This window comes from Actinia tenebrosa, unplaced genomic scaffold (assembly GCF_029948245.1).
Source record: "Actinia tenebrosa isolate PJP-AT-01 unplaced genomic scaffold, QUT_ActTen_1.0 PGA_scaffold2__45_contigs__length_23673736, whole genome shotgun sequence".
Classification (NCBI taxonomy): domain Eukaryota; kingdom Metazoa; phylum Cnidaria; class Anthozoa; order Actiniaria; family Actiniidae; genus Actinia; species Actinia tenebrosa.
The window spans coordinates 8,650,778-8,722,275 of NW_028292579.1; the positions used below are offsets into that span (position 1 = coordinate 8,650,778).

At 38.3% G+C, this 71,498-nt stretch overlaps 6 protein-coding genes across 7 annotated transcripts in view; 3 read left to right on the forward strand and 3 right to left on the reverse strand.

The window, feature by feature from the left end:
- Positions 1-1,650: 1,650 nt before the first annotated feature.
- LOC148909176 (uncharacterized) lies at positions 1,651-7,797 on the forward strand. Its single transcript, XM_089034035.1, has 6 exons — positions 1,651-1,722; positions 1,812-1,856; positions 1,946-1,990; positions 2,080-2,124; positions 2,424-7,356; positions 7,757-7,797. Exons 1-6 carry the CDS (start codon positions 1,651-1,653, stop codon positions 7,795-7,797), a joined length of 5,181 nt encoding a protein of 1,726 aa, XP_088890161.1.
- Positions 7,798-11,624: 3,827 nt separating this feature from the next.
- On the forward strand, positions 11,625-16,508 carry LOC148909177 (uncharacterized). The gene is made up of 2 exons (XM_089034255.1): positions 11,625-13,763; positions 14,793-16,508. The coding sequence occupies exon 2, from the start codon at positions 14,843-14,845 to the stop codon at positions 16,127-16,129; it is 1,287 nt and encodes a 428-aa protein (XP_088890381.1). The 5' UTR covers positions 11,625-13,763; positions 14,793-14,842; the 3' UTR covers positions 16,130-16,508.
- An 8-nt stretch (positions 16,509-16,516) lies between these two features.
- On the reverse strand, positions 16,517-19,765 carry LOC148909178 (uncharacterized). 2 transcript variants are annotated; one of them, XM_089034254.1, is made up of 4 exons: positions 18,496-19,765; positions 18,079-18,269; positions 17,811-17,971; positions 16,517-17,672 (listed from the first exon to the last, which is right to left on the reverse strand). In XM_089034254.1, exons 1-4 carry the CDS (start codon positions 18,512-18,514, stop codon positions 16,517-16,519), a joined length of 1,527 nt encoding a protein of 508 aa, XP_088890380.1. In that variant the 5' UTR covers positions 18,515-19,765. The 2 variants fall into 2 exon arrangements, with proteins under 2 accessions (XP_088890380.1, XP_088890379.1); XM_089034253.1 differs by having other exon boundaries at positions 18,079-18,272.
- Positions 19,766-20,190: 425 nt separating this feature from the next.
- LOC116290958 (protein mono-ADP-ribosyltransferase PARP14-like) lies at positions 20,191-38,890 on the forward strand. The gene is made up of 11 exons (XM_089034036.1): positions 20,191-20,316; positions 23,443-23,791; positions 24,676-24,918; positions 25,665-25,895; positions 27,680-30,054; positions 30,764-30,985; positions 31,154-32,230; positions 33,316-33,553; positions 35,082-35,381; positions 35,474-35,800; positions 37,132-38,890. The coding sequence occupies exons 1-11, from the start codon at positions 20,191-20,193 to the stop codon at positions 37,416-37,418; spliced, it is 5,775 nt and encodes a 1,924-aa protein (XP_088890162.1). The 3' UTR covers positions 37,419-38,890.
- Positions 38,891-46,602: 7,712 nt separating this feature from the next.
- LOC148909179 (protein mono-ADP-ribosyltransferase PARP14-like) lies at positions 46,603-67,856 on the reverse strand. The gene is made up of 7 exons (XM_089033586.1): positions 66,219-67,856; positions 65,775-65,996; positions 63,264-64,259; positions 50,284-50,521; positions 49,476-49,769; positions 48,830-49,153; positions 46,603-48,241 (listed from the first exon to the last, which is right to left on the reverse strand). Exons 1-7 carry the CDS (start codon positions 67,854-67,856, stop codon positions 47,955-47,957), a joined length of 3,999 nt encoding a protein of 1,332 aa, XP_088889712.1. The 3' UTR covers positions 46,603-47,954.
- A 2-nt stretch (positions 67,857-67,858) lies between these two features.
- The window catches only part of LOC116286726 (uncharacterized), a 17,650-nt gene continuing 14,010 nt past the window's right edge, over positions 67,859-71,498 (reverse strand). The window contains exons 16-19 of the mRNA XM_089033587.1: positions 70,696-70,986; positions 69,708-69,950; positions 68,638-68,871; positions 67,859-68,514 (exon numbers count right to left, since the gene is read on the reverse strand). Coding sequence (XP_088889713.1) covers positions 67,859-68,514; positions 68,638-68,871; positions 69,708-69,950; positions 70,696-70,986 — 1,424 coding nt within the window. The remainder of the gene's footprint in view (positions 68,515-68,637; positions 68,872-69,707; positions 69,951-70,695; positions 70,987-71,498) is intronic.

Here is a 71,498-nt window from a genome sequence, read left to right on the forward strand (position 1 = left end):
ATCACTTTTCTAACTACTTTAATAGATATTTGGACTTACTTACTTATAAATCACTCAACTCAAGGTTGCGCACCCACCCCTCCACTGGATCAGTCACTGAGCGAAAACCAAAGCGTGTTGGATTGTAAAAATTGAGGGTTTTCATGTGACGTCCCACTTCAGAAAAATTTGTTTCATCGATCTCAAAACGAAGTTCATTCTTAAAATCGCCATACATATATTCAATAGAAAAACTGCCGCGACGTTGTGAAAATCGGATGAGAAGTCTTCATATCTTGAGGACTATTCATGTTATTTTCACGACACTTCGCAGTTTAACTAATATCTGCAGGGCAATTTAAGAATCAACTTCTTTTTGAGATCGATGAAACCAATTGTTCTGAAATGGGACGTCACATGAAAACCCCCAATATAAAAGCGTAGGTATGTGTTTGAGAACCCTTGCAGGGGCTTAACCAGTGTAGGGGTACAGGGAATGCGCACCCCCTGATCTGAGTGATTTGCAGTCAATTTTGGGGGTTGCACCCCTCCCTAAAGAAATTCCTGGATCCGCGCCTGCTTCACGGCTATATTCATTCTACATGTCTGTTTATCTACAAGTTTTATACATCCTGGTCTCTATAGAAAGTATTGCTAAATGATGTCACAGCGGTATTTTCAGAACAAGCGCCGTGACAACATTTTTTGGCTCTTTGATACAAGTGGACCAGTCAATTTAACCGATGAAAGTATTGAAAGAAAAATAAAATTCACAAGCCCTTAAATGTTCAGTTTCTTTGAGACCAAAACTGGTTATTTACCGGCCAACTAAACTATTATTGGTTTTGAATATGTAGATTTGAATCTCTTTATTATCACTAGGATTGCCAAGAAGGACAAAGATACAATCTAAGGAAAAAGCGAGAGGTACGCCGTCATTTCGAATCAAAACATTTTATAACGTGGGTGTTGATAGACGGCAATGTGCAATACCCAAAATATTGACTGGCAATTAATTACTTAATATTTTAACTCTCATTATCAGAGAAATCTGCGGTTGCGAGACTTTATTGTCACTCCATTGCTTTTTCCAAGAAGAAAAAGAAAGGTAAGTATCGGTAAAGAAAGGCTATTTCCAGAACCACAAAAATTTTCTTTCTTTCTTTCTTTCTTTCTTTCGTTCGTTCGTTCGTTCGTTCGTTCGTTCGTTCGTTCTTTCTTTCTCTCTCTTTTTTCTTTCGTTCGTTCGTTCGTTCGTTCGCTCGTTCGTTCTTTCTTTCTTTCTTTCCTTCTTTTTTTCTAAAAACGTTGAACAAGTAAACAATATTGCGGAGAATACGTTTATATGCGCCTTTATCTGAGAATAGAAATTCAGAATACTATCCTTACTTTCATACATTTTTCTCTCTTTATTTATTTTCATTCATTTTTCGTTTCAGGTTAAAGAAAATAAAGAGATGGGCGTCATTGAGAGCCAGTGTACTGCAGTAAGTAAAGAACGATTTAAATATGGTCTTTGGATATACGACAAATATTAATGCATGTCTTTTCTTTGTTATTTCAGACTCATGAGAATGAAGAATTGGACATACTTGAGGACCAGATTTCAGTACGTAAATCACGTGATGCAGCATAATTTAAATATGGTCTTTGGATATACGACAAATATTAATGCATGTCTTTTCTTTGTTATTTCAGACTCATGAGAATGAAGAATTGAACATACTTGAGGACCAGATTTCAGTACGTAAATCACGTGATGCAGCATAATTTAAATATGGTCTTTGGATATACGACAAATATTAATGCATGTCTTTTCTTTGTTATTTCAGACTCATGAGAATGAAGAATTGGACATACTTGAGGACCAGATTTCAGTACGTAAATCACGTGATGCAGCATAATTTAAATATGGTCTTTGGATATACGACAAATATTAATGCATGTCTTTTCTTTGTTATTTCAGACTCATGAGAATGAAGAATTGAACATACTTGAGGACGAGATTTCAGTACGTAAATCACGTGATGCAGCATAATTTAAATATGGTCTTTGGATATACGACAAATATTAATGCATGTCTTTTCTTTGTTATTTCAGACTCATGAGAATGAAGAATTGAACATACTTGAGGACCAGATTTCAGTACGTAAATCACGTGATGCAGCATTTAATTTAATTTTTTTTACAAAAAAAGTGCTTTAAAATGCCTTTCGATAAAATGATGTATAATTGATGTCATCATTTTTTGTTTTGTTTTGAATTTGCCGCGGCCCCATTTAAGCGAAAATTTAGATGGAAATAATGATTTTTGACTTTCATCCATTGCTTGTGCGGCTCATGAAGTTTGCATGGAATCGAATGGAGATCACTAATAGTGTTGACATCATTCAATAAATCCATAATGTCAGGTCGCTTATTGCTATTTTTCATATGTATTATAGAGTGACATTGCCGAAGAAACCTTATCCAAGCTAACCCGATCTACTCTGAGTGCAAACAAAACCTTTTTCACCACGATTCTGCCTGAAAAAACAACCACCTTGATTGATGCCAGTGACTGGAATAAACTCAAACCGAATCGATTACGACGGAATAAACTTTGCAAGGGATGGACTGACATTTTGTACAATTACCTGAAGAAGTCAAACCCATATTGTCCACTTGTCTTTAAATGGCACAAAGCCAAATGTTTCTCTGGGAGAAAAAATACAGCCAAATTCTGTTTTATTGCAAAGGGTTCTTGCTCATCCAAACACTGTCCACTGAAATTTAAAATATATATGCTTTCGAGTGAGGAGAACAAGCGAATTCTTCATATCCATTACATGGGGAACGTCCTGCACGACATGAGTGAAAGACGGGCTCGGCCAATTGCAGGAGAACTGAGAACACAAGTTGTAGATGATTTCAAATATTCAGGGAAGAAACCTTCAACATATTTCAATGAAAAAATCAACAATCTCGATGAGCGTTTGTTTAGCGCTGGCAACTGGACGGGAGTTGGTTCAAGCCCCAAAGTCGTACAGCAAATTGCAAGCGAGGCAAGACGTTCTCTGCGACTGGATGATAATCCAATAACCTCATTGGAAATGATGAAAACGCAGTTTGTAGATGAGGCGTCCAAAACTACTAAAATCAAAGGCTACATTCAATACATAGCCGCGAGCCCTTTAGTTGTTCACCTTTGGACAGAAGGTCAAGTTCGTCTTTGGCATGACATTTGCAGGAATGACGTGGCCTTTTTGGATGCCACTGGGACTATCATTGCCGACTGGGGGGAGAACCGTGTTTTGTACTATGCGTTGGTTGTTCCTAATCCTGTGTCCGGAAAGCCACCTTTACCTGTTGCCGAACTAATAACCAGCCGCCATAATGTTCCTACGATCCAACATTTTTTACATTGCTTTAGATACGCCGAGGGACTGCTGTTTGGTCACAACAAAGTAAGAATGCCATGCCAAATTGTTAGCGACCAAGGAAAAGCAATACTGATGGCCTGTCTCCAAGAATGTAATAAAGAAACGATGGGAGCCTTCCTAGACCGTGTTTGGAAGACTGTCCATCTAAAATCCAAAGACAACGAGCCGGATCTGATGACACCACACGTGTGCTGTAGCCATTTCATGAAGAAAGCAAGCGAGGTTTGTAAAAGAATTTGCAAAGACAATGGCGATCGATGGTTTTCTTTTATGATGTATTCGGCTTCTCTTCTTGTGAATTCTCGCACGTTTGAAGAATTCAAAGAAATTCTAGTCGATACATCCCTTCTACTCTTTACTCCAAAGATGTGTTCAGAAGTTAAAAATGCATACACACGAGTAAGAAATAAAATCGACTGCCTAAATAACGAAGAAAAGGCCCTGTTTGTTAAAAAAGGAGAGAAAAAAACAGAATATCTTAAGGAAAATATTACTAATGACGAGCTGAATAACGAGCCTGCTCTGAAGTTAGATGCAAACGGACCGTTTGCAACCAGGCTTCTTAAAATTGTGGACGAAGCAGAAAAAGCATCTTTAACACTGGTGGGTGAAGATGGCAGTTATAACATGTGCTACTCTCCAGAGTTTATTCCATTCCTTAGACGGATGCTGCCAATTGCGCCCTTATGGAGCAACTTTCTCCTTTATAAGACATCCGAAACACTGATGAAGACAAAAAAGACAAAGGACGTAACGACACAAGGCACTATAGAAAATTATATGAAGTTAATGAAACACGATGACTTCCAGGGAAAACACCACCTTAGGATCGACGAGTTTGTAGCCATGCAAAAGGGGTTTATACAGGCAAGGTGTCGTGTATTCGGGGACACAGTCCAAAAGCAAATTGTCAAGAGGCTGAAACGAAAAAGAGAAGATATATCGGACGAAGACATAGATCAATACCCTGGTTCTACGGAACAGTGGAGCAAAAAAATGAAAAGGACTTCGTCTCCTAACAAAAGGCATGGAATATTCCAGCAACCACCAAGTTTCTCAATGCCAAAATCTCCAGGTACGGCAAGAACAAAGGCAAAAAGAATAGATAAAGAAAAAGTTTTGAAGCAGAAAAAAACTCCCTATGTACATTTCTACTCGAAAAACTTCAATTCGTTCTATAAGAAGGCGAGAGGTATGCGTAAGGCTGCAAAGGTGGCAGCTAAAAAATGGAACAAACTTGCTGCAGAAGAAAAAGAATTTTATGGTCAAGATGGTGTTCGTTGCACAGCCCCACCAGCAACACGACAAAAAACACCGCGATGCACTGTTCGTCCTGCTAGTAAAACAAAAACAGCCACGACTAGCACAACAGATAACACGAACATGCCTGTTTCTCTTAAAGGAATTAAGAACAAGAATAACAACTGCTGGCTTAACTCTCTACTCCAGTGTTTTTCAGTCACCAATTTAGGGGACATAACGGCTAAGGATGATACGGCTCTCAGCCCACTCCTTTTTTCTTACCTGGCTTCTTTTTTTAATAAACTGAAGAGAAGCGATGATAAAGGAACACCATTGGATCCTTCACTGCTAATTGGGAAATTACATACAGAGGGTCTTAGAAAGGGGCAACAGCAAGACGTACATGAAGCTTTCTCTAAAATATTGGAAGTTTGCTATTGTGACCTTGGTGGTGCACCAATCCCTTCCTTTTCTACGTTTTGGGGAACAGTTACGTACAAAAACTCCTGTTTGGCATGTGGCAACGAACGTGACGGTATGGCGGATTCTTTTCACTCTCTCGCTGTGGAATTGCCACGAAATGGGCAACAGATTTCGATATTTGATTGTTTAAAAGAGTATTTCAAAGAGGAAGCATTAACGGGAGAGAATAAATTAGAATGTGGATCCTGTCAGTGCAAAACCAATCAAACTCGGCAGGGATTCTTGGAAAATCCTCCACGTAACATAGTTTGTGTTATCAATCGTAAAGATCCAACTGGAAATAAAAAAGATCATTCTCCTGTACGGCTAGATCTACAGATGGATGTTTCACAAGTCCAACCCAGTCCATCCGAGCCTTTAGAATACAAGCTACTTGCTGCCATTTTGCACAAAGGTCAAATGCTGAATTCAGGACATTATGTAGCACTCAAAATACTTCCAGAACTTGATACTGTTCTAGTGTTCGACGACGAAAAGGTCGAGCGGAGAAGTTTAGACTTTCTTTCAAAGAGGTCCACAAAAAAAGAAATTTATATGGCATTTTATGTTAAGATTGGTGGTAATTCCGAGACCTGTTCTAACAATGAACTTGCAAAAACTGTTGATTCATCTTATGATAGTAGTCCTCTTTTAAAAAATAACGGTATAGCCATGTCAAGTCCTAATGCAGATCATGATGATGTGCCTAGTATCGAAGTGGAAGAATCTGATTTTGATCAACAGAGTATGGACGAGAAACCTACAGAAGCTAACCTGGAATCACAGGCGCCTATTCAAACATATCAAGCACTTGATATAACCAACAAGGAAAAAGCAGTGGGGATGGTGAGAGCGTTGAAAATATACGGATGTGACCTGAAAACGTTGGAATACCCTTTAACAAATGACTCTTATTTAATTGATAAACCAGGTGAACTAAATGATACAATTATATTGGCATATCTTCATTTAATCGAGGACGCATTGGCCTTGCAGGACAGAAATTGCGTAATCTACGACACAAACTTTTTGTCACGCCTATCCGATGTGCTTGGCAACACCACAGAAGCCAAAGCGGAGCTATTTCTATCTCTATGTAAGTCATTCCGGCGTAAGCTGGATTTAACAGCACTTGATTACATTATCATTCCTATTTATAGATTCGCTGCGCGACACTGGGTTGTTGCCATCGTTGATATCGACAAGCAAGTAATCATAATGTATGATCCATTGCCCGATCATCAAGAAGAGCAGTGTCAAAAGGAGGCCAAGATGATCAAGTGCTATCTTAAAGGAGTCGCTGTTGTTAGAGGATATTGTGACTTCTTTGATGAATATGAAATCTCAGTGGACAGTCAATACCCAAAGCAAGATGACAGTGTTAGTTGTGGTGTTTGCTGCTTAGAATTTGTCAAAAAATTAACCCTTGACTTAGCTGCTCATAACCTTGACCGCGCATCGATGATTGCAGAAATTTTAAACGGTAGTCTTCATCACAACTTTATTCCGTCCACTGGTTACTTGAGAATCGAGGTTGACTTACCAGAAAGAAGGCTGTGTGAACGGGGATCGAACTGTACCTTTCGTGTGCTTGCAAAAGGACATGGTGCATTGACATACATATGGAAAATACAAACACCAGATGGCGACCTAGTAACCCTGAAGGAGAAGAGAAGTATGCTAATAATAACTGTGGACATCGCCAACCAAGGTTCTTACTATTGCGAGATCACAGATCAATCAGGGGAGACTGTTACAACAAAGGCCTGCAAACTAACAGCCATGGAGTCAAGTCGTTCAGTTATGGATCGGGTAGGGGAAATATTGAGATCATGGCATATTTCCTACACAAGATTAGAGAATATTGAACTGGTCATCGAGGAAATTAAGCCATTTATACTATCTATCGTTCAAACACCACCTTCAACAAAAAATGTGCGTGAAGAGACTCGACGTCATATTTCATACTTGAACTCTACAATATCTAAACGATTTCGTAAAAGAGAGCTTGGGATGCCTGGTTTGTACTACTTCACATTAGAAACAGTAGAGGACTTGCTAGCGTCGGTGCCCCATGTGTTGATACCAGAAACTAAGAAATACAGTTTCGTAACGAACGACTACATCGTTTCAGTCTTATTCCCTGAAATCATTATTAAATTAATCATGGACAGAGAAGAATGTACGTATATGCAAGCAAATAATATAGCGTTTGGCTACCAGCAGAAAGAAAAGCAAACCACAAGAGAAGGTACAAACAAAGGCCAGGAACGAAAATCAAAAAGGAAAGGAAATCCAAGAAAAATCAGAAAACTAAATAATATTTAATACAAGCAAAAACCTTATCATACATTACGAAATCTTCACCAATCTCTCGATTGTCTTTAAAAAAGTGGCTGTCCTCCCATCTACAAAGCACGTTCTTCTTAATTAAAGTGGCTGTTCTCCCATCTCCAAAGCACGTTCTTCTTATTTAAAGTTGCTGTTCTCCCATCTACAAAACACGTTCTTCTTATTTAAAGTGGCTGTTCTCCCATCTACAAAACACGTTCTTCTTATTTAAAGTTGCTGTTCCCCTATCTCCAAAACACGTTCTTCTTATTTAAAGTGGCTGTTCCCCTATCTCCAAAACACGTTCTTCTTATTTAAAGTGGCTGTTCTCCCATCTCCAAAGCAAGTTCTTCTTAATTAAAGTGCCTGTTCTCCCATCTCCAAAGCAAGTTCTTCTTAATTAAAGTTGCTGTTCTCCCATCTACAAAACACGTTCTTCTTATTTAAAGTGGCTGTTCTCCCATCTCCAAAGCAAGTTCTTCTTATTTAAAGTGGCTGCTCTCCCATCTCCAAAGCAAGTTCTTCTTAATTAAAGTTGCTGTTCTCCCATCTACAAAACACGTTCTTCTTATTTAAAGTGGCTGTTCTCCCATCTACAAAACACGTTCTTCTTAATTAAAGTGCCTGTTCTCCCATCTACAAAACACGTTCTTCTTATTTAAAGTTCCTGTTCTCCCATCTACAAAACACGTTCTTCTTAATTAAAGTGGCTGTTCTCCCATCTACAAAACACGTTCTTCTTATTTAAAGTGGCTGTTCTCCCATCTCCAAAACACGTTCTTCTTAATTAAAGTGGCTGTTCTCCCATCTCCAAAACTCGTTCTTCTTAATTAAAGTTGCTGTTCTCCCATCTACAAAACACGTTCTTCTTATTTAAAGTGGCTGTTCTCCCATCTCCAAAGCACGTTCTTCTTAATTAAAGTGCCTGTTCTCCCATCTCCAAAACACGTTCTTCTTATTTAAAGTGGCTGTTCTCCCATCTCCAAAACACGTTCTTCTTAATTAAAGTGGCTGTTCTCCCATCTCCAAAACACGTTCTTCTTATTTAAAGTGGCTGTTCTCCCATCTCCAAAACACGTTCTTCTTAATTAAAGTGCCTGTTCTCCCATCTACAAAACACGTTCTTCTTAATTAAAATGGCTGTTCTCCCATCTCCAAAACACGTTCTTCTTAATTAAAGTGCCTGTTCCACCATCTCCAAAACATGTTCTTCTTATTTAAAGTGGCTGTTCTCCCATCTCCAAAGCACGTTCTTCTTAATTAAAGTGCCTGTTCTCCCATCTACAAAACACGTTCTTCTTAATTAAAGTGGCTGTTCCACCATCTCCAAAACACGTTCTTCTTATTTAAAGTGGCTGTTCTCCCATCTACAAAATACGTTCTTCTTATTTAAAGTGGCTGTTCTCCCATCTACAAAACACGTTCTTCTTAATTAAAGTGGCTGTTCTCCCATCTCCAAAGCAAGTTCTTCTTAATTAAAGTTGCTGTTCTCCCATCTACAAAACACGTTCTTCTTATTTAAATTGGCTGTTCTCCCATCTCCAAAGCACGTTCTTCTTAATTAAAGTGGCTGTTCTCCCATCTCCAAAGCACGTTTTTCCTAATTAAAGTTGCTGTTCTCCCATCTCCACAACACGTTCTTCTTATTTAAAGTGGCTGTTCTCCCATCTACAAAACACGTTCTTCTTAATTAAAGTGCCTGTTCTCCCATCTCCAAAACACGTTCTTCTTAATTAAAGTGGCTGTTCTCCCATCTCCAAAACACGTTCTTCTTATTTAAAGTGGCTGTTCTCCCATCTCCAAAGCACGTTCTTCTTAATTAAAGTGCCTGTTCTCCCATCTACAAAACACGTTCTTCTTAATTAAAATGGCTGTTCTCCCATCTCCAAAACACGTTCTTCTTAATTAAAGTGCCTGTTCCACCATCTCCAAAACATGTTCTTCTTAATTAAAGTGGCTGTTCTCCCATCTCCAAAGCACGTTCTTCTTATTTAAAGTGGCTGTTCTCCCATCTCCAAAGCACGTTCTTCTTATTTAAAGTTGCTGTTCTCCCATCTACAAAACACGTTCTTCTTATTTAAAGTGGCTGTTCTCCCATCTACAAAACACGTTCTTCTTATTTAAAGTTGCTGTTCCCCTATCTCCAAAACACGTTCTTCTTATTTAAAGTGGCTGTTCCCCTATCTCCAAAACACGTTCTTCTTATTTAAAGTGGCTGTTCTCCCATCTACAAAACACGTTCTTCTTAATTAAAGTGCCTGTTCTCCCATCTCCAAAGCAAGTTCTTCTTAATTAAAGTTGCTGTTCTCCCATCTACAAAACACGTTCTTCTTATTTAAAGTGGCTGTTCTCCCATCTCCAAAGCAAGTTCTTTTTAATTAAAGTGGCTGTTCTCCCATCTCCAAAGCAAGTTCTTCTTAATTAAAGTTGCTGTTCTCCCATCTACAAAACACGTTCTTCTTATTTAAAGTGGCTGTTCTCCCATCTACAAAACACGTTCTTCTTAATTAAAGTGCCTGTTCTCCCATCTACAAAACACGTTCTTCTTATTTAAAGTTCCTGTTCCCCCATCTACAAAACACGTTCTTCTTAATTAAAGTGCCTGTTCTCCCATCTACAAAACACGTTCTTCTTATTTAAAGTGGCTGTTCTCCCATCTACAAAACACGTTCTTCTTAATTAAAGTGGCTGTTCTCCCATCTCCAAAACACGTTCTTCTTAATTAAAGTGGCTGTTCTCCCATCTCCAAAACACGTTCTTCTTATTTAAAGTGGCTGTTCTCCCATCTCCAAAGCACGTTCTTCTTAATTAAAGTTCCTGTTCTCCCATCTACAAATCACGTTCTTCTTAATTAAAGTGCCTGTTCTCCCATCTCCAAAACACGTTCTTCTTAATTAAAGTGGCTGTTCTCCCATCTCCAAAACACGTTCTTCTTATTTAAAGTGGCTGTTCTCCCATCTCCAAAGCACGTTCTTCTTAATTAAAGTGCCTGTTCTCCCATCTACAAAGCACGTTCTTCTTAATTAAAGTGGCTGTTCTCCCATCTCCAAAACACGTTCTTCTTATTTAAAGTGGCTGTTCTCCCATCTACAAAACACGTTCTTCTTATTTAAAGTGGCTGTTCTCCCATCTACAAAACACGTTCTTCTTAATTAAAGTGGCTGTTCTCCCATCTCAAAAGCAAGTTCTTCTTAATTAAAGTTGCTGTTCTCCCATCTACAAAACACGTTCTTCTTATTTAAAGTGGCTGTTCTCCCATCTCCAAAGCACGTTCTTCTTAATTAAAGTGGCTGTTCTCCCATCTCCAAAGCACGTTCTTCTTAATTAAAGTTGCTGTTCTCCCATCTCCACAACACGTTCTTCTTAATTAAAGTGGCTGTTCTCCCATCTACAAAACACGTTCTTCTTAATTAAAGTGCCTGTTCTCCCATCTACAAAACACGTTCTTCTTAATTAAAGTGGCTGTTCTCCCATCTCCTAAACACGTTCTTCTTAATTAAAGTGGCTGTTCTCCCATCTCCAAAACATGTTCTTCTTATTTAAAGTGGCTGTTCTCCCATCTCCAAAGCACGTTCTTCTTAATTAAAGTGCCTGTTCTCCCATCTACAAAACACGTTCTTCTTAATTAAAGTGGCTGTTCCACCATCTCCAAAACACGTTCTTCTTATTTAAAGTGGCTGTTCTCCCATCTACAAAACACGTTCTTCTTATTTAAAGTGGCTGTTCTCCCATCTACAAAACACGTTCTTCTTAATTAAAGTGGCTGTTCTCCCATCTCCAAAGCAAGTTCTTCTTAATTAAAGTTGCTGTTCTCCCATCTACAAAACACGTTCTTCTTATTTAAATTGGCTGTTCTCCCATCTCCAAAACACGTTCTTCTTAATTAAAGTGGCTGTTCTCCCATCTCCAAAGCACGTTTTTCCTAATTAAAGTTGCTGTTCTCCCATCTCCACAACACGTTCTTCTTATTTAAAGTGGCTGTTCTCCCATCTACAAAACACGTTCTTCTTAATTAAAGTGGCTGTTCTCCCATCTCCAAAACACGTTCTTCTTAATTAAAGTGGCTGTTCTCCCATCTCCAAAACACGTTCTTCTTATTTAAAGTGGCTGTTCTCCCATCTCCAAAACACGTTCTTCTTAATTAAAGTGCCTGTTCTCCCATCTACAAAACACGTTCTTCTTAATTAAATTGGCTGTTCTCCCATCTCCAAAACACGTTCTTCTTAATTAAAGTGCCTGTTCCACCATCTCCAAAACACGTTCTTCTTAATTAAAGTGGCTGTTCTCCCATCTCCAAAGCACGTTCTTCTTATTTAAAGTGGCTGTTCTCCCATCTCCAAAGCACGTTCTTCTTAATTAAAGTGCCTGTTCTCCCATCTACAAAACCCGTTCTTCTTAATTAAAGTGGCTGTTCTCCCATCTACAAAACACGTTCTTCTTAATTAAAGTGGCTGTTCTCCCATCTACAAAACACGTTCTTCTTAATTAAAGTGGCTGTTCTCCCATCTCCAAAACACGTTCTTCTTAATTAAAGTGGCTGTTCTCCCATCTCCAAAACACGTTCTTCTTATTTAAAGTGGCTGTTCTCCCATCTACAAAGCTCGATAGTGAACACAAAGAGTACGGTTTTCCCATCTACAAAGCTCGATAGTGAACACAAAGAGTACGGTTGTCCCATCTACAAAGATCGATAGTGAACACAAAGAGTACGGTTTTCACATCTACAAAGGTCGATAGTGAACATAAAGAGTACGGTTTTCCCATCTACAAAGCTCGATAGTGAACACAAAGAGTACGGTTTTCCCATCTACAAAGCTCGATAGTGAGTATAAAGACAACGGTTTTCCCATCTACAAAGCTCGATAGTGAACACAAAGAGTACGGTTTTCCCATCTACAAAGATCGATAGCGAACATAAAGAGTACGGTTTTCCCATCTACAACGCTCGATAGTGAACACAAAGAGTACGGTTTTCCCATCTACAAAGCTCGATAGTGAACATAAAGAGTACGGTTTTCCCATCTACAAAACTCGATAGTGAACACAAAGAGTACGGTTCTCCCATCTACAAAGCTCGATAGTGAACACAAAGAGTACGGTTTTCACATCTACAACGCTCGATAGTGAACACAAAGAGTACGGTTTTCCCATCTACAACGCTCGATAGTGAACACAAAGAGTACGGTTGTCCCATCTACAAAGCTCGATAGTGAACACAAAGAGTACGGTTTTCCCATCTACAAAGCTCGATAGTGAACACAAAGAGTACGGTTGTCCCATCTACAAAGCTCGATAGTGAACACAAAGAGTACGGTTGTCCCATCTACAAAGCTCGATAGTGAACATAAAGAGTACGGTTGTCCCATCTACAAAGCTCGATAGTGAACATAAAGAGTACGGTTGTCCCATCTACAAAGCTCGATAGTGAACACAAAGAGTACGGTTGTCCCATCTACAAAGCTCGATAGTGAACATAAAGAGTACGGTTTTCCCATCTACAAAGCTCGATAGTGAACATAAAGAGTACGGTTGTCCCATCTACAACGCTCGATAGTGAACACAAAGAGTACGGTTTTCCCATCTACAAAGATCGATAGTGAACATAAAGAGTACGGTTTTCCCATCTACAACGCTCGATAGTGAACACAAAGAGTACGGTTTTCCCATCTACAAAGCTCGATAGTGAACACAAAGAGTACGGTTGTCCCATCTACAACGCTCGATAGTGAACACAAAGAGTACGGTTGTCCCATCTACAAAGCTCGATAGTGAAAATAAAGAGTACGGTTTTCCCATCTACAAAGCTCGATAGTGAACATAAAGAGTACGGTTTTCCCATCTACAAAGCTCGATAGTGAACATAAAGACAACGGTTTTCCCATCTACAAAGCTCGATAGTGAACATAAAGAGTACGGTTGTCCCATCTACAAAGCTCGATAGTGAACATAAAGAGTACGGTTTTCCCATCTACAAAGCTGGATAGTGAGTATAAAGACAACGGTTGTCCCATCTACAAAGCTCGATAGTGAACACAAAGAGTACGGTTTTCCCATCTACAAAGCTCGATAGTGAACATAAAGAGTACGGTTTTCACATCTACAAAGCTCGGTAGTAAACATAAAGACAACGGTTTTCACATCTTAAAAGCTCGATAAGGAACATAATGGGTGTGGTTTTCCCATCTACAAAGGTCGATAGTGAACATAAAGAGTACGGTTTTCCCATCTACAAAGATCGATAGTGAACATAAAGAGTACGGTTTTCCCATCTACAAAGCTCGATAGTGAACACAAAGAGTACGGTTTTCCCATCTACAAAGCTCGATAGTGAACATCAAGACTAAGGTTTTCCCTGATATCACGTGTCAGCTATAGAGTGAGGACAGAGAGTGCGAAAGAAAGTCTGGTTGCGGTGGTTTACTTGGAAGCATAGTATTTCAAGTTATTGACCTCACTTTATCATTTAGTCTTTTTTTTATCGTTTTCCATTGTTAGAGCTAAAAAGGCAGTCTGGGCTCCATATCTATGTCTATGAAAGAGTTTACTCGAAACATCCGCTTTTAGATTATGTTTTGTTTATGGCCGGCCCATTATACCTTTGATTTTTCGTGATCGATATATTGTGTATGTTGCCATGTGACACACGTTATGAGTTTTTAAAACATAAATTTTCGAGATAATATTGAACTGAACTTTATTGACGCATATATTGCCATGCTTACAACTGTTGGGCATATTTTTTTAGTAAACAAGAAAACACTGATTTTATGGTAATGTGTCGAGGAACCTGGGCCTTGAAACGCTTCGGTTTAATAAGTTCACTTTCATGTAGGATTATTTGTTTTAAACTTTTCTATTGTATCAATTAATATTTTGAATGTGTTTTCACCCTGGATCTGACTTTCTTTTATTTATTTATTTTGCAATATCATGGTCAATAAGTTAATAATTAACTATTGTGACCGGACCGTTAAGCTGTCGGAATAACACTAGCATATATTACTTTTAGGGGCTGGACTATTGTCAAGTGTCGGGCTTTTGGATTCGGTCGGCTGTAAGCAGATGATAAGTCAAATCGTGTGACAGACAGACAAAAAATGTATTGAAAATAGTCTATCATAAAATGCTTGTTAAAAGTTAATTTTTGCATAGAAAATGGTTATATCATATCTTTTACAATGTCTGGAGATAGATGATGCTGTTTACTTTGCAAAAAAATGGGTTGGTACGATTTTCGAACTGGCTGCTGAACAGGCTGCTAACTTCAGCCTGGTCTAATTTTTTAATATAGTTATTATTGGCACTAACCTGGGATATATGATTATTAAATCTAAAACTTTTTTTCTTCTATTTCAGTCACCTATTCAGTGAATAGAGTCAAGGTGACAGCAAAGTGCTTTCGCTCGATGAGAAAAAGCGAGCCACCACACATTCTGGAGTGTTTCATGAGACTGGAAAACAACGCCATTCATGGAAAATGTTCCTGTGTTGCAGGTGCTAGTGGCTTCTGCCACCACCTAATAGGCCTACTGTTCTATATTGCTCATTGTAAAACCCTTGGAATGGTCTCCCTGCCAGATGATCTGACATGCACAAGTATGACTCAGCGTTGGAGTATCCCAAGAGAAAGGCAGATCCAGTCTAAAGAAGTACAGTCCTTACTGGTTAAAAAGCCAAAAATGGGAGCCAATTACAAAAAGTTCATCAAAAGCAATTTGTATTCACCTTCAACATTCTATGGTATTCTTTGTAAGAGTGACTTTGTTGGTCTGGAACCGCAACCCCTGGCAGTTGATATTGCTCCCACAGAAGAGCTAAGACCAAATTTACCTCAAGTTCCAACAAGGTATGGAAATGTCTTCAAAGGTAGTGTGCTGTCTTACCAGCAGAAGCTTTCTCAAGAGTATGTGATAAATGACTTTCTTGCCAGTGACTTTCCCAGGTTACCAATGGAGAATGCAGGAGAAAACTTCGATAATAATGTCCAGTTTTGCTTAACTCAAGACAAACAGGCAGCACTAGAGGCATTATCAGTCACTCAATCAGTTGCCATTGACATTGAGCAAAAAACTGTGACACAGAGTGCTTGTAATCTATGGCAGATGTTGCGCTCCAAGCGAATTACTGCAAGTAAATTTGGTCTTTGCGCAAAGCGTATCTCAAACTTTGAGAATTTGGTGAAGCAATTGAATCCATCAAGACATGTAGTCACTGCACCTATGCGAAGGGGTATTGAATTGGAACCGCATGCAGCTATGATTTATGCAAATCAGGCCAAATCAGGGATGGTCAACCTCTACCCCAGTGGATTGGTCATCTGTCCAAAGAGCCCATGGCTTGGGTGTAGTCCTGATCGCAAGGTCTACGATATCACTGCTGCAGCTGAAGGATCACAACCATTTGGGCTCTTGGAAATAAAAGTAGTCAAAGAGGGAGAAACAGATTTCAAAAATGTTAGATACGTTGACATTGACCCACTTACAAGTGAGAAAACACTGAAGAAGAACCATGACTATTATTTTCAAGTGCAATGTCAGTTAGCAATTACTGGCATTGAATGGTGCGATTTCTTTAGTTACATGAATGACAATACTTTTTTTTGTCAGAGAATCCTGTTTGACAAGGACTTTTTCCGGGAAAGCAAAAATAAAGTTGATAAGTTTTTTTTTCAATATTTTTTACAGGCAACATAGTATGACTAAGGGCAATAACCAAGAATTAATCACACCAATGTTATTCCATTTTAGACCATTTTTATTCAATTTTTGGATTTGTAAAGAGTTGAAAATCTGAATATCAGAACTAGCTTTTAGTCATCTATGCATAGAATCGTAATGTAAAGTTACTAAGCTATATTTTCAAATTATGTCACCTTTGCATTTGAAACTCTATGAGGATTTTGAAACCCCCATGGAATACAGTTAGATTAGAACTGGCTTCAAATGTTCATTAACTATTTCATGCATGGTTGGTGCAGTGAGCTAGTTTCAAAGTACTGCACGTGGTATAAATACATTGTAGTTTCCATTTTTCCTCATGCGTAATTAACAAATATTAGAAGTACATGTTGAAGGTTGTTTTTATTTGTCTCCATTTAATATCAAGGGCCCCTGAAAATTTGTTAATAAGCAGGTAATTGTATATATTTGATTAACTGAGCCCATCATAGACAATGGGACATGCGAGTCAAAGATATGGTATTCTTTGATCCTTCTGATTGCCCTTTCAACATGTATTCGCAATTTAGCAATTGTTTTTGTATTTAGCACTTCTGCTTCAGAAAATTGCCTTCTATCTTGTAAAAAGGGAGGGAGGTTCAGATGAGCACCCCTGTCCCTCAGCAAATCTTTGATATCAAATCCTTTATCTGCCATTACAGAATCACCATCCTCAAGCAAATCTAATACACCTGAACACCTTGTGATCTCTTTATCAGAAATTGCCCCTGTATAAAGAGAAGAAACGAATGTAACTGCACCATGTGGTGCAATACCTATTAGACCCTTAAGTGTTGTGTTACTCTTATACGTAGAATAAAGCTGGGACTGCAAAAGGAGAGATGATGGTGTCTCAACAAATATTTCTGTGCAATCAAGGATTACACGTGTTGTAGGATAAAGCCTTTTAAACTCCTCTGGCATCTTGAGATTCACATCAGCTCTTGATGGCCAAATCATTTGATTACCAAGCAGAAAATACAAATAGTTAGCCCAGGTTGTTAATTTCCTACTCACAGTTGACATATGTAGATTAAAACGATGTGCAAGATCTTGTTGAAATAGCCCTAATTTAATTCTAACTAGAAACATGAATAACTCATCTATGAGTTGCATCGCCCTCATATGCGGACGATTTTGTAATATACCTGTAGCATAACAGTATGTCATTGTTTCTGCAGAAGGCCTAGCAAAATTATAAAAAAATATCAAATGCTTGTATGTGCAAAACCCAGTGTAGAACTTAATAGCATCGTTGTCTGTGGAGAATCTTTCTAACCCGAACTTGTAGATGGCAAGTTCTGCTGCAACTTGTTCTTTTTGTTGCTTTACTTCTTCTTGGGCAGCATTGGCATCTCTTCTTGCTGCTGCTAGTTCAGCTTGTAAGGCTAGTAGCTGTGCTTTTGTCTCTCTGAGCTCATCAAAAATATTTGGGGCTTGGGTTGTGTTTTCTTCATAAGGTTGGTTTGAATCATCATCTTCTAAAGCTTCCACATCACTCTCATCTGTTTGTGTGCCACTGTAAACCAAAGAAGGATTTCGGTTTTTTCAGCAAACAATATCAACTATGTCAGAATACCACTGATCTGCTGGATGGGCCAATGCAGATTAAATATTTAGATTTACATTTAAATAAACAACTTGCATGATAACATACCTTTCAACTTGTCTTATAATCTTTCGTCTGCTTATTGTTACTGCCCAGTTAAATACAGTAGGGACTATTCCTTCTTTAAGACGCCGTCTTCCTGAATTATCAATAGGGAGGAAGTCTTCTTCTTTAAAATGTTTGCCACAAACTCTGGTCTTAGATGTTATCTACATACAAACCATAAGCGTAAGTTAAGTTACATTGAAAACATAGTAAAGAAAATGTTAGTTAATAAAGAGCATTTCCATTTCAGTAAAGATAGGCCTTAACTTACCTTGAAATATGGGCCAACGTCCCTTCTTATTTTGATAATCCATTGCTTTTGCATTTCCTTGTTTTTAGGTATTCGGTGAAATGACAACGAACTTTCGTAGCGACTATCACCTGTACACATCGGGACACAACAGTGATAATTTCCACCTCTGGACTTCTTTTTAGGTACTGGGGAACTTGGACCAGAATCATCTGCTAAACAGGGTTAAAAAAATACACGTATAAGACAAATAATACTGATTAAATGACAACAGCAACCGCAAGAAAAAATGTCAAAACAACAACAACAACCTTACAAGAAGAACAGGCATGTACTCCAGCTCATTGTGAAATGTGTTGAGCTGAATTAGCTTACTAGCAATGCTTGAGTAAGAACACAGAAAGCGCTAAATAAAGAATGAATAATAAGGTTGCTTACCTTGACCATTGTTCGCCATGCGGTCCACTGCTCACTTCGGGTTTAAACGTCAAAAAATCGTCTTGATGTTTGAAATATAAACAAAAAACTCGAAGAAAACAATCCAAGAGACTAATAACTTTAAGAAAATTGACTAATACTAAAACAGATTCGAACAGATCGCAAATAAATTGAATATAAAACTTCAAGTATGGCTTCGTCACGCTATAATTTCAATATGGCGCTTGGGACGCTTGCGTCCCAACATGGCGTTGCTACGCGGTAACCAAGCACGTGACCTAATCCTGCAAAGGGCCTATTCCGGGCTTTAGAAGTAATGTAATTGAGCAGTAAAAGAAGACGATTTCTGGGATCAGTAATTCAGATATTCATTACACCTTTTGCTATTCATTAACAGAAAATGTACATTCATTTGTGCCAACAGTTGTATCAATAACGTGTAATGTACTTTCATCAACACCACAAGTAACATCATTAGCGCGGATCAACTTTCAATAACGATAATTGAATATGCGTGTACATTCATAGGCATCAATGGACAATCAATAGCGCGTTCGTACATTCATATGCGCGGATTGTATTTTCTTGTGCGCGAAATTCAACTTCAATAACGCCAATTGACAGACAATTGCATTTATGGACAATCATTCACCCGAAAGTGAAAATTCATTAGTGCTATTAGCATAATCATTGACAATCTATAACGCGTTTGGACAATCATGAGGGTCAACGTTATATTCTATAGCGTGGTTCAACAAACATTTGCATGATTCGAATGAACAATAAGAGAAATAAAACAATCATTAGCGATATAAAAAAAAAATTTAGTATTTAATTTCTTTGCCATTTATACATCGTGGCAAATACGTTTGCATATAACTGAACCACTGACCACATTTAGCGATAGTGATAGTTTCCACATTTCTCTGGAACCCTTCCATTAGCAACTGCGTTCTGTAGTGACCTAGAGCAATCCCTTGTCGTCTTGCCTCAGCCCGATAGTTCGTATGTTGTTGGATCTCTGGACGGCTGATGTCGGCTTTAATTGCTGCTTTAAGTGAGCTAATTGCTATTCTCCTACGGCAGCCGCTATTATGGAGGCAGTTTCCTGAGTTTCGTATATGTTTTAAATTGATTAAAAAAAAATCGCTAATGATTGTTTTATTTCTCTTATTGTTCATTCGAATCATGCAAATGTTTGTCGAACCACGCTATAGAATATAACGTTGACCCTCATGATTGTCCAAACGCGTTATAGATTGTCAATGATTATGCCAAGGGCACTAGGACACCGAATGTGGTTGGATTTCTATAAGTTTTTTTTTTCTTTCGATTATTTGAATTAATTCAACGTTATACTTGTTTACTTATCTTGTGTCCGTGTTCCTTCGTCCGCTGTTGTAATGCAGACGTTTTCATTCCAAAGGTCAAACGGTTTGAATAGCCTACGAGCGTTACTTCTTTAACGGCCGTTCCGTACTTGACTCTGTTTGTACTATACCAACAACAACGTGACCGCGTGATGCTCCTTACGTCAGTAATATTCAACCGTCCAGTTAATATGGTTAATCAAATTCACCTTAAGTTCCATATAGAGCCCCGGGGTAGGCTACTAGCCTGCTTGCCATTGTTCTCTCGTCTGCTCGCTTAATCCAATTATTTTGAAAGGTGGGGTGGCAGTGTGTTTACACAGCGATGACAGATGCAGCACCAACGCTAGTGTACGAACCACTGTCGAGTCAAGACAGGGGTAACACGATCTCCCTCGGCATTAGTAGTATTTTCGGCATGAGTAACATTTTCGCTTCAATTGCAAAGAAAGTACGTTACTAACTCTCCTTAGAATATTAGAGTCCAATTAGAGGGAAGCATATCTTGAACCCCGGGGTACTTTTTACGAAATGAAATGTAACTTTTCTACCTCAACGATCAGACTGTTGCAGTCAAAAATATTGATATCGACCAGTAGGTCATTTTAGGTCACGCTCACGTTGACTGGACGTGTACAAGTAAGTAAGCAAATAAAGATTAGATTGCTATTACGAAATATCGTAAGAAATTCCTTTATTGTAGTTCTTTGAGTAAAAAGTGTGTGGTAATAGCGTGCTGTCGTTGATCTATGGTACTTAAATCTCTAGTGTCCTGTAGTGTGTTAAGCTATAGAGGCCGTAATCTGGTAGTCACGTCTTAGGGTTCGAATTACACCTTTTGCTGTTCATTAACAGAAAATGTACATTCATTTGTGCCAATAGTTGTATCAATAACGTGTAATGTACTTTCATCAACACCACAAGTAACATCATTAGCGCGGATCAACTTTCAATAACGACAATTGAATATGCGTGTACATTCATAGGCATAAATGGACAATCAATAGCGCGTTCGTACATTTTTATGCGCGGATTGTATTTTCTTGTGCGCGAAATTCAACTGCATTTTTGGACAATCATTTACCCAAAAGTGAAAATTCATTAGTGCTATTAGCATAACCATTGACAATCTATAATGCGTTTGGACAATCATGAGGGTCAATGTTATATTCTATAGCGTGGTTCGACAAACATTTGCATGATTCGAATGAACAATAAGAGAAATAAAACAATCATTAGCGATTTTTTATTTATTTTAGCCTTTAATTTCTTCGCCATTTATACATCGTGGCAAATACGTTTGCATATAACTGAACCACTGACCACATTTAGCGATAGTGACAGTTGCCACATTTCTCTGGAACCCTTCCATTAGCAACTGCGTTCTACAGTGACCTAGAGCAATCCCTTATCGTCTTGCCTCAGCCCGATCGTTCGTATGTTGTTGGATCTCTGGACGGTCGATGTCGGCTTAAGTGAGTTAATTGCTATTCTCCTACGCAGCCGCTATTATGGAGGCAGTTACCTGAGTTTTTTATATGTTTTAAAGTGATAAAAAAAAATCGCTAATGATTGTTTTATTTCTCTTATTGTTCATTCGAATCATGCAAATGTTTGTCCAACCACGCTATAGAATATAACGTTGACCCTCATGATTGTCCAAACGCGTTATAGATTGTCAATGGTTATGCTAATAGCACTAATGAATTTTCACTTTTGGATAAATGATTGTCCATAAATCCTATTGTTTGTCATTTGGTGTTATTGAAGTTGAATTTCGCGCAAAAGAAAATACATTCCGCGCATAAAAATGTACGAACGCGCTATTGATTGTCCATTGATGCCTATGAATGTACACGCATATTCAATTGTCGTTATTGAAAGTTGATCCGTGCTAATGATGTTACTTGTGGTGTTGATGAAAGTACATTACACGTTATTGATACAACTATTGGCACAAATGAATGTACATTTTCTGTTAATGAATAGCAAAAGGTGTAATGCAAAAGGCAATGCAAAATACAAAATGACGAATATTTTTTCAGTAAATTGGCGTTTGTAAATGTTTTTAAATATTTTTTAGCTTTTTAAAGTGAAAGTGTAGGTCTTTATACAATAACACCTCTCAACAACACAAATTTAAGCTAATTTTTATAATCATACTTGCTCCAACAGCTTAATAAACAGTTAAATATTTAGTGTAAATTTATTTTTCATTCAATAATTAAATAAATTATCTGTGGAAAGATATTAAATTATTGAATGAAAGTCTTCTTTGTTTTGGCGATGGACCCCGCGATAGTAGGCGAACAAAGCTGCATTTTTCTTGTACGAAAAACATACGATAGTTGGTTAAAAACAACCGAATTGTTAAAGATTTACAAAGCTAAATAAAGGACGAATAGTTGTTGTAATATGCTCTTCGTGTTATATTTCATCCAGCATTAAAATAAATTAAGTACTGTTTAAAAATCGAGTAGGAGTGTTTTATAAGGTATAAAAGCACGAGGCGTAGCCGAGTGCTTTTATACCTGATAAAACACCATCTTCGAGTTTTTTGAACTGCTTAAAACACACATGAACAATTTGTAAGATTTTGGTTCAACTGGAGCCACCATACACGTCACGAACATGGATTTTCATACTTCGATAGAGATTTGACGTCACGGGCATGCGCAACCAGATTCAATAGAAGCTCCCACACGTTGGATATTGCGTGCCAAGGCAAAGACAGGCACGTTAGTCAAAGATCTTAAGGGTTGACTTTGACCTTGATGAAGCTCTATGTCTTCATCTAAACTTGGATGCATACTTCATCCCTGATGAAGTCATCCTCATAGTATTCGAGTGGTCTTTATATAAAGATCACATGTGTCTTTATATAAAATCACTTGAATACTAATGAAGAGGACTTTATCGGGTATAAAGGTTCATGCACGTGACGTGTATGGTGGCTCCAATTGGACCATAAGCTTTTGAATTATTAATGAGTGTTTTAAGCTTATCTATAGAAATATTAAAAGTTTTGAGAGAAAGTCGATTTTGAATTTTCGATTCGTCGAGAAAATTGGTTGTCAAAAAAATATATATACATATACGATTGTTTGCAAAAAAACACACACCTGAATTCTTGAAGAACACTTCTTGATCCATCTTTGACTACATGAAAGTTTGTTTAATTGTTTTTGGTCTATAACTTGTCCTAAAGCGATTTTTTCTGTGCATTTGAGAGCCGCATTTGTGAGTAGTTTTGCTTTGACATCAAGCGGGATTCCTGTGTTGTGTACACGGACGGACGGAAGGACGGACGGACGGACGGAAGTGACGTCAGCCAAGCCATGAAAAATCAACTCGATGGTTTACCATTTTTTCTTAAGTATGGTGCTCCGCTATAAAAGTTCGAAGAAGTGAAAACGTGTTTTCTTCATATTTGGCTTATCCAAACATTCAAATGACCAGATCGGCGTAGCGAACGGTGCCCGCAAACATCCTTGATAATCTAATTAAAATATATTAAATGAAATAGTTCTTTTGTGAAATAAAGTTAATTGATATATTTGGCTACTAATTTTCTTAGGTGACTTCTAATGTAATTGCATGCACTTTTACACCCGTTACTTTGTATTTTCTTTTAGATGCCAAGAAAGTATTGGAGTGGGGAAAACACACTCTAGATAAATGTCCACTGACCGTAACAAGACCAGTCCAGCCAAAGAAAACGCCTTCTTTGAACGAAGAAGAAGACCCCGAACAACCTGTACAGCGGTCTAGAGTAGTCAGAGTTACAGGGATTTCAGGCAAAACAACCAAGGACGCGTTGTTGAATTTTTTCGAGAATACCCGACGGTCTGGAGGAGGAGAGATAGAGGATATTCAGCATATGCCAGAGGAGAGATTGGCTGACATCACATTTTGTTCTCCTGACGGTATGTAGTTGTTTTGATTGTTTGTTTCTTGTTTTGTTAATATTTTGTTATTGTTTCCTTTGTTTCTTTTTTTTTTTTTTTTTTTTTTTTTGTTGTTGTTTTTTTTATGTTTTGTTTGCTTGATGTTTTTTATTTCTTTGTTTGTTTGTTTTGCTTCTATTGTGTGTGTGTGTTTGCTGCTGTCAGGGTTCTTCTATTCCTTAAACGCCTTGAAAACTCCTTGAATTTAATTCACGTTTTCAAGTGCACTTGAAAAACTAGCGACTTTTACGATTTTAGCAAAACTCATTGAATTTTTGCTTTGACCATTACTTGTACAACGTGTTAAACCATAGCTTGGTTAGCTGAACATGTTCCAATCCTTGAAAAATCATTTTTGGGTCCTAAATACTCCTTAAATACTCCGTATTTAAGGATTCATCATTACTGTTTCATTAGAAACACCGACGCAGCTCACACTAGTTTTTAGCTAGTTATATCCTTAAATACTCCTTGAATTTTAAGTGGATAAATCAGCACGAACCCTGTGTTGTGGTTGTTGTCGAAACTTACGAAGAAAGAGTATTTCATACGTAAACCAACGTAGTAGTAATTTTTAAAATGGTTATCATATAACAACTTCATTGGTTTTTGATGCCGACTGGAAAGCACATTTTTGCCATCCTGGTTGAATTTTCCTTTTATTTTATAAACCAACATGGCGACCACGTCTCTTATATTTGATGTACGTTTGTACTATAATTGCCGTGACATAAATTCTAATTCACAACGTTTGGCTTAATGTGTAGCATTGAGTCACAAGCATTTATTGGGCGTCTCCTACCCAAAGTTACTTTTATACTCTGCAGGGAGTACGTTTGTATTAGCTTTTTTTCTTTTTATAGATGCAGAGCGAGTTTCCCAGAAAGAAAGCCTCGAGCTTGACAAATCTAAGCTTACAATAACATTGAAAGAAATTCCAAAAGAAATCCCAAAAGATCCAAAAAAGCTTCATGTGATTGGAATAGGCGATAAAAGTACCAAGGACGGGCTCATGTCGTTCATGGAGGTGGTCAGCGGAGAGGAAGTAGAGAGCATTATATTTGGAAGTAATTCTAACGCAATGATTACTTTTAAAGAACCACCAGGTGAGTCGTATTCAAAAAGCAATTTTTCAGTTTGTACACCATTATCTACGCTCGTTATAAACTTGAGAGGAAGGAGTGGGAGTGTTTCGCCAGAACGCGATCTACCTCACCTTTCTCACAAGTTTCTGTGGAATCCGGCTTCGTGCCGAGAATACCTAAAACTATATACACTCAAAGTAAACCGCGAACTAAGCTCAAGACCAAGGGCGGATCCAGAGTTTTTTTGAAGGGGGGTCTCATGGGTAAATTTTGTGGGCAAAGGAATCCCAGTCGCATTTTTACCACAAGAAGCCCATTTGACCTCAGGAATGACAGGGGGGTCGCGACCCCCCCGACCCTCCCCCTGGATCCGCCCTTGAAGACAGACTTGTTCATTTAAAGGTGGCACTTCTCTTCAACAACTTACCAACGTGGAACAAAAATAAGGAAAAAAAACAGACTTAAACAAAATTACAAGCTAAACGAAAAGGTTTTTAAACCCATCATCCCTAATCCATCCATCCTTCTGTCCTTCGATCCGTCCATCCATTAATCCATCCCAATCCATTAATACCCTCTTACACTCCTTCACAGAAAATTGTTACGCATTAAGAATGAAGCCATCGTCCTTTATTAACAGCTGCTAACTATAAAGGGATTAGAGTAATCTCTCGATCTTTCTTTTTAGGCTTTTTTAAATAATTATATTGAAAAAATATTTTAATTGCTCACTGATATCGGTTTGCCATGTGAATTCACACACACAGATATAGCCAAAGTGCAGAAGAAGTGTAGCACAAGAGCACTTGACGGCAGTCACCTCAAGATCGAACAGGTTAATATATGTGACTGTATCGAGGTGACGGGACTCGCTGCCAACACAACCAAGGACACCGTTTTCTATTACTTTGACAATCCAAAAAAAGGTGGTGAAGTGAAAAACGTGGAAATGGATTCGGAGGATACAAGAGCACTGGTTTTCTTTGATGATCCATCAGGTATAACATCTACTTTATAATTGGCGTTAGTTCTCCAGCCTTCAGCCTGGGTAATTTACTTATAGGCCAGGAGGGCGAGAGGACTAATTGTTTTAGGCAAATCCAACTAGTCGGTCAAATATAAATATATGTAAACAAGTTTTAAATTTTAATTTTTAAACTTTAAAAAGTTAAATTTCAATTAAAATTAAAATTAAAATGTTTAATTTTAAATGTTTTGATTTTCAGAGAGGCACTTTTCGCTTTTCACTAGTAGGCTATAACCAATAGAAAATGAACTAAGAGAAGGAATTCTCAAATAGCACTCTTTAATGTTATTTTTAGAATCATGGATGCTATTTTTAGAATCACTCAATTGATGTTTGCTTTTCTGCACGCGCTTACTGTGCGCGCTCTACCCTGTTTGCTCATATGTTTTCATGCGTTTTTCAAAAAAAAGTCTGCAAATAGCCTAGAGCGCGCGCAATATGCACTTGCAAAAAAACAAACGATGACAAATGTGTTTCTAAAAATAGCATCAAACGGTACCTATGATGATTACAAGCATGAATACTAGAGACTCCTTCTCTTTATTTTTTCTTGCTATAACTTATAACCTAGTAGTTGCGCATCCATTCAGAACGTAGCACTGATGATAGACCGCTAGTTGGATCTGACTAAATGAAATTATTTAAAAGTTGTTATTAACATTATGGGACCATGGAAGCAGAGAGGCAAGAATGTTATTTATTTTGGAAAAAGATTAACCAAGAATAGGAAGATAAATAGTAACACAGCGTTTCAAAACTTTGATTGGATTTTGGTCTTTCCTGAGCGTCAATCTTCTTGGGTTTATGCAAATGAATGTACTAACACACTCGCTCAGATTCGTCCATTAGCGAAAAAAAAAAGAAAATTTGAAATGACTCGAAAATATTCCAAGGATATGCTATGGAGAGTAGTTTTTAAGTTAAGAAAAAGGCTGATCAATTAATTGAATATATACGAAGACCAGGCAAGGTGACAAGCCTTAAGCGGTGAATTTCCAAAGCCCCGAACACCCAAACATTCAATTTCTGAATTATAAAGCTATTCAAAATATAATCTCAGTTGCCTCCTCCATTTAAATGAACAGCTCGAAACATTTTGCTTGCGCACAATATTCTGAGTTATATAAGGATTAGCTACGACAATGGCTTGTATAACTGACAGCAACATGACTTAAAAACAGTCAACTCGTCATCGCTATTCCTTGGAATATTCTTGAGTCATTTTAGATTTTCGAAAAATCAGGCGTTGATGGTCGAGGCTGAACGATCGTGTTCGTAGACTCATTTGCATAAACCCCAAAATAATTAACGGTTCAGAAAAGACTAAAACCCAATCAGAGTTTTGAAATGGCGGGTCACGATAAAACGGTTATCGCTGTAAGTTACCGGGTGAGCTACGGTGAGACGATATTTTGGTGACAGGAATTGAACATAAATTGATGACTTGGTGAGACACCTTTATTTTATCAAACGCGTCCTAATTTATCCTCTTTTTCCGGCCCTAGAGTTGCTGTCTGTTGTACTTCCACAGAGTTGTCCCTTCGTTGTCGTGTCGCAATACCTTGAAATCATTTGAATTTACAGGGAAAAAAAGACTTAATGGTTCTATAGCTCCTTAAATTTGATCGGAAATCCACCTTGAAGCATATTGTGATTTTTGTTTTTTAAAAACGATTATTTCGGCTAACAGCTATATTCATTTTTTTACTTCGGAATTTTATGCTATAATCAAATGTATTTTCCTTTTTGTTACAGTTGTCAACATCGTTGTTAAAACCAATCACAAGATAAATGAAGCAAAGCTGAAGGTAGTTCCGTTTTACCCCTTTCTTGGAGAGTCGTCAGTCGAACCTGGAGGAGGGAAAAAAGAACGCGTTGTGAAAGTAGATCCAAGGACGATGGCATTTATTGACAAATTCGTACAACAAGAATTTGACCAGCTTCTGCAGGAAAGTCGAGTAAAGTACGCTTGGCGGCAAAGTTCAGGTGAGATTTTCCTTGGTTGTGCTGAACCCAAGATGGACAAGAAGACATGGGAGAATTCATGTGAAGCTGTTGTAGCCTTCATCAACCAAATTGTGACAGAAACGATAATCGTTTCCCAAGAGGCCTGGATCGACATTTGTGAAAAGGCAAAAGAAAAATGTGCATCTTTTGGAGACCAGGTGGCTATCACATGCAAAGAGAAAGAACGTTCTTTCACCCTGACAGGCAAGAAATCCAACGTGTCTGTATTAGCAGAGCGGCTGAATGATTTAAACTCTGAGATTCAAAAGCAAATAGAATTCGAGAAAAAGAAGATTTCTAAGAGTATTCCTGTTTCAGAGACGCAACTTGAGTTGTTGAGTTTTAGTGGATTTATCATAGACCTTCAAGCAAGATGTAAAGATCTTGAAGTAAAATTATCAAAAAGCGACCGGACCATAAACTTCAGAGGACCAGACGCCGTGGTAAAGGAAGGTAATATTACCGTCTGGCAAACACTGTCTAGAGTGAAAGAAGTGGATATGGAACTACCTAAATCCATAGTTGGTATTTTTAGTTCTCAAGCAGGAAAAGTATTCATGGCCACAAAGTTCAAAAACGAACACATCGATGCCATTGTAAATTGTGATTCCAATTCTGACAATCAGCTAGTGGTGACAGCAGTTGATCGAAATGATGCAAAAAAGGCGGTTGATCTCATCAAAGATTTGACATCAGAACAAAGTATTCCTCTTGATGATCACCACAAACAACTTATTCAATCTGATAAATGGAAACAGCTCAAGCATTCCATCCAACACTCGATGCTTTTACAAATTACAGAAGAACCAGCAGCGAGTACATTGTGGATAGCTGGTATCAAGGAGGAGGTAGACAAAGCTATGGAAAAAGTTGATCGTTTTTTTAAGGAAAATATTATTCTGGAACAAGTCATTGATGCTGACAATGGTCGTCTCAAGTTCATTTATAAATACAGAATAGACGCCATACAGAGTATGGAAAAGTCGTTAACCAACCAATCCGTGAAGATCGTTAAGAAAACTGATGAAGTCAGCGCACTTGTAGTGTCTGGTACCAGAGATGGGATCCAGAAGGCCGTTCCAAACGTTCAAAAACTAATCGATGAGATCAAGAATCGTAAAGTAGATCTTGACCAACCAGGAATGAAAAAGCTGTTTAGCGAAAGGAAGGGTATAACTGAGTTATCAGTTGTTGAAAATGATCATAACTGCATAATAGAGCGATGTACACCAACAACTGATACCAAACAACATTTTTCCAAGACCTTTCATGGAAACAAGAGCTTGTCCAAACTTATTTGTAGCTTCGTTACACCTGAAGAAAAGAAAATCTTACTCTACAAGGGAGATCTAACAGAACACAAAGTCGATGTCATGGTCAATGCTGCCAACGAAGGTCTAAAGCACATCGGTGGACTTGCAAAGAGTATTCTACTTAAAGGTGGACAAGAAATCCAGGATGAGTGTGATGAATATGTTTTGAGAAATGGCATTCTCTTAGATGGAGAGGTTTTTGTGTCCAAACCCGGGAATTTGCCTTGCAAACGTCTTGTGCATGCTGTGGGACCTAGATGGGATTCAAATATGGGATACTACAATACGAGAACTCACGATAAAGGAAAAAAAGCCCTTATACTTGGCCAGACCGTGTACAATTCATTGGAGAAAGCGGAAAGCTTTTCAAGTATTGCTATTCCAGCAATAAGCGCTGGCATCTTTGGATGTCCTGTTGAAGTTTGTGCCAAAACATTGATAGAAAGTGCACTCGAATACTCAGAAGAAAATTCTCACTCAAGGTTGTCTGAGATTCATTTCGTCGACATGAATGATTCTGTCATTAAAGCTTTTCATAATGAGATGAAAACGAGATTTGGTAAAGAACATTCTTTTACAGATGGTGCAGCTCCTAAGCTTGAACCAAAAAGTGGGGAAGGAGCAAAAGGAAGAGGAAAAGGAAGGGGACGCACAAAAGGGAAAGAACGAATGAATGAAGCTATTAGAGATGAGCCTGCCGCCACATCCTTAGAATTAGAAAGTGCAGGGGTTTACGACGACCCAAATTCTCTTACGACAGCACAAGGGATGAAAATTTTGGTCGTTGTTGGCGATCTTGCAAAAGAAGAAGTATGTAAATGTGATAAATTGCTCAACGTTTATTCAGCTCTTTAATCAATTTGCAATTACCCCAAACAAATTTTAACTGAAAAGCTGCAATTTAGTGCAATTTAGTGCAATTACAAATGAATACAAATTATCGATTTCAAATAACTGGCGCATTGCCCTTACCTATAACGGCTAAAACAATTGGGATACTCTTCAATTGAAAAATACCCGCGTAAATTGACTCCAATTTGAATTAGATTGTCTAATATCTTCTCACTGACCTCATCGTTTATATCCACTTTTGAATCCTAAACTTTAGCAGTCTGAAAAACTAAAATTTTTTAATGAATGATACTAATCAACTTTTTTCGAGGATGCACCTTGTTCAGTGCAAAGGACATATGTTAAACTTGTCACCCTCCATGTTGAACGACTCGAAATGTAACGACATTTTTTTACTAACCGAGTGCTGATAACTTTTAGAGCAAAGGTGGCACATTCTCGTCTTTTATATCTAAGACAACGAGTGTTGTTCTGGCTCTAATTTGAACATATAAGGCCGTTATACAACTTAGTGATGCAACCTAGCTATCTGGTACCAATACTCCTTCTCGGAAAAAAATATGATGAGGTCAAGGTGTTGGTCATTAATGATTTGGCGAAATAATCTGCAATTTTGTACTAGATTAAGAAGGATCGCTATTTATGTATTTTCTTTATGATCCTTCAGGCCCATGCCGTAGTTAACACAGTGGCTTCGAACCTTGATCTGAGCAGAAACCCTTGCGCTAGAGCCCTCAGTGATGCTGCAGGTCCACAATTACAGCAAGAATGTAAAGCCAATGGGTCTTTGTCAGCTGGTCAAGTGCTCGTTACAGATGGGTACAATCTTGGATGCAAAAATGTATTCCACGTCGTTGCAGGGGATTGGCAAAATGGTCAAGGGGAGCCGGTATGTACTATAAAAATTATGATTTAAAAAGAATTCGTGACCGGAGTAAATGTTTGATAGTGAGAGATCAAAGGTTTTTAAATTGAGGACCTGAAATTATGTTGTTCTTGTTTTTTAATTAATTATATGATCATACCTTTTCCTTTTCTTTTTCCTCGGTTAATTCAGATCCTGCGTTCTCTGATCCAATCCTGTTTTAAAGAAGCAGACAAGAGGGGATTTTCCAGCATCGCATTTCCAGCCATTGGAACAGGAAACCTTGCCTTTCCTAGAGTCGTTGTTGCCAGAGCTTTCTTCGAAGAAGCAGACGCTTTTAAGAGTAAAAATCCTCAAAGCCCTTTGAATGAAATTCATTTAGTGCTTTTCCATAAAGATCAACCTACTATACAAGCCTTTCAAGACGAACTTAAAAGCAGGAAGCCCAAGGTGGCAAAGGGCAAGCGACGAAGCTACGTCTCAAAAAATGAAGAAAACGAATTGTTTGACCAGAGCTTCACTTCCAGAGAGCCTATTGAAAGCTTTGTGGCAATTTCGCAAGAAGACGTCCCGGGTTCTTCTTCATATATTGGCTCTGTTCGTTTGGAAATCGTGTCCGGAGATATCACTAAAGAAACCACAGATGCTATAGTGACAATATCAAACCCAAGTCTTAACGTATCTTTTGGAGGAGGAGTGGGAGCCGCTATTGCCAAAGCGGCTGGTCCCGCAATACAACAAGAATGTGATAAACTAGGTCATCAAAAACCAGGATCTGTTGTCGCGACTTCAGCCGGTAAGCTTCCCACGAAAAAAGTATTTCATCTGGCATTAGTGTCTACTTCCTTTGTTTCAAAAGGAATCACCGACGTTATGGTTAAGTGCCTTCACAAAGCTGATAATATGGGGATTTCGTCCATTGCCGTCCCTGCCATAGGAACTGGAATGGGAGGCATAAGCCCAAAGGATGCAGCTAAGGGCCTTTTGTCCGCTGTTGGAAAGTTTTCACAGCAAAACCCAACGTCAGTTAGTCACATACGCATTGTCATCTTTCAAGAACATATACTCCAGGTTTTTGGCAATGCCATCGAAGAATTGTCTGAATCAAAATCGTCAATGTGGGCGACGCTCTGGAAAGGATTTAAAGCTGGAGTTAAGGGAATGTTTGGCTTTGTTAATTCTGTTACTGGGCTAAACGAGTCTATTCCAGAAATTGAAGAAAACGCAGAAGCTTTGTCGTTCCACCCCGAGGACAAAATGTGGCTTCAAGTACGTACATAATAGTCCCTTTCACAGTTCCGTGCGCCATCTTGAAAGGTAGCCGTGCCTTTGCATCGTAGCGAGACGAACGGTGAGCTTGCAGTGATAGAGGCATGTGAATAATTGTCCAAGGTGTTAAAAAAAGGTCTCTATCATTGCAAGCTCACCGTTCGTCTCGCTTCGATGCAAAGGCACGGCTACCTTTCAAGATGGCGCAGAGAACTGTGAAGGGGACTATTACTCTGCTTTAATATATATCTCTAACAAAAGCATGAGGCATGGATCTATCCTGACGTGTTACACGTTAGTCCTTCGTCGGAGTAAATAAAACAGGGTCTAAATAATGGCCAAAGGGAAACAGTATGATAAAAAAGTGTCTCCATGCACACAAAAAAGGGTACCAATCAAAAGCGAAGCATTTATTCATCCCATATGGATTAGGGAACTAAAAATCCCAAATTGATGCCGGATGAACGCTTTAGATTAATGCCTTTAGTTCTCTCTCTGTTTTCTTATGATTTTTTTACTCCGTGCATTATCAAGTATAAATTCTACTTTTCTTCTAATAGTTTTCAATTATAAACGGTACAATTATAAACTTTTTTTATACGGCGTTTAAGTTTCCTTCTTATTCATTTGTTGTATTTATGATCAACACACCAACGAGTTAGCCCTAGTCATTATTACCTTGTCTTAGGCCCCGTACATCTGTTGCTTTTTCGTTTGAAAAAGCATTATCTTTGGCGTTTTGGCCTTGCGTCCACACTAAAATGCTCGAAAACGCTGAGCATTTTTTTCAAAAATGCAAACTTTCCATTTACACCTAATTGCAAGAACGTTGTCATACAAAAATTGAGCATTTGTAGTTTAGTGGGAAAGGAACTAATTAAAAGACAAACTGAAAAAGTCACTGAAGCTGAACTCCTTCTTTTGTCTTTTAATTAATTCGTTCCCCACTAAAGTACAAATGTTCTATTTTCGTATGACAACCTTCTTGTAATTAGGTATATCTAGAAATGTCAGATAATAGTTTTGATGGAATCTAATGTTTTCACACTTGTCACACACTCTCGTTTTACTTTGTAAATCCAAAGATCTATGCTGCCTCCGATAAAAACTTGACGAAAGCAGAAACCGACATCCTCAAGCTGATAACAGAAAACTCCAAAACCAAAGATATTGTACACCAGGCTATTGGTAAACTGTCAGATTCACAAAGAAGTAGGGTTATGAGAATGGAGATAAAACACCACACCAAGATACGGATAGACCAGAGAATCAACCGCATTGTTATCCGAGGGGTTGCTGAGGACGTTTCTAATGCTACTGTGTGTAAGTATGAAGAAGAAATGACTAGCTAAAGAATAGTGTAAGCTGCGTCGGTGTTTCTAATGAAACAGTAATGATAAAAGGGTAAATTATACACCGTGAGAAGATGAAAAAATGAAAGAACTTACTGACGTTTCGGACGCTAGTGTGCGAAACGTCTGTAAGTTCTTTCATCTTTTCGCGGTATATAATTTAGCTTTTTATCATTACTGTGTGCAAGTATCATTATTTTAAAGTCAATGTTAAGCATCATTATTATTGTGAGTTGTAGTTAGTCTTACCATAGTTTTTTCTAGAATGAAAGTAAATAATATACGATTTTTCGCCAAAAAAACTGAATTCTTGAAGATTTCATTTTGATCCATCTTTGACTACAAAAGAAATAGTTATTGCCGTTGATCTTGGCCTTAAATTTATCCCAACTGCCGTGACGTTTTATAGTTCGTCTTGGATGTTTTGCTTTTGAAACCCGCGGGAATCCCTCGATGTAGGTGGTGTCGGAATTGGAGTCGGGAGTGCGTCAGCAGTCAAATCGGGAGGATATCGGGAGGTTTTGTTTTGCTTAGCTTTTGCTTGTGCTTATGACGAGTGGATTTCACCGATTTCAAGTGAAGACCAGGCTTTTCAGATAAAATGTAAGCTATATATTAATGTACGTATAAAAATACGCAAAATTAAAGCCTGGTTCACACTAGCATCGTAATCGTAATAACAAGTATGAACTAAAAATCCGAAATTAAAGGAACAGAAGGGTTTGTTTTTTTCATACAATTCCAATTTCGATTATTATACTTATAATCATGCACATGAATCAAAGAATCAGAATCGGAATATTTGGCCAATGATAGAGTTCTTGCCCAGGCTAACGAAGCAGAAAGCATAGCGACCTCGCGGGAAAATAACAAAGAATACCTGGACCAACCGTGCTTGCGTTATTTTGATTCACGCTAAATGGTAAGGTTCTTGCAATTACGATTGCGATTCTGATTTACGACGCTTATGACGGTAGTATGAACAAGGCTTATATTAAGATGGTATAGCAAACACCGATTTTTTTTACAAACCCAGGACTGAACAACCTCTGGGCTGATCTAAATCAGGCACGACTAACACACAAAAATCAAATGGGGATTTAGCCTGTTTAGTTGATGAAAGAGAGAAAAATCGAAGAAAACTACGAATACTTTTTATTACAATAACTGACAAATTTCTCGCGCGCTTATTGGTTATTTTTTATCATCAATAAGAGGACACACAGATATAAAGCTGACGTCAACAAGCGCGCGCTCTTTCCGTTGGTTGTTTTGATCGCTAAAAATGATAATTTTTTTTACGTCTTTGTTATTGTAAGATTGCGGCGTCAAACTTAAAAAGACATGAAGCTTGATTGCCTTAGCTGGGTCCAGATAAGATTTGAAAAAAAGCATATAAAATGTTTATTTTAAATTACCAGGTTTTTTTACTAAGAAGGTTTAAGGTTCAAATATTCCATGTTTAAGCATTGGTCATATTTAAAATTCATTTTTCATAGCTGTCTACGACATACTGAATGAAAGATCTGAAGAGGAACATACTCGTAGATATGCAGAGCTGTTGTCCAAGAATGTACAGTGGTATTACGAAGATGGCGATAAGTGGGAGTCTTATGATGATAAGACTAATGCAAAAATAGAACATGCGTTTAATGACAAGAAAAGCAATGTACTTGTATCACTACAAGAGGGAGAAGACGATGAACTCACAAGTTACAAAATTGATTTCAACGCAATGATAGAAAAGAATATCGATACCGGTGATACTGCACGAGTAGAAAGAAGAGATAAAACAGCAGGTACGCTACGTTAATAATTAGACAAATCTTTTGTATGATTATTCGTCAATCAAGCTATATCAACCATCTTCCCATTATTTCTTCTCGTTTAGGTGTTCCTCTACCCGCGCACTGGGACCCTCAGCCAACAGATAGTGATGGTAAAGAGCTTGACCTACACATGGTCGTTCTAGACCCCGTGAAACATAAGAAAGAATACGACGACGTCAAGGGGGCCATAGAAAAGACTACCAGCGTCAACATTAGTAAGATTGAACGAGTTCAAAACCCTGGGCTTTACAGAGCATACGCTGTGAAGAAGCAGAAGATGGATGACCAAAATCGCAGTAACGAAAAGAAGCTGTTCCACGGAACTGCTGCGGCGACTTGTCAACTGATCAACCATCAAGGGTTCAACAGGAGCTTTTGTGGGAAAAACGGTGAGTATGTTTATAAGCGATTCTAATTGCACAGGTTATCAGAACTGCTATTGTATGTTATAGCCGAAATGAGGTATGGTTTCCTAGCAGTGGAGTCTTTATGAAGCGGAGGAAGAATAGCGCTACGCGAAATCTAGTGGAAATCTATAGGTCGGAATACGCTATCGAATAAACGGTTATCATGAGCCAGTCGTTTTTTCAAAACTTTCTTATCAAAAATACACAATATTAAACCCTTTGGTTCTTAAGAGTCGAGGCATTCGCCCACAATCTTGACCACTCTCGTTTCTCCCTATGTAAATGCTGCTTATGTTTGTTGAAATGTGAAGGACAAATCAAATCAGGGTTTTTCTTTTGAATTTATTTCAATTTATTTACTTTGATACAAAAGGTTCGTTAATTTTTTTATAGTTCTAACCAGGGGAAATTACTAGGGTAGTGCAAGTCTCAATAAATCCTTGGTCCGTCTAATTGCTATAGCTAGGCTAAAAACAACTCGCGCGCTGATTGGTTGGTAGCTGTGACGTCGTCTTTGTATGATGCCAAAGGTTTTTTTCGGCGGCTAGATTCAATTAATTTCAGCCGGTTAAATTATCTTTTTATGGACAATTTTACGGGGGGGGGGGGGGGGGTATGAAAACATTTGGATTTAACAACGACATTTTAGTAATACAAACCCAAATACAACTCGTCGTGATATAGGAAATTGATATCAAAACTTCAGTACTTCAAGAAGAACGCTGCTGTCTGCCAGTTTTGGAGCTATCAGATTGTAAGAGCCTGAAATTTTTATTTTTCATTTAGACTTCATTTCAATCCTAAAGAATATTTAATAGGGTAAAATAAATAAAGTACTAAGATATTGAAAGTCGAAAGTTTTTATATCAGTTCTGAGCATGCTTGAATATGAGCTGTGCTAACAATCTTCTTTCGTGTGTTTGTGAAGTAATTATTGTAACTAAGCTAATTTGAAGGTTTGATGTCAGTTATTAAGATCACTACGAGTTGAGCATGGCCTTGTATAATACAGTCTTATTTTTGAATCCATATGTTTTCGAAAGAATTTTCATTTTTTTCGTAAATTTGTCCATAAAAACAGAATTTAGCAGGCTGAAATTCATTGATTAGAATCAAGGCGCCGAAAAAAACCTTTCAGCATCTTACGAAGACGACGTAACAGCCACCAACCAATCAGCGCGTGAGTGCTAGCAATCTGATGGACCAGTGAAATAGATCGAGTTGCACTCCCCTAGTAATTTTCCCATGCTATGACCTTCCTGTGATTTTACTTATGTAATTTGTGATGTCGTTAATGTATTTTTTTCTTATAGCTACGGCGTTTGGAAAAGGGGTCTATTTTGCTCGGGATGCTTCGTACTCGGCGAGTTCAACTTATTCTCCGCCAGATCCCGCAGGAAACCGCTATATGTATATGGCAAGTGTGCTGGTAGGGGAGTACACAGTTGGACAAAGTAACATGATTACACCACCGGCGAAGAACCAAAACAATCCTACGATAACTTACGACACCGTAGTCAACAGTACGTCAGACCCGTCAATCTTCGTTGTATTCCATGACACTCAGAACTATCCCGATTATCTCATCACGTTTAAATAATTTCGCAAGATTATGGCAGTGGGAAATATTTGCTAGCGTATAGATTATATAGCTAGATAATAAATGATTCGATAAAAATAACTATTATGGTGCTTACACTTATGGTGCTAAGTATGGCAAGTATGTCCCCCCCCCCTCCCCCCCGGGTTGAATTGCTTTGTTGTTTAAAGACAATACGGCCATTCTACGTGCCAACCATTTTAAAGTGCAAATGAACCCTTCGACAATACTTTCAGAACTGATTCTACATAAAGTAAATAGTTGAATGGTAAAATATTTCTTGATTTGAGTGACGCATTTCAAACTTATGAAGCTTTATACTTCCAATATGCTAATGAGTGTGACGTCTATTAAGGCTTAATTAAATATACAAAATCGAACTGGTTCATAGTGGTTCATACAGTATTTAAAAAGCATCTTTATTTTACTCAAAGTTTACATGAAAGCTATTTAAAATTTTTATTTTCAAAATGGCCAGCATTAGTATTACTAGTTACAACAAAAACACTCAAATACCTTACCTGACGTCATCATCATTAACTTATTGGAAGTATAAACCTTCATAAGTTAGAGACGCATCACTCAATTCCAAAAATATTTTACCGATCAACTATTTACTTTATGCAGAACCAGTACTGAATGTATTGTCAAAGGGTTCATTTGCACTTTAACAATCAGAGGGGAAACGTCCTATGTCGCCGACTTATGACGAGTGGATAAATGGGTATACCCGCTTATTGTAGACTTGGTAACTCGATTAATATTAATTCTGAAATACAGGGTTCGTTTTATTCTAGTTTACGTATAACTACCGTACTTATACTAGTTATACGGATCAAAATCGTTAATTATTTAGCAGAGACGTTGGATGAACTTGCAGACATTGAAAACCAATACTCATCCATAATGTAATTTAGAGCTATAAGCTATAGAGGGTCGGTCCATTAGAAACTTTTAGTTTAATTAACTGTGGTGCTGAACCTAAGAGCTAAGGAACTGGCGGAAACGAACCCTTCAAATACAAGATGGGTTTAAAATGTCGTAATTATAAGAAGACCAATAGAAGATCACTGAAATTGACGCGAAGGAAGTGCCAGTTTTGCGCTAACGCCGTAATCATTGAACTTTGATATGCATTTTCAGACCATTAATTTTTAAAGTGTAGCTTGTATAGAAATTAATATACCTATTAGCATTGGGCATAACGTTTTCCCATTTCAGTACACTTGTCACTCGATCACTTGAGAATATATTCATTGTTTAAACCACATCCATATTCGTATATGTGTCTTCTCATGTCCAACCGTTAAGAAAAGAAATAATACTCTAAAGAATGCGGACAGGTGGTCGGAAATGGAGAGCACTACGCCCAAGTTAGAGATCTATTTCAATAGTTTGTACTTAACTTGTAATGTCATTGTATAAAGAGTGTAGACATGCCATCAATAAATCATGCATTATTGTTGTTGTTACCTCATTTTGCACCATCTTTTGCGTAACCCATGTAAATATACATACACGGGCATTATCTAGTCATTTTTTTTCAAATCTGCCTAAGATTTCACGGAGCACTAGCACTGGCTTAGCATCTGGATCCCCGGGCATAACTCAAATTTGCACGAGCTGCATGAAATACTTGACCGTAGGTACTAAAGGCAGTGAAGAAGGTTTAAGCTTGGTTACTTTCCTTCTCCTGTACATGTTTTAAACATATTTCGTTATTATTATGTTGTATTTTGTTTGTTTTTCCCCTGTCCAACTTCTCCTTTCCTCAGCTTATACTTTGCCGGTATTTTGCTCCAATTGCTGTTCCATCCTATTTAGTGTAGTATGTTGACAACAGGATTTTCTCAGTCCAAATCTAAATCAGTGATCGGTGGAACAACGACCGTTTTATAATTTATCTTAGTATTTCTTTCTTTCTGGACGTATCGGTGTACGATCAATCCGTCATCAAAACGTGAAAGGAGGAAAGTCGGAAAGACGCTCCCTCTCCGCAACAGCAAACAAGTGCCCGTGGAATTTTAGTCGGAAAACGTTATTAGGATAAATGACCTTTCTGGGGAAATTAGTATTTTTAGCTTTCTCAAGATAATACCTTGGTTTTCGGCTGTTTCAACTTCACCTATTTTGCACTTCTAAGCAAAATAACATGTATACCCTTGCAGTACGTCGGAATGCAGCTCAATAGACCTCATTAGCATCGTGCAAATTGCCATTTCGATTCAGATCACATGATATTGTGAAGCTCGGCTGGCTACCAGCGAGAGAGCGAACTCAATTTAATCTGATAAGAACCGACCGCAATGCAATACACAACAAGCGTTGGCCAGTATACCTCCCCAGCTACACGCACCGAAAGGGCAATTACGTTCAAGCAAAGCCCCTCAAGTTTGTATCCCACTAGAATCAGGGACGTTTCAAGACTCTGCGTCAAAAATATTTAATGAACTACCACCATATGTCAGAACAACTTGTGCAAATTTAAGAGCTTTTAACCGTGACGCCAAAAATATCCTGTGGGAACGGGCGAAAAAATGACTAAACTTTGAATAACTCTTATTGTACATGAACATTATGTTTTATAGATTTATATAGCTCGGGGATTTCATTAGTTATTTAAATCCCACTTATTATCACCTTTAATTCATTGGGTGGGAGAGGGTGTATACATAAAGGAGGGACTTATGTCTGGGATTTCAATTGGTAATTCACAGTATACATTTCACTTACTATCACTTTTAAATAGAGGATATTACATGGGCGCGCGGAGATACGAAATTTATCTTCGAGTGTTGAAAAAATCTCTCACAAGTGAGCGCAGCGAACGAGTGAGAGATTTTCAACACGAGAAGATACATTTCGTATCTCCAAGCGCCCATGTAATATTCTGTTTTTTATATAATTATCCATAAAATCAACTTAACAAGCTTTTTATTATTACAAAAAGTATTTCTTTATAAACTTATTATAGTACACTCAACAAAATTACTCGACTCTGATTGGTCGAGAGGAGTACAATTATAGCGTTAATTGTACTCCGTAGGAGTACCGAATTAAGTCGCTATGGCAACACGGCCAAAACAATGTCAAAACAATTATTTTCTATCATTTTGTACTTAAAAAACATATAAATAAAATTTTAAAGCCGTAAGAACTAATCTTTTTTATGCATTTCAGTTGCGCGATGGACTGAAAATCGGCCGCCAAATAGACAAAGATGAACGGCGTCGCTTCGCATTTTTTACTGAAATTTTGTTGAGTGAACTATAAACAAAAAATCGCACGATCTTCTCGTACAATTTGGAATTAATAGACACTCGTAATGTTTTGAAAGTTCTTTAATTGCACTCGCCTAAAGGCTCGTGCAATTACAAGAACTTTCAAAACATTACTCGTGTCTATTTATTTCCAAATTGTACTCGAGATCGTGCGATTTCCTATACTAATAGTGCACTCAACAAAATTACTCGACTCTGATTGGTCGAGAGGAGTACAATTATAGCGTTAATTGTACTCCGTAGAAGTACAGAATTAAGTCGCTATGGCAATACGGCCAAAACAATGGCAAAACTATTATTTTTTATCATTTTGTACTTAAAAACATATAAATAAAATTTTAAAGCCGTAAAAACTAATCTTCTTTATGCATTTCAGTTGCGCGATGGACTGAAAATCGGCCGCCAAATAGACAAAGATGAACGGCATCGCTTCGCATTTTTTACTGAAATTTTGTTGAGTGAACTATAAACAAAAAATCGCACGATCTTCTCGTACAATTTGGAAATTAATAGATTTGAGTAATGTTTTGAAAGTTCTTGTAATTGCACGAGCCTTCAAGATTGTGCGATTTCCTATACTATATGGAAATGTTAATAAAGCCATTATTATTATTATTATTATTATTATCATTATTATTATTATTATTATTATTATTATTATTATTATTATTATTATTATTATTATTATTATTATTATGGCAAGTTTTATTTGTCTGTATATATCATGTTTACATTGACCAGCGGACTAAGTCTAGGCTGGTTAAGTTCATCATTTTTTTTCAATCCTTTCTTCAGCTTATGCATATTCATAGAACTTCTTGACTATATTAACGTTCTGGCTTAAAATCCATTTCTGACATCGTTCTATAAGAAAGTTCACTTCCCTGTCTGTATTTGTAATTGTTCTTAGGTCTTTTCTTAGCTGTTCGTGATGTCCTGCGAGAAAGTCAAACACTATGTTAATCTGATTTACACTTGAGCTTTTGCACTCTTTTTTGATGCCTGCAAGTAGTTCCGTGTATTTTTCTTGTTTTTCAACAGTTCTCTCCGCAATCTTACCAACTTGACAAACTGTGCCTTCAAATAGTGTCCAAGCATTAGTTTCTTTATCTTCTACAACTATGTCGGGTTTATTGGCACTGTTTTCTGGAGCTTTCTCAAGTTGAAAGGGTACATTCCAGTATATTTTTGCCTTTTCATTTTGAAGTACTGCTGATGGTAGACTTTGTTGGTACCATAGCTTTCCATTGTCGCTTTCCTGAAAGTTGTACTTTTCCAGCAAACAGTGGTATATCGGTCTCAGCATTCTGTCGTGTCTGGCTGTGTAAAGGCTTTGGGCGATCTTTGAGCAGCCACTTAGTACATGTGTAGTTGATTCTGATTATTATTATTATTATTATTATTATTATTATTATCATCATCGTCATTATTATTATCATTATTATTATTACTATTATTATTATTATTATTATTATTACATTCCCTTGAGATATATGTGTATGAGAATATATATGAAATTTATATTCGTACTGCGGTTGTAATGTATCAAATTGAGCTGTTACTCGCAGTATATGAAGCAACTTATGCAGCTGCAAATTGAAAGACTCAGAAATTTAAAAATTCTGAGTCTTGAACGGGATTTGAACCCGTGTGCCATGCTCTTCCCTTGAGAATGTTTTTTTTTTTTTTATGACGAACTTGTTAAAATATTTACACATGAAAGAATAAACTCCCAAGAGTGACATCACATGGTCTGAAATGTGCACAACAAACAACGAAGCTAAAGCCGAAATCTATTCGGAAGACACTGATTTGAATAGGTTTCCACAGAGGTTTTCAATAAGAACGCAGCAGACAGACTAGATGGATTTGACTAATCGGTACAGCATAAACCTACTAGCATACTATCACGAACCCTGCAATCTGATTGGCTAACGTACTCGCTATTTATCCTGTGATAGATAGTGAGTACCGAAAAACAAACAAGTCCGTTGTCAAGTTTAACCGTTGAAATATCTGTTTGTTTTCTACAAATTTGACTTTAGTGTATACAAATCGATTATGAAAAATACAAGACTGTATCAAGGAAAGGAATGAATGTTTTGATAAGTTAAAAACTGAAGAATTATGACACTTCTAACAAAAAGCATCCGTCAGATTTCACTGAGATTTCCATGTGCAAACTTACAACGGACGAACAACTGACTACAAGATGCGAGGGCATTTTAAAAGGATTTCCTCAAAGAAAAGAAAAAATCCAGAAGACAACTTATTCACAGGTATTCGAGAAGAACTAACTAAACGGTAAGAACAGGCAAAACATTCAAATAAAGTGCTACGTGCCTCTTCGACTATCTATTGACTCCTAGAAAACTCGACCTCATAGTCTAATTGTTAATTAGTGAAATCCAACTAGTGGTAATACTATATAATTGTAACAGCCAATGCTCCCGGTCTTTCTGAATATTTAATGACTGCTCGCCGCAGCAATCGACTGATAGCACGACTTTGCAGCACAGAAATCTCTCTCAATTTCGATTGGCTGTTGGTTGGTATTTAAGTATATTTTAATTAACTATGTGATATAGCAACTGTTAAATTATTATTCAATGTAATATATAATTAAGTAAATTAAAATTCCTCCTCGGGAATTGGGAACTACAATTATTATTCATACTTTATTTGACCAATCGATGAATGATTGTAAAAGATGTCAGTCTGCAACCTTGTGTGCTTGACGCCGTTTATGAAATTAATGACTTATTAGTTCGATAAATATTATTATGATTATAGACCCCTTCCACTGAGTCCCGAGAGGAATTGTTCTGGGGGACAAAACAATGGATTTTTTTTTCATAAGAAAAGACAATCTATTGTTTTATCCCCCAGAACATCAATGCAAGGGGTCTATATAAGTGCTTGTAGCACATATTTTAGTTTCTTTTTAGTAATTGAGTCCAGTTGTAAGCAGCCAAGGAAAAACCCGAAGAAAAAGAAGAAGAGAGTCAACAAGGAAAGAAATATGTTTACATAGGATAAGTAACACTCGCCAACTTTCCTCACTATTAAAACGTATTGATGTTACAAATATTTTTACTTTTTATTTGGTTCCTTATTGGTGTATTCCTTTCGTTGTTGTTTTTGATTTTCTTTTTTTATTACTTTATTCGTGATTATATTTTATGAAATGTAGCCATATGGTTTCAGGAATTAGAATCCGGCTCTATAAACTACACGCGCGATTAGATTTTGTCAAACCGATTATTTCGTGTTTCCCGCTTTACGCCGCTGCTTGTGTCCAAAGTGCAACCCTGTATTCTACCTTTCCTTATAAAACCTCAAAGTTTATTTAGCTGAAACTTCGCCAAACCCTTGAACTAATATCGAGGTGCTCTTTACATTTCTGGTGTCTATTTTGACACAGCTGCTCGTTTTAGGGGTGTCATGCGGCCTGTTATTACGGTTAAGTAACCACTAAGTGAAATTCCTTAACCTAGCAATGTATAGTTCAAATTCATCTAAATTTTAAATAAAGAATGATAAATAAAATAAAACCTTGTGTGCTGAAGTAATCAAAAAACGTCTTATGGCTACCATATTTTTGACACAAAGAATCGTAATTTTTAATTAAAACTAATTACCCCGCTAATTTGATTGATTTGATTTTTAATTATTCTTTCAGGATTGCGAAAACAAGTAGAATAAGTGTAGAGAAAAAAAATTCGAAAAAAAAAAAAAAAAAAAAATGGTTTATCGTAAATTCACCACCTCAAGTAAAGCAGCTCAATGAGATAAAAAGCCGTCCTTGTTTTTACAAAGGTTCCACTAACTAACCAGTGACGCCTAACAAACCTGTTGTCCTTGTTCCATGATCGAATTGGAATTTAGGAGTTGATTTGTGTGGAGGGAGGAAAACCGGCAGAGGACCCGGGAAAAAACCCTCGAAGCACATGAGAACCAACAAATAACTCTACTCACGTGCAATATCAAGCTAGCTCGGCAATACTGAAGGCAATTAGAAGGCAGCTGCTATACAGTCTATGTATGACCCGCCCGGAGCACAGCTCCGCTAACCGGTGTGATTGAGTAAGGGTCGGTTTCAGACTGGGACTCGTAACCCGGACCTCAGAGGTGAGAGGCGAGTGTTTTACCACGACGAAATCCTGACTTGCATTATAAAAGAAAGAAAAGATCTAAATAATAAAGACATCTTTAAGTGATGTCGCACCATGCTGACAAAGTTTGTTTGACACTACCAAAATTTGCCCAACCTGACAGTTGACAAACCTGAAAAAAGCAACTCATATTTATGACTCAAAACAAAAGTGCGAAGTAATTCGAGATCAATCCGAAAAGGTTAAGTGACCACTGCGTGATTGTCCTCAACTTAGCAATAGTTCAAATTTGCATTTCTAGATAATGACAAATTAAGCACTTTGAGTAAGTAAACCAAAAATAAAATTATAGCTACTATGTTTACACAAAAACATGTCATCTTAAATTAACAATTATCCTAATTTAATTTCAAAAATATATTTATTTTCTTAAAAAGCCTATTGTTCCTTGCGAAGACAAGTTGAACAGGTGCAGAGGAAAAAGTAAGAGAGAAAGATACGGAATCTAACGATTGACATATTGTTTAGCAGGCAGCACAGTGAACAACCTAGTGTTATTTACCCCTCAAAACAATTGCATATGCAAGGTTAGTTAGGATCAAACTATGGACTTCTTGTTAAGCAGAAAGCACATTAGCCAACCAAGCTAAACTACAAAATGAAATGCATGTTGACAGCCTGTTTGATTCTAACTCGTGAAACACCCTTTGTAACAGAAATTAGAGTAAAGTTGTTTAGCTTGGGTTGAGTTGCTTGCAAGGTTGTATGGTTCTGATGGTTGGTTTGTTTGGTGTCATAAAATAGGCGTCGTTTTTGTGTGTGATCCTGATCCTGGCCAAGGCTAAAGCGCATTTGACTTCAATTCCGGGAAAGCTGCCATTATAATAACCCATATCAGTGACTCAATTGCGAATTTTCTGATGCAGAAGGTACACTGCGGTATTCAAGAAAGACCTTTTCAAACAATCTTCTTTTAGCTTGGACAGACCACGTGTCATTTCTTATAGAATAGGATTCTTTGTTTCATTTGCATCCAACCAAACAAATGATGCTCAAGAGAATGACACGTGGTCTACAAAAAATGAAAAATACATACATACATATACATACATATATATATATATATATATATATATATATATATATATATATATATATATATATATATATATTACGTCCATGTTAAAGTGGTCTATAATTGATTTGTTCCAAGTAGAAGTTGATTGAACAAATTAGTTCGCTACTCTACTAATGCTAATCAATATTTTTTCTTCCTTGTTTCCTTAAACCTCATAGAATATTTTATGGAAGCAGATGTAGTGTCAGTGTGCAAAACGTTGCGAATGCAAACTTCCGCTTTGTCGTGACGCCGACTGCATTTTCTGCCGCCATTAAAGAAAGCAACTGGCTGTGCCTGAAAACGAAACCTAGCAAAGTTTAGTGTACACTCTCTTGGTGAATCACAATATATAGTTTAATTGCCAAGTTGTTTTTTATTTCTGCTTTTCAATTCTATTTAATAAATAACAGCATATATAGATCATGCATTGCCTTGCCATGCCACACTTGCCATGTTTCGAATACATTATTGAAAATGATGATGAGTTATAACAGCGGAATTTGATAAAAGGAAAAACCAGAGAAAGAAAACCACGCACACAACAAGACACCCCTTTTCCCTCCCTACCCCTCCCCCCCAAAAAAAACTTGCAGGCACTTAGAGTCTATCTATAAATTTTCAAAAGATTGATGCTCGAAATTGCAAAGAAACGGCAAAACACAACATAATTAACAAACGTATAAGTTTTTTAAATTTAACTTTTAAAACAATTTCAAACTTGACATAATACGCTAAAAAATTTGTTTGATTATAGAAAAATAATAAGGGGGTGACTTGCGAAGACATGCTTCTATGAAATGTGCTCATTCTAATGACTGCTACAGTATAAAACGTTTAAACTTTATAACCTTATTTAAAATCCTTAGCCCTTTATAATCAAGCTTTCAAAATTTCTTTATCTTATCTTATTTCATTTTATTTTTTCAAAAGCAAAATTTACGCTTGTGATGCCTGTGGGTTAAATGTAGTTCGCATTGAATGACGCAAGCATAAGGGCGACACTGAAGCACTGTTAAGCTTTTACAAACTACACATAACGAATCTAGGATAAATAAAGGAAGCATTTATGGAAAAATAGCTGGGTGTCAGTTTACAAATCGATTTTTTTGCATATTTAATTGGACAAAACCCTAAATTAAAAAAAACAATTTGGAAACTACGAAACTACGCACAGTGAAACCAAGCCGTGTCTGATGGCTATATATGGGAGTACCTGGGTCTATATATCATGCACTAACTAGTAACACATCCTAGTCTAGGCTATATATGGGAGTACCTGGGTCTATACATCATGCACTAACTAGTAACACATCCTAGTGTAGGCCATATATGGGAGTACCTGGGTCTATGCATCATGCACTAACTAGTAACACATCCTAGTGTAGGCTATATATGGGAGTACCTGGGTCTATACATCATGCACTAACTAGTAACACATCCTAGTGTAGGCTATATATGGGAGTACCTGGGTCTATACATCATGCACTAACTAGTAACAAATCCTAGCGTAGGCTATATATGCAGTGCTCGAAATAGTGGCCTGCCAATGATCAAATGACAAGCCAAATTTCAGGTTTGGCAGGTGAAAATAACGATACACTGCCAAATGAATAATAAAATGGCATGCAAAATTTACTGGAATGACTTCCTTTGTTTTAGCATGCTCCTTTACTAAGGCAGGCTACATTTCTAGCCCTGTATATGGGAGTACCTGGGTCTATACATAATGCACTAACTAGTAGCAAATATAGATGTAACTATGTAATTATATAATATGCTTTAATGAGTCTAATTTAATGCCTTTATCACTCCTGGGTGGACGGCTTAGTGCCTAACAGGTTTGTCAACCCAAATGATGGATCCTGGTAGATCTCAGGAAAAACCTGAGAACCTGGAGAAAACAACTCAGAGGAGAAGCACAAGCGAGAAACAGCAAACAACTCTAAGCTACGCGTTGGGAGGTGGCACTTCCAAAATAATATTATACAAGTTGAACTATTTCTTTCAGCTCAAAGATAATTCACTGAAACGTTATCAAGTACTCTGGATAGTTTTGGTCGTCATGGAAAACAACGTACATTGATGGGTTTGAAACGTCATCCACCACACTATCATAGGTTATTGTAGGAATGTTAGGGTCCTTTGGCGGTGGTGAAATAAAAGTCGGACTTCCCTGTGTATACTCCCCTGCCAGTACGTTGACCAGATATATGTAGCGGTTTCCTGCTGAATCTGGGGGAGAATATTTAGTACTCATCGAGTATGAAGCATCTCGAGCAAAGTAAACGCCTTTTCCAAAATAGGTTGCTGCAAAAACGAAATGGAAGCTTTTGAAGACATGTATTATTTTATAACAAACAATATGATTAACATAATCGGTAAACAGAAATAATATGTACTTATTGACTGAGTGGGAGGGCCGTACGGGAAAATATTTGGCTCGAGGTGATGCCGTACAAATGACCGAGAGCCAAATATTTTCCTGTACGGCCCAACCTAACTCAGTCAATAAGCATTTTATCATATGACCCTCACGAAAATAAAAATAATTAAGAAAAAGAAAGCGCGCGGATTCGAACAGGGCCGGACGGGTTTTTCCGGCCCGCTTACGTCAACCCGTCCGGCCCCCATCACGTGACTTTTTCCAATGGTTTTATTAGAGCGCGCGAGCAGGGCCGTACGGGTCATATGATAAAGGTATTAGATTTTAGAGTGCCATATATACATTTAAAGCGGCAATATCATATCTTATATAATTTAGCTGAACATTGAATTGTTTCTGCTATCTATCTAAAGTTAGCTCGTGTTTCATAATAACTACGTAGAAATAGTAAATTAAAGAAGAAAATACTTTAAGACAATGATGATAATATTAAATAGGTCATAAACTCTTACCGTTTTTCCCACAGTAGCTCCTATTAAACCCCTTGAGGTTGATTAGCTTACATGTTTCAGGAGCAGTCCCATGGAACAGCTTTTTTTCGTTACTGCCATTTTTGTCATCCAGTTCCTGTTTCTTCACCATGTATGCCCTGTAGCGAGAAGGGTTTTGTACTCGCTCAATCTTAATGATATTGGCCGGTGACCGAGTCTTTTCTACGGCCTTCTTGACGTCATCGTACTCTTGCGAATTTTTGTCCAGAAGAACCAAATGAACGACTAGTTCTTTACCATCACTATCTGATGGTTGCGGATCCCAGTTACACGGGACCCGAATCCCTTTACAAGATAAAACATATAGTATAATGCATGAGAAAAAATAAACACAATCAGAGACATCAGTCAACCAGAGACGAGATCTATAAATCGGTGGAATCAGAATCGTCCTTTTGCTTTCAACTTTAAGATGGATTTTCACGCGGTCAAACTCACTTGCAGTCTTAAAAGTATTAGTAGAACAAAAACATATGCACCTAGAGCCAAGAAAAATGAGAGAAGAGCGGTACGGAGCGGATTAAGAAGCACACAGTTTCTAGTATTATGGTCATTCTTTTAGAACTGAGATGAATGTCTAGCTCTCAAAATAAAAGATTCAACTTACCTGCTATTTTCACTTTTCTCTCTACTTGAATAGTTTCATTGGTTTCCAGATTAGTTTCTGTCATTTCTCTGAAATTAATCTTGTAACTAGATATGCCATCTTCGTCAGCCAGATTCACGATAAAAAATGGCTCCTTACATTCATGCGCTTGTTCTATTGCGGCATTAGTTTCGATGTTGTAGGGAATTGCTTCACCGTCATACACGTAAGCCCACTGTACATTCAAGGACAACAGCTCAGCAAATTTACGACCATCTTCTTCTTTAGATTTTTCATTCAATATTTTAGTGATATCTGTAAAAATAAACGAAGGTCGGTCAAACCATATTTTATAGGCAATTTATCTTCTTTATTTTCCATCCCATGGCAATAGTCCCCTTCACAGTTCCCTGCGCCATCTTGAAAGGTAGCCGTGCCTTTGCATCGAAGTGAGACGAACGGTGAGCTTGCAATAATAGAGACATGCGATTAATTGTCCAAGGTGTTAGTAAAGGTCTCTATCATAGCAGGCTTACCGTTCATCTCGCTTCGATGCAAAGGCTCATCTACCTTTCAAAATGGCGCAGTTTTCTCTTCATTTTTCTTCTCCCTGTTGTTTATCCACGGGCAGCTCATCATCATCATCATCATCATCATCATCATCATCATCATCATTATTATTACTATTACTATTATTACTATTATTATGGCAGTATATAACATTATCATCATCCCATCCCCATCCCCATTCTTTAATGTTTTGATTTCGCACTTTAAGGTGTTATAGTGTGAAGTTATGAGCTACTACGATTAGGAGCCGCATACTCACCTATAGTAGCAATGAATACATCTTCAGAATCGCCCCGAACAACAATGCGGTTGATTTTCTTGTCTATTTGGATTGTAGTATTATGCGTTGTCTGAAACTGCATAATCCGTTGATTTTGGCTCTCTGAAAGTGTGCCAATCGCTTCATGATGGATCTCTTTCTTTCTCGATTTTTCTTTCACTAGGGCTATGAGATTAGATTCTGCTTCGTTCAAGTCCTGGTCACTGGAAGCAAATACCTAAGAAAGAGCATTCATTTTTTTCAACCACCAGGCCAACTTGAATCCCTTAAACGATACACGGCACTCCACCCACCCGTTGAATATTATAGATGGAGAAAATACGGAATACCTGGAGACGAAACCACACTTCAAACAAACTCAACTCAAATATGTGGCTCAAACTAGTCCGGAATCGAACAACAACAACAACGACAACAACAACAACAACAAGCAAGCAAGCAATATTGTTACTTTTGTTTTTAATAAACTTACGACCCTGGGCTACGCAGTGGTGAGAGACAGCGCCGTAGCATACTATTAATAAATGCCATAATATTTTTAATAGTTATCCCTTTCCTGACAAAAACACTAAATTGACCACGTATGTAGCACCTTCGGCAAAGAAAGCCATTCCAGAGGGAAACAAAAACATCATCTTTAGTTTAATGGCAAACGGACTTCGACAAAAAAGTTAAAGGAAAAAAAAATAACGTAGTGGTCATAGCAGGAAGTTGTTTTTTAAAATTGGAAAGAGCTATGGCGCTCAGAAAACAGACCACGATTAAACCAATTTATTCAGGGGATATTTGTTAATTCTAAGATTAAGAACTCCGCTTAAGGTGACTGGACTACTTTTGAATAACGTTCGCGTGTTATCAGGAAAGAAACTCAAGACTGTTGCCAACAAAAAGTTGCTCGGTGTAGAGATCGACCAATACTTACAATGGAACAACCATGTCAAATCTGTTATATCATCATGTTTTTCTAGACTACATACACTGAAGAAAATACGAAACGTTACTGACTGTAACTTACGAAAGCACCTAGTGGAATCACTTGCCCTCTCCAAACTGGATTATAATGACATTGTGTTTGAACCTTTGCAACAATACATAATACAACGTCTTCAACGAATGCAAAATGCAACTGCTTCGTGCTAGGAAGATACGCCACTACCGATGATTGCCTCAAAATTGGATGGTTACCCAAGGCACTATATGATCCACACTGTCCAAGCTATGCAAGTATAGAAAGATCGAACCCAACACGCAACCTGAGGACAAGCAGCAGTGTCAATCTTACCACCCCCTTATAAAAGGAACTTTCCCGGACAGTGCTTCCACAGCATTCAACTGTTTGCCTATTGACATTAGAAATTCAGACTCTTTCGCCTCCTTCGTGAGAAGAACTAAACTTTTATCAATGAAAGAAGCTAAGCTAGAACTAGATAAGTAATGATTCTAAGTTACTGACGTAACTATTTATAGCCGTAACCAATTATGGGGGTAGGGGTGGTGGGGGAGGGGGGGTAGGGTGGGGAATGGGAGTGTCGAGATTTCGGTGAGCCGAATTCCTTATAGAGTTACATGTACATAGTGGGCAGATTGGGTGGGTTGTAACTTATCTTTATTACTTTCTTTTTTTCTCTGTTAGTACCAGTTTATTATTATTATTATTATTATTATTATTATTATTATTATTCATTTATTTATTTATTTATTTATTTTTATTAGTGGGTTGGGAGGGTGGGTATATGCACATACATATACATATAGATATATTTCATTAAGGGGTAATATACAGGTTAGATATACACTCGATTGCAGAAACGTTGTAGTATACATTTATACATTTATACAAATACCTAATGAGATGCATATTGCAATTTTACTTTTTTAACCCTCAAAACCAATTGATTTATAATCTGTAGGATGTAAAACACGAGAATAAAATATTTTAACGTTCATTGAATGAAACAAATAATAAATAAAGTGAGTTTTCTGTTTTGCATATCATTAAATATACTAATTAAATTAGGTATTTGTATAAATGTATACTACAACCTTCCTGCAGTCAAGTGTAAACTAGTGGATGGATCATTTTAGTTTATACTACATTATATTAACATAGAAGAGCCACTATATGGAAATGTTAATAAAGCCATTATTATTATTATTATTATTATTATTATTATTATTATCATTATTATTATTATTATCATTATTATTATTATTATTATTATCATTATCATCATTATTATTATTATATGTTTATTTCAACTTCAGACATTATTATTATTATTATTATTATTATTATTATTATTATTGTTATTATTTTTATTATTATTATTGTTATTATTTTTATTATTATTATAATTTCGCACTTCCTTTGTACCTATCAATCGTGGCGTACTTCAAGATAATTGCCTAAGCCCTCTTCTTTTTAACTTGTGTTTTAACACGTTCCTCCAGCAAATTAAATCAGAAAAATATCGTCAATTTGGCTTCTCCTTTAAGTTCTTAAATCCCATCCACTGGTTCCAGTTCGCTGACGACGCAGCTGTCATGAGTGGTCAAGAATCAGAAAATCAACACTTAATCAATCGCTTCATAATCTGGTGTCAATGGTATGACAAGATAATAAGAGTTGACAAATGCATTACTTTTCGTATAAAAAAAGCTGTCTACTAAATCTGACCAATATTTACCTAAACTGTTGATTAATGGAGTTCTTGTTCCCCGTGTCAAAATGGGTGAATTATTTCGCTACTTTGGTCGCTACTTTGACTCCCGGGGGGGTACTCCCATATATGAACTATACGGGGATGATCCGCTGAACAGGGTATGGTTTTTCGAGCTTCTTGTAATAAACAGGGTATGCAATTTCACTCAAGGTCCAAATTCTTCCTGAGTTTCTTGTCATATTCAGGATTCCTACTTTCGTATTGACCGAAACTGGTTATTATGGTCGTAAAAAACCGATACGTGAGATGACATGATAATTGAAACAGGAACTCAGTGCAATTAATTATATCTTTTGTCATAAACAGGGTCTACAAATACGTGTTTTTTTGGGGTTTTTTTTGTCATAAACAGGGTACCCCTTTCAGAATCTCAGCGGATTGTCCTCCATCAATTAAATTCATTCAGTGCCAAACTGTTCTCCAGCAGCAGTAAGGGGGACTCGCGAAGGGGGTACCGGGAACGCCGGGAATTACCCGGGTTAAGTGGCATGCGTCCCCCGCGGGAATTACCCGTAGGTAGGTATTTTGGTAAAGATATTTGTCTTATATATGCATGAATGTAAAAAGTTCACCAATGACTTCTGTATAATTTGCCTAAGATCCAAAGTTAACATACCCAAGCCCAAGGGTTTCTGGTGTTGTGGTAAGAAAATGCAAATAGAAGACGACACGTCAGCACAGTGTTACGAGTGTGGTAAGAATATTCGTAATGCCGTACCAAATGCCACCAGAGAGCAGTATTACGCCAATGGAGGTCGTAAGAAAACACCTTATAAGAGAATAAAATACTTTAGGGACTGGATGAGTCATATCCAAGGTTATCGACCGGTATATTTAAACAACGAAGTAAAGAAGAAAATCATAGACCACTTAGAAGAGCCAACCCCACAAAGTCTACGGAAAACGCTGAAAAAATTAAATCTAGGGAAATATTACAAAGCTATTCCTTATCTTTTGTCTGAAATTACCGGTAAGTCTATTCCTGAGGTTCCTGATATGAGCAGAGCCGAGTGGATGTTTTGTCGGCTGGATAAGGATATTCCTTATTACCCTGACGTAATTTACGAAATATTTTACGAAATAGACCCCAACCACCCCCTGTTAGGATGGATTCCGAGAAAATAAAAATGCAAAACTGGCGTTTATTTTGCCAGAAACCCCACTGGGGAATGCATCGCGCAGAACACCAAGCTATCCCCAGTGGGGTTTTTTGCATTTTGGGCTTACGGGGCTTATTTCATCCCGCGCCAGAGGCCCTCTAGTACATACACATATATCTTTCTTACGACCCACCAGAGGGTGAACTCCGGACAGCGTCCCGAGACACCCCCCGACTTTTCCAATCGCGAAACCCCCCATCGCGGGGTTGAATCGCACTTTCCACCCCTCCCCCCACGGTTGCTGTGAGTGGGGGAGGCTTTTTTTTTCACTCACAGCAACCGGTCCAAATGCGTCTACAGCGAGGCTCGAACTCGGGACTTTAGGCCTCCCCAGCTCCAAAGTCCACGATCACAAGCGAACGCCAGACACATCTGGACGCTTATGTATGTGAAAATTATTATATTTAATTTGCATATGAACCAGACAGCCGGCGTTCGATATGTAAATAGAATCCTGTCACGATATTTACTTAGAAGAGTGTATGGATTGTCAGTGCCTCGACAACCATGTTTCGACTACCTTTTTTTTGTGTCCCAAAAGATGCCAATCCGTGTCCCAAAAGATGCCAATCCGTGTCCTAAAAGATGTGCAACCGCGTCTAGAAGAGTGTATGGATCGTCACTGCCTTTTTTTGTGTCCCAAAAGATGTAGATTCGTGTTCCAAAAGATGTGCAGCCGTGTCCCAAAAGAGTGTATGCGTTTCCCGAAAGATGGGAGAGGAACGATTCGTTCCCCTATCGACGCCGCGGTAGCTGCAACAAAGTCGCCACGTGGCCCGGTATGCGAACTTCCCGTATTGTCTTTTGCGCGCGGTAGAGGCCTTCCAAGATTTCCCAGCACGTATGCAGCTATACCAGTGGCTATGTACAAATACATGCTATATCTGTGGACAAACAGGTATCTACCATATGGTACCCTATGGATCCATAGGCGTCTAGACACAAAAAACATGTGTCCACAGATATATATGGCCACGCCAAAGATACTATCCGAAGAGGAAATTGCAGATCTTTTGGAAGACCGAAAGAATGGTATGGGGCTGCAGAAGGTAGCCCGCAAATACGGGATAGGAATACCCAAAATACGTAGAATAGAAAAGGAAAATGGTGTAGAGGTTGCAATACCCGAAAAGCCGCCTACGACCGATCTACAGAAACATTTTCTGGAGGTGCAGGATTCTTTTGCTATTGTCCTCGACGACCTACAGAAAACGAAAGAAGAATTGCTAGGCGATCTAGGGAAACTTCGCCAAGAGTTGCAAGCCGCTATGGATGCGGTGGGCTGCGACGAATACAACAGCGAGGTGGAAGAAATAGAGAAGGAAGTGGACGAAGTATCCACAAAGATAGACTGGCAGATAGCTGGGAATGTGCTGTTCGCCGTTTTGGGTATTGGAGCGCTTGTTTGGGCCGCCAGACAAGAACCCAAAGTCGTGTACAAATATATTCCAGAGCCGCCAAAGCCTAGGGAGCCACCAAAAAAACCAAGCTCTCGAATTCCGGAGATGGAGTAGTGCAAAGAGTTCCAAATTCCTATCTTTGCAAAGAGTCCAAAAAAAGGTTTTCGTATTTCTTGTTGCTTGTTAGCAATCCCACAACAAAACAACACGAAATACGAAGACCTACTTTGGAAGGCCGCTGTGGTCCAAAAAGATCTATGCAATGTCCTAGGTGGACACGTGCACCAATCTATCCTTTCTTTTGTTGGCGGTGGTCTTTTCCCTGCCTATCTTGCAGTACAAAGGCGGTGGAGATGTCCAGTCTATTTTTTGCGCCTCCAAGAAGTGCCCCCAAACGGGTGTGGTTGCATGTTCCACCGTGCAGCCCTCCAGTACGCACTCGGAGCATCGGCTGGACAGGAACAGAATGGTCCTTTCTTTGCCCATGTATGTGGTTTTTGCATAGCGCCAACATTGGTATTCGCCCGGCTGCATGCGTAGCGCCTGCACGCATTCTTTGTTTGGCGGCGCTGGAACTTCCAGTAGTCTGGATGGATTTTTGGGTATTGCATAGTCTATCTTTGCCGCCAATTCGTGGTAGGTGTCCAAGCCGGGGCCTTCCGGTACGAATATCGTAGCTGCGTTGTTCTGCCACTCCAACAGTACTTCTTCCCCAGGTATGGCGGTGTGCACGTAGCCGCTGCTTTCGAACTTTCCCACCGCGAATGCATCCAACATTGCAGCCGTAGCCCAAGCCACCGACGCTTCCTTGCCGCTGCGTAGGACTACGCGGTGCCCTTTGGCGGGCCAATCGGGGTCTTTGTTCCTTGGTACTGCGTATCCTAGTATTTTGTAGTCGCCCGGGGGAATTTCTTGCATGCGGTGTACCTTCGTATGTGTTTCGAACAGCAGCTCGCACAGCTTGCGGCTGCGCCGGCGAGTCCTATCCAACAGCTTTTTGTGCTTTTCCAACTCTTCTTCTATCTTTCGCCTGTCTGCTTCTTTTTGCCGCAGGATGTTCTGCTTTTGTTCCGACAGTTCTGCGTGGTATCTTTTCGTGGCTTCGACCCACTCGTCGCCTTCCAAATCGTCCCGTATGTCTTCCAAGCGCTGCTGTCGTCTTCTTTTGGATAGGAAGGAGATCCTGCGGTCCGTAGGCACTTCTAAAATGCCGAATGGGCTCTTTTCTACTCCCAAGCGCTGTGCCTTCTTCGTACGCCATATCCACTCCGCGTGTTCCGTAGTTGGGAGAAAGTCTGCGATGGTAGGAGCATTCGCATGCACGCGGGTGGGGAACTTGGATTCTGCCAGCACCGTCGGGGAGTCCTTCGTGTAGCATCGCAGCGGGGCTATTTCCACTGGATCCAATTCTTGCACGTCTATGCGAAATATGGGGCATCTGCGCAGGCCAAACTCTGCTATGGTCCAAAGTACGCACTGCTCCCACTTTTCGTTGCCCCGCACGCGCACACCGGCTATTCTTCCTGTTCCCACATGGCAGTACCAAGCTAGGAAGATTTCTTTTGTCTCTTCGCAACAAATACACAAACATCTGTCCAAATGTTCGGCAAGTGCCAACCACATGTTTTTTGGCGGCTGCACCACAAATATGTCTTCTAGCGGTGCTATGGTTTCCGCAATGGCATTGGTGTGTTCTTTGGAGAAATCTCTGCTGTAGATGGATATTTCCACGCGCGTACATCCTCTCTTCTGCACGTCTGGATGCAGGAATGTTCTACGCAGGTGGTCGTTCGGACAATGCACGTACTCTGCCAACTTTGCGCCTACTGGATTCTGCACTTCTCCGGCTTCGAAGTTGGATACTATCTTGTTGTATATCTTCGTCCGTTTGCCCTTTTCCAGCCAGGTGCAAACGTGTTCGCCCACCGAGTGCGTGTTGTCCAGTATGGTACTTTCGCGCCAACCAGCTTCTCCTTGTTCTTTGTAGCCCATTTGCCGCAGGCGGCGCACCAATGCAGCTCTATCCAAAGTACCAGAGAAATCCTGCGTGTAGTCGACGGAATAGATGCCATATCCGTGTGCTTGTAGCAAGGTGGAGAACTTGGCAATGCCTTTCTCTACGGCTTCTATGGGCAACTCGGAGGTGTCTACTTTGGCTACGAATGTGGCTGCATGTTCGCCGTGCAGAGCATTCCACTTGTTGGACAAATGGGCCACGCGGTCTACTATGTTTCCTTTTCTACACGTGTGCGCCATGTTGGTCGGTAGAAACATTCCAAAGGCTTCCGTGGCCGCAATGGATATCTTCGAGACTATTGCCTTTGCATTTCTGCAAACCCGCCCATACAAGTCTTGTTCTGCAACGAACCCATACACGAATACGTCGTCTACGAATGGCGGCAATCCTCCTAGCGGCTGCAAACTGGTAGTACCTTCGTTTCCACGCAAGTAGTCGCATTTGGATATGTCCGGTAGTAGGTTTCCGTCGTGGGCATTGTCCAGCAGCAAATGTGCTAGCAGCCTACTCTTCGCACGTATGCCCATCTCTTGCAATGTTGTTGAAATAGTCTTTTGGGAGTCCATCTCTATATATAGGGGGAGAAGCAAATACTACGAATGTGGCCTTTGTTGGACAACGCACATCTTTTGGGACACGAAAAACAATCCATACACTCTTCTAGGCGTCCCAGATATCTTTTGGGACACGGATTGGCATCTTTTGGGACACGGATTGGCATCTTTTGGGACACGGATTGGCATCTTTTGGGACACGGATTGGCATCTTTTGGGACACGGATTGGCATCTTTTGGGACACAAAAAAAAGGTAGTCGAAACATGGTTGTCGAGGCACTGACAATCCATACACTCTTCTAATAGTCTCGTCTGTATCTCCCTCCATAAATGTTGTGAAGGCAAAATCCGCATCCAGGCGATCCAACACCTGAGTCCTGAGCTTGCGCACAGTTTTGTTCTGAATGCTCTTGATCGTGTCCATCTATATCTAAGGAATATCTTTTCCTCCGTTTGCGGTACACATTACGCAACAAATATCTTTACCAAAATACCTACCTACGGGTAATTCCCGCGGGGGACGCATGCCACTTAACCCGGGTAATTCCCGGCGTTCCCGGTACCCCCTTCGCGAGTCCCCCTTACTGCTGCTTCTCCGTAATTCCTTAAAGTGCTACTACGACGAAAATCGCTCAAACTTGGATTCAGCTGAAACTTCCTAAAAATACTCTTTAAAGGTTCAATAATCACTGTATGAAGTGTTTTCTCGATATTCAGGACGAAAGTATGATATTTTTACGATTATTTTTTGGAGTCTGTGACGTCATACACTCAACATCGAACATCGCTCCATACATTTCTTTGTATATAAATCCTTAATTTCTTTTATTCCTATGAAGCCCAAAGGGTGGCTAATGTGCTTATTTTACATTACTTGTGACTATAATTTATATTTTGGGGAGTTTGGGTATTTCTTTCTCCCTTTACTACTGATATTTTGATCATAAACTACAAAAAAATGTATGGAGCGATGTTCGATGTTGAGTGTATGACGTCACAGACTCCAAAAAATAATCGTAAAAATATCATGCTTTCGTACTGAATATCGAGAAAACACTTCATACAGTGATTATTGGACCTTTAAAGAGTATATTTAGGAAGTTTCAGCTGAATCCAAGTTTGAGCGATTTTCGTCGTAGTAGCACTTTAAAAAAGTCAAGAAATGTTTCTATAAGAGATTTCTGGAAGTCATCAAGCAGTCACACTAATATTCAATACGATGTGTATAATTCCACCAAGGAAGTCCTTAAAGATTTTCGTTCTCATCAAGAAAATAAACTGAAACACCACCTAACATCACAAGGTTTCTTGTTCTCAAATGTCATAAAGTTTTCATTGTCATCTGTTAATTCTATTTGGTCTTCTGTTCAGTCTAACCTACCCAAGAACATTTACAACTTTACCATTCGCTACATAAATAACTCCCTTGCTACACGTAAGAATCTGACAAGATGGGGATTATCACAAAGTCCTGATTGCTCCTTTTGCATTAATCCTGAGACACTCCTCCATGTTGTTGCTGGTTGTCACCATTACCTCGAACGCTTTACATGGAGACATGACTCGATTCTTAACTTCATTGCCAACTCGCTCAAACCTGTAATTAATCATCGCTCTTCACTCTATGCTGACGTAAATGATTTTCTGAGTCCTTCAATTATAACTGGTGACACTTTTCGTCCAGATCTCCTTCTCCTAATACAGTCCAAGTGCCTTTATGTTCTGGAACTAACAGTTGGGTTTGAGTCTAACCTTAATAACAATGCAGTCCGTAAAAGAGAAAAATACAAGAATTTGATTAAAGATTTGACCAATAAATTCGATCGCGTTAAATTTGTGAACCTCTCGATGAGCTCTCTTGGCGTCCTGTCCGACGAATGTTCTACGTTTTTAGACATGATGAATGACATTGGAGTCGACAAAAAAAAACAACACTATATAATCAAAAAAATAATGAATCTTGCCATTGGAGCCACGTATTATATATTTTGTTGTAAAAATAAGATTTGGGAAAGCCCAGACTTGACGTGAAATTTTAATATATATTTTTTTAATATATACATACATATATACATACATACATATATATACATATATATATATATATATATATATATATATATATATACATATAACAAAGTATGTAATGTGGTCTATACTGTTGAAACAGTGCTCGATGCGTAGGGATGCAGAGCGATAGATATATAGTAAAGATTGGATTAAAGACGAGACATGTTCACTGTAACTCCGAGTTTCGTGCTTACGCACTCATCAGACAGACTTTAATGAAACATATTCCTATTACTGTGATATTTATATACAAGAGGTGTAATGATTAATTACAAAAGAAGTATTGTTCGGAAAGGAGTTAATTAGCTAGGCCTGGATTTCTATTGTTCATCAGATAGAACTTGTTTTCATGTCGGCATTTGGAGATCAATTCGGATCGCTTGTTTAAAAGAGTGTCGCTGTTTGCTTTGATGATAAGTAGCTTTTCTGTTAAGCACAGGTCACACCTCTTAGAAATGTTGCTGTATGGTCTGGCTGAAGTGATGATTGTCCATTCTATGTTGTAGTCTTTGTTGTTATCTTTAAGGTCCCAGATGTATTTAGAAAGTTCGGTGCTGTTAGCGTATTTTCTATTTCGCAGAGATAGTTTGTGCTGAGTGTATCGTTGTTTGAATGTTCCTTCTGTCAGGCCAATGTAGTTTTTCCCAGTAGTGTCCTCGTTTGTTGTGACATGAGCGTTGTAGATGATGCTGGAGGAGAGGCAGTTGTTGTTTAGAGGGCATTGATCTTTTTTACGGCAGTTGCATGTTTTCTCAGAGGTGGTGGCGGGATCGGTATCGGTGTTGAAGATTTTCTTGTTGTGTTTGGTAATGGTGGTTTTCATGTTTTCCATGCAGCTGTAGCTCATTTTGATATTATTCTTATTGAAGATCCGGTGAAATCTGTGGTGCTTGGGAAAGTGTTTGTGTATGAGCTTCAGGAAGATGCTTCCGACGTTGGTTTGTACATTCTTGCTGTATGGAGGGTTGTACCAGATGATGTTCCGTTGTCTGTTTCTTTTTGAATGTGTAGATGGTTTATGGTTGTTGTAGGTCAGGGTTTTGGTATATCCGCTGGAATTCAGGGCATGTTCATAGATGGGTTTGGCTTTGTCGAATTCGGTCTTGTTGCAGGATATCTATACATCTACATATTCAAAAAGAAACAGACAACGGAACATCATCTGGTACAACCCTCCATACAGCAAGAATGTACAAACCAACGTCGGAAGCATCTTCCTGAAGCTCATACACAAACACTTTCCCAAGCACCACAGATTTCACCGGATCTTCAATAAGAATAATATCAAAATGAGCTACAGCTGCATGGAAAACATGAAAACCACCATTACCAAACACAACAAGAAAATCTTCAACACCGATACCGATCCCGCCACCACCTCTGAGAAAACATGCAACTGCCGTAAAAAAGATCAATGCCCTCTAAACAACAACTGCCTCTCCTCCAGCATCATCTACAACGCTCATGTCACAACAAACGAGGACACTACTGGGAAAAACTACATTGGCCTGACAGAAGGAACATTCAAACAACGATACACTCAGCACAAACTATCTCTGCGAAATAGAAAATACGCTAACAGCACCGAACTTTCTAAATACATCTGGGACCTTAAAGATAACAACAAAGACTACAACATAGAATGGACAATCATCACTTCAGCCAGACCATACAGCAACATTTCTAAGAGGTGTGACCTGTGCTTAACAGAAAAGCTACTTATCATCAAAGCAAACAGCGACACTCTTTTAAACAAGCGATCCGAATTGATCTCCAAATGCCGACATGAAAACAAGTTCTATCTGATGAACAATAGAAATCCAGGCCTAGCTAATTAACTCCTTTCCGAACAATACTTCTTTTGTAAATAATCATTACACCTCTTGTATATAAATATCACAGTAATAGGAATATGTTTCATTAAAGTCTGTCTGATGAGTGCGTAAGCACGAAACTCGGAGTTACAGTGAACATGTCTCGTCTTTAATCCAATCTTTACTATATATATATACATATATATACATATACATATATATATATATCTTATCATCATCATCATCATCATCCTTATCCTTATTCTTATCCTTATCCTTATCCTTATCCTTATCCTTATCCTTATCCTTATCCTTATCCTTATCCTTATCCTTATCCTTATCCTTATCCTTATTATTATTATTATTATTATTATTATTATTATTATTATTATTATTCCGTTCGTGTGCGCGTGCTCAAAACCGCTGAAAAAGCTATAAGAGTTTATTGAAGAACCATATTCGTTTTGAGCTTCAACAGGGCAAAACCCTCAATTGGACGGTACTCTCTATCGATAGCTTATTCGGAAAAACTCCAAAAAATCTTGGTTACGTATACGTTATATCAACATTTTAGAAAAAGTTAATTTTTCTAGCACATGAAAAAATAGAATTTGTAGGGATTTTACTTCGGCTTTATGAGATTTTTTTAAGAGCACCGAAACTACAAAATATGACAAATCAATATATCTCTTTGTCTTTTTGTCGAAAATATCCACGAATTATTGTATAATGATTGACTAGCCTTCATTCGTGCAATCATGGAGCCTGCAAATAACTATTATCTTATGATTTTTTTTAATAATCACTTCAGGTGGTGCAATTTTTGCTCCAAAAGCTCGCGCGTAGGATTCCATTAAATGCTGATTATCTCGAAAACAAGCCCGGGACACCCTATTTTTCTTTCCAGATTTGGAATCAACATCAAATTTCAATTCGAAAAATTGTAGCAGGCAGTCACATTAAACCAAATATTTTCCTATATCTGAGCAACCTTAAGCATCGACAACCATCTAGGACGACGACATGGGAACATAAAGTGAGCAGGTCAACGTCTAGGACGTTGCTTTTGCAATGTACTATAATGAACGGCAAAGCCAAGGACGACTCGGCATACTTGGAATCGAAATAACCTGATCGCTAATCATCCTCAATTCTTCGTTTCGCCGTCCTCGATGCCTGCCACTCAGCTTAAGGTTTATAATAAAAAACTGGCTACTAACCTGGAGCCACATTTTTTCATTCATAGCTGGTGTGGAAATTCCACTTCTATCATCTTTAGTTGTATATGGCTGGTGTAAATGAGCACTTGCATCTTTCACCTCGCCAAATCCAAGAATCCCTTTAAAAGATTGCCAAATTGACGCAGGTGCCTTTGCTTCCTCAGTGGCTTTGTAAAAAGCTTCTATCATGTCACTCTTAAAGACGACAATACGTATATGATTTAATGAAGTTGGATTTTCCTGTGAAATATTTATTACAGCGGACAAAATAGCTTTAGCTGCATCTTTGGGGCTCATCTTTCCCATTCCTGTTCCTATCGCAGGGACAGCAATAGAAGTAATTCCCATTGAATCAGCCTCCTTGAAGCATTTGAACATAGCGTTTATTAATTCTGTAGACGAAAGGTCCTGCTGATTATCGAATACAAGGTGGAAAATGGTTTTAGTCGGAAGAGAACCAGCTGAAGTGTTGACAACGGATCCCGTGTTTTGTGGCCCCAGCTGGTTACATTCCTCTTGAATAGAAGTACCTCCCTTTTCGGCAATATTTTTTCCGACTATTCCGGAAATTGACACTTTAAGATTTTTGTTTGCTGCTATTGCTATTGCATCAGTCGTTTGTTGTGTGATATCTCCAGATGCGACTTCCAAACGAACTGAGCCAAAGTGCGAGACGCCTTTTTGAGGGTTTTGAAACCTCTCACCGACGTTTTGGCCCTCTCTTTTGCCAAGGCTTTTCTTAGCTAAGTTCTTTTTTTCCTCATCTTGGAAGGCTTTCACGGTGGGTTTATCTTTAGGAAAAATAACCAAATGAACTTCAATGACAGTGCTATTGGGGTTTTTAATCTTAAAGGATTCAGCTTCTTCAAAGAAAGCCCTGGCAACAACGTCTGTAGGAAAGCCAGCCTTTCCAGTTCCAATGGCGGGAAATGCGATGCTGGAAAACTTTCTCTTGTCTGCTTCTTTCAAACAGGATTGGATCAACGAACGTAGAACCTAAAATCAACACAATTATTAAAAGTCTTAACTTGTAGATCACCAGTACGTTCGACTATCACTTGCATGAGCGACCCAAGAAATAAAAAAATAACTTTTAAAGTTTATTCCGGCCTTTAGTTTTTTGTTGATCTTCACTCAAGTGTGAACCTCTTATCACTGAGCGAAATCATTAGCTTAGATTTCATCATGATATTTCTTAATTTTTTACTTTTCTTCTTCTTCTTCTTCACGGCCAAAACAATGTCAAAACAATTATTTTCTATCATTTTGTACTTAAAAAGCATATGAATAAAATTTTAAAGACGTAAGAACTAATCTTTTTTATGCATTTCAGTTGCGCGATGGACTGAAAATCGGCCGCCAAATAGACAAAGATGAACAGCGTCGCTTCGCATTTTTTACTGATAATGTTGACTCGTAATGCTTTGAAAGTTCTTTAATTGCACTCGCCTAAAGGCTCATACAAATACAAGAACTTTCAAAATATTACTCGTGTCTATTAATTTCCTTATAGTACACTCAACAAAATTACTCGACTCTGATTGGTCGAGAGGAGTACAATTATAGCGTTAATTGTACTCCGTTGGAGTACCGAATTAAGTCGCTATGGCAACATGGCCAAAATAATGTCAAAACAATTATTTTCTATCATTTTGTACTTAAAAAACATAAATAAAATTTTAAAGCCGTAAGAACTAATCTTTTTTATGCATTTCAGTTGCGCGATGGACTGAAAATCGGCCGCCAAATAGATAAAGATGAACGGCGTCGCTTCGCATTTTTTACTGAAATTTTGTTGAGTGAACTATAAACAAAAAATCGCACGATCTTCTCGTACAATTTGGAATTAATAGACACTCGTAATGTTTTGAAAGTTCTTTAATTGCACTCGCCTAAAGGCTCGTGCAATTACAAGAACTTTCAAAACATTACTCGTCTCTATTAATTTCCAAATTGTACTCGAGATCGTGCGATTTCCTATACAAACAGCCACATTATTTAATTGCATTCGAAAAAGATATGCAATCTTTTGTGCCTTTTATTAACTGAAAATTTAATTTCATATGAGAAGTATTTTAGAAATCTACTTTATATTAGATATCTAAGAAGAATATATTTCTTGTAAGAAAAAGGGATTTTTATCGTAATTTAGTGCGCTAACTTTACCTTTCGTCGCAAAAACAACTTTCCTAATCCGCCATTTTTTTTTTTTTTTTCATTTTCGCACAGCTAAAACCTGTAGAATGCCAGCCACAATGGCCGATTTGATGACGTGACCTCTTAGAGCAAGTCATCTATTTTAGCCTCACAATCAAGATACTTTTATGAAGCGACCATTGCGTGATTTGACAAGCATTTCAGAATAAATGAAATTAATTAAGGATTTGAATTACCTAACCATTAGCATTTGATTCTATGGAAATAATAGAAACCAGAGTAGACAATAGCAAAGGTTAGCCCTAATTTCCTTTCTACTATTTAATAATTTAGGTTAAATGCTGAGCTACATACCGCTTCTCCTTTTCCTTTTTCCCAATTTCCAGCTGCCACATGAAAGACATTTTTGCAACGAAGGTTGTGTCCATCAGTAACGACCATTCGTCCAATTGACAATTGTCCTTTGCCTTTGCATTCTTGGTCTAATCCAGGGCCTGCAGCATCGCTAAGAGCTTTAGCGCATGGATTTTTGCTCAGATCGAGATCCTGTGATACAGTGTTAACTAAGGCTTCCACCTGTAAGCAAACGAAAGATCGGAAGATAGGTAATATTATCTGCTGACAGTAGATTATTAGGAAATAACTTTTTTGAAGTCCTAGATGTTGGCGACATCGAAATTTAAATTAAGAAAATTAAAAAAGGGTTGTTTTTTCCCCCTGGATTTTTGGATTTTTGTTCACGTCCTAAAGCTTTGCGCCAAAGACAAATGCGCAAGGACAGTTTAACTTTTGACTTACATCTTCCTTTGCAAGATCACCAACAACGATCATGACTTGAATCGGCGCCACTGTCGTTTTGGCAACCTTTGAGACTAAAACTGCACTAGTTTTAGATGATCTCCCTCGTCTTTTTATTGCTTTTGTAGTATTTTCCTTTGCTGGCGTTGTAGTATCAGTAAAAGACGGCTCTTTATCAAATGACATTTTCATTTGGTCGTGGAAAGCCTTGATAACAGAATCTTTCATGTGAACAAAGTGAACTTCATTTAGAGTTGATGATGGGGTTTCTTTAAAGTATTCGAGTGCACTTTGTATTAGTGTTTCTGCACAAATGTTTTCAGGAAATCCAGATGCACCTGCGCTTATTGCGGGAAATGCAATACTGTTATACCCTTCTGCCTTGTGTAATGCGTTGTTCACAGCCTGAGCCAGCATAAGAACTTCATACCCCTCTTTGGTTCCTCTTGTCTTTTTAAGGCGTACTGAGGAAGTCCACTTTGGACTAGCCACGTGATTGATTCGTTGACAAGGGAGGCTGCCCGCTCTAGTAACCAAAACTTCGCCCGATGAAAGATCACCAAATTGTTTTATATATGCATTGCATTCATCTAGAATTTCTTGGCCACCCCTATCTGCAATCCTCTTCGCGACTCCACTATCATGCTCTAGCTTCTCATTGGCTGCATTGACCATTACATCGACTCTGTGTTCCGTTATATCTCCCTTGTACAGTAATATTTTTTTCCCTTCAGGCGTGACGTAACTGCAAATCATTCTGGATAGGCTCTTGGCTTCATCGACAGCTCCAAATGAAGTTGGTTGTGAACTTTGCGATGGAGTGCAACGTTCAATGATACATTTATGTTTGTTCTCAATGGCAGACAACAAAGCCAGGCCCATATCCCCAATAAAAGGTTTCTTCATTCCTGGCTGCTTGTCCAAATCGACTGTGCGATCTTTGATGTCACTGATGATCATTTCAATTTTTGGAAAAGCCAGCTGGATTCCTTCTTTGGTGCCAGAAACTAAGATCTCGTTTTCACTTTTCTTAGATACTTTCACTGACTGGCTCTTTAGGGATTCTTCGATATCTTTGATGGCGGGACCTTGGTATTTGAATATAAACTTTATGCGACCAGTTTCTATATTAATCACTTCGTGTAGTTGTACATTTTCTTTGAAATATGACATAATTTTTTCTTTGGCACAACTAACATCTTCCGTCATGCCAGCTATCCACAATGTGCTTACTACTGGTTCTTCTGTAATCTTTAGTAGCTTGGACTGCTGCATTTCACATTTGAATTCTTTCCATTTCTCGGACTCAACTAATCGTTTTAGGTGTTCGTCGAGAGGAATGCTTTCTTCTGTTGTCACTTCTTTAATGAAGATTTCAGCTCTTTTCGCATTTTCTCGATCAACCGCTGTCAACAAGAGTTGTTTATCAAAAGTGACAACTGCATTGATGGCATTATTTTTAAAACTTTGAAAAATAAAGTCCTTTCCTAGTTCAGATCTGAGAACTTCAACAATAGATACAGGTAGTTCCATTTCCACTTCTTTCACTTTGGACAGTGTTTTCCAGACGGTAATGTTTCCTTCCTTCACCATGGCATCTGGTCCCCTGAAGTTAATGGATCCATCGTTTTCTACCATCGTCACGTCACTTCAAGGTCTTTAAATCTCTCTTGCAGATCTTCTACAAACCCAATGAACTTAAACAACTCCATTTGTGCAACGTTGAGAGAAATTTTCTTGCTAATTTTGCTTTTTTCGTAAATAATTTGCTTCTCAATTTCAGAGCTTAGATCTTTCAATTGTTCGGTCAATAAAGACACCTCAGTTTTCTTGCCTGTCAACGTGAATGAGCGTTTTTTTTTCAAGCACATGATATTTACTCGGTCTTCAAAAACGACACACTTTTTCTTCGCTTCCTTACACAATTCTTTCCAGACTTCTTCTTCTGACACGGGGATAGTTTGTGTCACAATCTGGTTGATGAAGGCTACAACAGCTTCACAGGAATTCTCCCATGTCTTCTTGTCCATCTTGGGCTCAACACAACTAAGAACAATCTCTCCTGAACCTTCCTGCCACGTGTACTTTATTTGGTGTTCCTGCAGAAGCTGTTCGAATTCTTGTTTGAGGAATTTGTTAATAAATTCCATCGTCTGTGGACTGGCTTTGACAATTCTTTCCGCTTTCCCAACTCCAGGGGTGGCTGAGGTCTCACCAAGAAAGACATAGTAAGGAACCACCTTCAGCTTCGTTCCATTGATTACAAGATCTTGCTTTGTGACCATATTATTGACAACTGAAACAATACAATAAGGCCTCCTTTGTTCTATATGCACGATACATATGACATGCATTCTAAAAGCTAAAATACAACGCAATAAAATGGATTATGCTTTATTAATAACATCGGCAATCAAACCTGATAGATCTTCGAAGAACACCAAAGCTCTTGTGCCATCTTCATCCATTTCTACCTTTTTCACTTCACCGCCTCCATTTCGTGGACTTTCGAAGTAATAGAACAGGATGTCTCTGGTTGTGTTTGGAGCGAGTCCTGTCACTTCGATACAGTTACATATGTCAACCTGTTCGATCTCTAGGTGTCTGCCTTCAAGGGCTCTTGTGCTACACTTTTCTTGTGATTTCTTGAAGTCTATAAAAATATTTAGTCTATAAATATGTGATAGCCTTTATATCATGACCCTATGAAATATAAATCGGGTGCATTTAGAAATAATATTCTAAACCATCTTTTATCTGCTCAGTGGCGCAATTTGCGCCGCGAGGTGACCGGAAAATTTTACAACCCTTTTACTGGGCAGTTTGGTTTCTAACCATAATGAAAATAATAAAATAAGAAGAGATTTTTTTGTAGCTTTAATATGATTTTGGGAAAAATGTTAAACGAAAAGTACACTTTTTAGAGCTCTTTCGTTAGCCAAGCACAATTTGCTGTAGAGTATGTTTGGCCGAGAAGGGCAAGTTTCTAATTCCCTAGGCGCACCATTGTAGGAAGCTCTTCCAATGCAGTTCTTGTGTGACGTTACTTTATTTTTCTAGCTCTGCTTCCTCGCAGTGCTTTGCCATATAATAGAGAGTTTTAGATTTACGTTCACGGCAAACGTGAAACGTCAGTTGACCAGTAAAAAATTCTTTTAAATTACTAAAAAAGAATCGCAAAAAAGTCCAAGTAGTAGAAAAACAAAAGAATATTTGCGCTTGGTGAGAAGCTTTGTAAAAGGTAAAGTAAAATACAGGAAAACGATGAAAACGTCCTCACGTTTGCCGTTTGCGGGGCAAAAAAAAAGTCAATCTAAAATTCTCTAATGAATACGTTGTTAACCGAGTGGGGAGTTCTGTGACGCTTCGCGCTTTGGCCATAAGCCAACGGAAAAACACTGTCCATAAACACGATGCGGTACGAAACCTGCCACTCGGTTAACAGGTAATATATCAATAGTATCAATAGCATTGTTTGGCGTCGTTCACCTGGTGGATTTTTAAAGGTAACCAATGCATTTGAATAACTTCCAAAAACCACGTCTTCTACTTCCTCTCCGCTGATCACCTCCATGAACAATGTTAACCTCTCCGCAGATATCTCAGTGTCTATATTGATCACGTGAAGTCTTTTTGGATCTTTTGGAGTTTCTTCACAGATTTCTTTCAGCGTCATAGTAAATCTCGCTTCATAAAATTCTAGGGTTTTCTTCTGTGACACTCGTTCTGCAACTAAAAAGACAATAGACTTTGTTACCGATACGATTGCCTTCTTAAAGTCTATTATTTTATGTTAGGAAAAAAGTATACATTTAGCATTAAACCGGTGTTTAGTGCCGCCTGAGTCAGCTATCGAAGCTAATTTGTCCATGAAAAGACCCTTGAACACTGGACAGTCTGTTTTACGATTGTGATCGAGTCTCAGGGAAAGTGAAAAAAGCAAATTAAACCGCTAACTTCTAAATACCGAATAGCGAAATTTCAAATATAGGAAAACGAGATACCTCTGTTCCTGGCTAGCAAAAAAAAAAAAGATCGTAAAAGCGTCATTTGATAAGCTAGCTCCAGCTTCCATCGATCACTTGGGTAACATCACGTGCTACAATAAGTTTGATTGACAGCTGGTACTGAAACTACTTGATCGGACAATATTTTGGAAGCTTTCAATACATCAGTCTCTTGTAATGCCTTGGCAAAATTTATCTAGTCGGGTTATATAATATAATATATATATAATATTTATTTATATAGCGCTAAATCCACTAATTGCTCAGAGCGTTATGACATGGTCCACAATATGATCAATTGCACGTTTGATGCAAGGCTGGCTTTGCTAGCAGTCAAATCACCATGACCTTGTCCCACGAGTTAAAACAAAAAGCTTTCTGTTCTGAAAAATACACCGTTTCGCAAGCTATAGCAAAGTTGACCAGCACTGCATGCGGCAGACAATGCAGTGTATGTCAGATAAATATACCTTCAGGATTACAGAAAGTGATGTCAGCAAAGCCTTCTTCTTTGTTCAGCTTAATATTCTCTATCTCTCCTCCCGCTGATCGCCGTTCGTTTTCAAATAAGTCACACAATGACTCTTTGGTTGTTTTTCCTAAAATTCCTGAAACTCTGACGACCGTAGACCGCTTTATCGGTTGTTCGGATACCAGGTTATCCTGTAGAGAAGTGGGCTTCTGTGGTTGAAGTGACCTTGATACGGTCAGCTGACATCCATCAACATAATGGTTTTCAATCTCCAGTACTTTCGTGGCGACTATAAAAAGAGTAAAGCTACTTTTTATTGATTGACGAGCAAGGTAGAGAGCGCGCAGGTGGAGGAAGTGGGGGGGGGGGGGGGGGGGGGGAGGGTAGCATTATTTCTAACAGATCTGGATGGGGGGATGAGACCTAAGTAAACTTTTGTTTTGGAAGGGGATGCATTACCTAAGTTTTTCGCTATATTATGCTCTTTATTTAGGCCCCCTCCTGGTAATTATTGCACGGTTCAATATCTAATTTGCGCAAACTGTAATATAAAAACCCCTGTATCTGTAGTGCAATATCTAGGAAAAATAAAACTTAAGCAAGGCAAGGCATTGCTGTGTATTATATCTTGCTTTTCGAGAGCGCTATAGCTGTAAAGGTTCCCATGGTATTTGTATCACCTACGAGTGCGACCTTTGGCTTCACCGATTCTGCCCGTTTTAAACTAATCGTTACGCATGGTTGCACAAATGCACTTGCGGTTAACATAACAGAAGCTACGAAAGCGATAATCTGCCTCTG

Coding starts and splice junctions, on each gene's coding strand:
- LOC148909176 (XM_089034035.1), top strand. CDS start 1,651: ATGCATGTCTTTTCTTTGTTATTTCAGACTCATGAGAATGAAGAATTG. Junction 2,125..2,423: donor TACTTGAGGACCAGATTTCA/GTACGTAAATCA, acceptor TATGTATTATAG/AGTGACATTGCCGAAGAAAC. Junction 7,357..7,756: donor AAAGCAAACCACAAGAGAAG/GTACAAACAAAG, acceptor TCTTATTTAAAG/TGGCTGTTCTCCCATCTCCA.
- LOC148909177 (XM_089034255.1), top strand. CDS start 14,843: ATGAGAAAAAGCGAGCCACCACACATTCTGGAGTGTTTCATGAGACTG.
- LOC148909178 (XM_089034253.1), bottom strand. Junction 17,972..18,078: donor ACGTTGGCCCATATTTCAAG/GTAAGTTAAGGC, acceptor GTTTGTATGTAG/ATAACATCTAAGACCAGAGT. Junction 17,673..17,810: donor ATTATAAGACAAGTTGAAAG/GTATGTTATCAT, acceptor TTTGGTTTACAG/TGGCACACAAACAGATGAGA.
- LOC116290958 (XM_089034036.1), top strand. CDS start 20,191: ATGACAGATGCAGCACCAACGCTAGTGTACGAACCACTGTCGAGTCAA. Junction 30,986..31,153: donor AAAATGGTCAAGGGGAGCCG/GTATGTACTATA, acceptor CGGTTAATTCAG/ATCCTGCGTTCTCTGATCCA. Junction 33,554..35,081: donor CGTTTCTAATGCTACTGTGT/GTAAGTATGAAG, acceptor CATTTTTCATAG/CTGTCTACGACATACTGAAT.
- LOC148909179 (XM_089033586.1), bottom strand. CDS start 67,856: ATGGTAGAAAACGATGGATCCATTAACTTCAGGGGACCAGATGCCATG. Junction 49,154..49,475: donor GAGAAAAGTGAAAATAGCAG/GTAAGTTGAATC, acceptor TATCTTGTAAAG/GGATTCGGGTCCCGTGTAAC. Junction 48,242..48,829: donor GAGCTACTGTGGGAAAAACG/GTAAGAGTTTAT, acceptor TCGTTTTTGCAG/CAACCTATTTTGGAAAAGGC.